The sequence below is a fragment of the Lissotriton vulgaris genome, unplaced genomic scaffold (genome assembly GCF_964263255.1).
Source record: "Lissotriton vulgaris unplaced genomic scaffold, aLisVul1.2 SCAFFOLD_1111, whole genome shotgun sequence".
Classification (NCBI taxonomy): domain Eukaryota; kingdom Metazoa; phylum Chordata; class Amphibia; order Caudata; family Salamandridae; genus Lissotriton; species Lissotriton vulgaris.
The window spans coordinates 469,502-541,590 of record NW_028253888.1 but is presented as its reverse complement, the minus strand read 5'-3'; positions in this window follow the sequence as shown (position 1 = coordinate 541,590).

The window sequence follows — 72,089 nt, the reverse complement described above, 5'->3', positions numbered from 1 at the left end:
AGCAGTGACGCCTCCGTGAATGTCTTTGCGCTGAGTACTCTCGCTATGCTCTCCAGACCGACCAGTTGCCAGCATGCGTACCTAGCAAGTATTTTCCCTCAAGACCTCAACGAAAATTGAAAGTGGATACTATACCAAGAATCAAATAATAAAAACCCCCAACTTGCCCTACCTCCCCCCCCCCAAACTCCTTTCCCAGCCCCCTTCCCAGTGGTGGAGTTGCTTTACATTAGGGTTTCAACCGTGTGGTGTTCCGCAGAGTTGGAATAGATGAAGGACCCTGAGTGTGGGAGGGCAAACCGCTGACGGCAGGCCCTTCGAGAGGAATGAAACCAAAGGGCCCCACCGGAATTCAAAGTTCTTAAAGTCCTCACGGGATATATCAGACATGCGTTCTAAGCTTAGCAGCTTCCACAGGCGGGAATGTCATAGGGACATCGCTGGCGCTTTCCTCTCCTTCCATGCAGCCGCTAAATCCAGTTTGGCAGCTCCCAAACATAGCCACATAATTCTCTTATTGGCCCTGGTTTGGTGTTCTAGCATAGGGTCTCTAATGCCAAGTAGGGCCTCTGTCATTGAAGTCGGGACGGGGTATCCCAAGACTTATCTTCACCTGTGCCAGAATCTCTTCCCAGAATGGCCTAATGGAGGGGCAGTCCCACCAGATGTGTTGGAAGTCTCCCAAAAGGCCACACCCTCTCCAACATCTATCTGACGTGCCTGGAAAGATTCTAGCTAGTTTGGACGGGTGTAAGTACCAGTCCATCATTACTTACAAGTGGGCTTCTCTTAGAGCTGTGGACTGATTGAACTTAAAGATATCCGTCCACAGGTGGGTCCACTCTTCCTCCGAGATGTCTCGCTGGGTCATCCCCTCCCACCAAGACATATATCGTGGACGGGGGGTAATCTCTGTGGAGAGTAAGAGCTTATACAGAGCAGAAATAGCCATGGAGACCGAGGTGTCGCCGTCCGAGGCCATCCAATTAAAGAGCCGGACCAGGTGTAGACCAATGTCAGCCGCAAAAGTCTTATAAAAGACCACGGTATACCCATCAGTGCCAGGCGCCTTATGGAATTTCAGTGCTTTGATAGCTGAATGTACTTCCTCAAGGGTACTTGGAGCAGTGAGAGCCTCATTCCATTCTGGGGAGACCTGTGGGACAGGCAAGTCCCTGAGGAAGGCGTACTGATGGTCATTGTCAAGTGTATCAGCCGAGTACAGGGAGCTGTAAAAAGATCCAAAAAGACCCACCTTGTCCTCGTCTTTATGTAGTAGCGTCCATGACGTGTCCTGAATACCCCCTATATATTCTCTTTCTCTTTTGTCCTTCAGTTGTCTGGCCAAGTGTTTCCCTACCTTATTCCCCTGAGTGTAGGACAGGTTGCGCAACTTGAGGAGGGTGAACTCTGCCCTGTTATTATAAATGGCCCGCAATTTGCCTCTGAGTGCCATGAGTGTGCGAAGCGTCTGCCTAGTGGGTGCAAGCTTGTGGGCCCGCTCAGCAGTCGTCAGTTCCTCTTTCAAGCCTTCCCTTTCTTTTGCTCGCTGTCTATTCAGGGCTGAGTTGAGCGCTAGGAATTTGCCCCGCAGAACCTCTTTGAAAGTGTCCCAGGTATTATACTCAGAGGTCTTGTCTGGGTCATTAAAGGTGAAGAATTCTTTGATAGTCTCCCTCAACTGCGCAGCCGATTCCCTATCCCTCGTCAAGGCTTCTGGGAAGTACCAACGGGCAGGTTTCGGGGCATTACCAAGCCATGTAAGACACACTGTATACAGACCATGATCAGACACCGAGATGGGGAGTATCCTAGCATCCTGAAGGTTACCCTGCAGGGACTGACTGAGAAAGATGTAATCCAGTCGAGAATAGGACTGGTGCACATGTGAAAAGAAGGAGTAGTCTCGGGTACGTGGGTGTAAGACTCGCCATGTGTCCGAAAGTCCCATGTCCCCAATGTGTGTCTGTACGGAGTCGGGGAAAGTACCCATGTCAGAACGGCGTTGTGCGTGCTGTCAAGTGTTGAGTGCCAGACCAGGTTAAAATCCCCCAGGAGGAATAAAGGGCCCTCTGCAAAATCAGTCACCTTTCCCAACAGTGAAAGCAAGAGATTCTTTTGGCCAGTATTGGGGGCATAAATCGCTACAAAAGTGCACATCTTACCCTTCATACGGCCTTTGACCATCAGCCATCTCCCCTCTTTGTCGCCTTGAGTGCCCATAGGTTGGAACTGAGCGGCCGAGCTGAAGAGAAGAGCTACCCCTTTTTGTTTAGTGGAAGCTGAGGCTTTATAGATAAGGGGATATTTCTTATGTTTAAGACGGTGGTCTTCAGTTTTCAACAAGTGTGTTTCCTGTAGAGCTACGATATATAAATGCTGATCTAGAATATATTTCCAGACCTTTTGGCGTTTCTGCAGGGACTTGAGCCCCTTGACGTTCCAGGTTCCTATAGTAAGTGGCATTCTAAGTCAACCTTATTGTTTCCTCTACAGAAGCCATTCTCTGCCCTGCCCTCCCCTGTGGAGCACCCCCTTCTCCCAGCCCTCCCTGGTTGTGTTGACTAAATCCCCCGCTGACGTTGACGAGGCCACCCACGCTCCCACCTGTGTCGGAGCCCCACTTCCGGTGCCCCCCATATACACTCCATAACATGTCACTCAAAGGATCTACGGGTTATGTGGCAATGGCGGCTCGACGGCTCGAGGTTCCCCAACCTTGTTGCCATACTTATCTGAGTATGAACATCATTCCAAGCTTTCAAGAGTCGGCGCCAGTGTCTTTGGAAACCTCCTGAATTGATTCTGCCTTTTCTTGTGCCATTGTCTCTAGATTCGGCTTGAGGCTTTTCCTGGAGGGGCGTCTGCATCTAACCTTTTGCCAGCCGTCGCCTGTCGCCTGGGGGGATTTGGAGAGGGTCCTTGAAGATCGCCCCCCCTCCTCGTAGTCCGGTCGGTCCTCCTCGTGTGGGATGCCCAGTAGGAAACAGGTGTCTCGCAAGGAACGCAGTTGGTGGAGGGTTCCGTTCCATTTGAAGATTAACCTAACGGGGTGTCCCCAGGAGTACGGGACCCTTCGTTGCGGAGGAAGGAGGTGGCTATTTTGAAAGATCTCCGCTTTTGTAGGGTGATTGCTGATAGATCCTGGAAGAGTTCCACAGCATGGCCCTGAAAGTGAAGAGGCTGTTTGAGACGTGTCGCCTTTAGTATACGTTCCTTGAGAGGGTTGTGGGGCAAAACAGCCAGGATGTCAGGGGGGGGGACCCTGAGCTCGCCGAGCTGGAACACCCGGTGGGCTCTATCAATACGGATCTCAAAGTCCTCACTTTCGTCAAGTACTGACTATGAGGAAGGAGCTCAGGGATATTTTTCAGTGTAGATGAGGTCGTTTGGACTAAAACCCTATGTGAGCATGGTGTGCTTAATAAATAGTGCAGCGCTAAAGTGAATGCGATTAAAACTGGCTACAAGGCTATCTCCGTAGCAACTTTATTCCACTACCTTGTGACAGGGTTAAAAACAACAAATAGCTGAAAGCACAGCTGCAATCATTAGAGGCTTCTGTATCTGTGTATGACCAACATGTTTCGGCCTAACAACCTATAAAAGTGTCATGGCCTTCATCAGGGTCGAGCATACAACTACTGCAAAGTGAAGTACATAGCTCCTCCCTCGTAGCAGGGGGTTGTAGCCCGCGTAAAGACTAGGTCTTTCACGTGAGGAGGCACCTCTATGATGAAGCATGACACCCCTGATGTGTGAGGGGAACCATCCTTAAAAAGGTTCCCCCCTCTAATACAAGGTTGATTACACTTTGTTGCACTCTGTACTGCTCGTATGGACCTGTGACCTTTTTTGTGTTGAAAAACAAAAGTTGTATTTGAGGTCACAATAGTGAAAATGTCATATTTAGAAAGTTGCCATGTTCTTGTCCCAAACAGCTGTGCCTTCTCCCAGTGTCCTGTGTCATATGACTGTGTATGGCTCAATGTTGATATTAAAAAAATATAGGCATTAGGATCGACCCCTGCGGAAATCTGCAAGGCATATAAATTAATGTATTTTACAACAGTTCCCCTGCAGTGTTGGCATCCCAGCATACTGTGTCTTTCTTTAACAAATGCATTGATTACAATTTAAAAGTTAAACCTGTTTTACTACTTTGTTTCAAATTATAATTTTGCTGCCATAAATCTGAATAACACAGGTTGAGGTAATTCACTTTTTCTAACATTGAGGTGTTTCTTAGAACATTTAAATGCATCTTTGATGAGCAAAGGATTGTGTTTTTCAATGCCAGGTGCTGCTAGGTCAGAGAATACCCGTGTGGATTTTGTGTACAAGCTGTAGGTATGCTTCAGTGAACATCTGGGTTATGTTGAAATCCCCTTCAAGGGACTCCATTTTAAATAGTTTTTTGTCCACAGGGACTGATTATGAGGAACCCTTTCAAATAAGGAGCTATTGATGTTATTGTGTAGCACAATATTTCAAAGGAGAAACCATTCTTTTGAAATCACACACAAAAAAATAAACCATGAAAAATGTCCAATGTGGGGAAATCATACACAGTTGTGCTTTTTTTGATAAATGTAATTTATAATGAACTACAAATTGTGCTTTGTAGAAATAGTTCAAATGTAAAATGTACCAGAAGCCTTTATGCTTAACTCTGTGCCCAGTATTCTCACGGGGTGTAAAATAATAATGCTTTTCTTTTTCATTTTTTCTATAGTGTTAGAATTTGTGTTTCTGGATGGCAGAGGTATGCACCCTGTCCAAGCACTAATCACAGTCCTAGTCAGGGTAAGTCAGATACACAACATGAATTAACCTGTGCTCACCCTCTGGTAGCTTGGCACAGAGCAGGCAGGCTTAACTTAAGAGGCAATGTGTAAAGTATTTGTGCAACACTACAAACAGTAACACAGTGAAAACACCATAAAAGTGGCCTTTTCAGAACTGCAATTTAAAATCTGACTTAACTATAAGTTGTGATTTTACATAGTGAGTCCAATGAAAGCAAACTCGAAAATTCGATTTCTTCACAATGAGGAATTTTACTGACAAGATATAATAAGAGGTTCCCAATGCTAACCTATGAGCGGGGTAGGCCTATCAGTAGTGTAAAATGCATTGGAGAGTTTTTAACTACCAGGACATGTAAAACTTAATAGTACATGTCCTACCTTTTGATTGCACAGCACCCTGCCTTATGGGCAACCTAGGACCTAACTTTGGGGTGACATATATGTAACAAAAGGGGAGTGTGAGGCTTGTCAAGGGGTTTTATATACCATGTCAACATGGCAGTGTAAACTGCACACACAGGCTCTGCAGAGGAAGGCCTGAGGCATGTTTAAGGGCTACTTGAGTCAGTGGCACAAGCACTGCTGCCATACCAGATTAGCACTTACAGGGACCTGGGCACATGTAGTGCACTGTTCTAGGGACATACAGGCAAATAAAATGTGCCAATTGTGAATAGGTCAATCAAACCATGTTTAGGGAAGAGAGCACATGCACTGGAGCACTGGTTAGCAGTGATCAGAGGTCCCCAAGAGGTGCCCTCAGGTCCTGGACCTTTCACTGGCATCAGTGAGAGCTCCTCCTAAAGAAAAAGGTGAACATCCTAAAGTTTCGTCTCCTCGCGACTAGAAATGGGTGAATTCACACCAAGAATCTGCCACTCGTGATGATCGCTAAAGCAAAATTCCAGCAGAATCAGCTCTTTGTGCTGACAGCTACTGTTCACAGTGAGCAACAACGAGAGAGCTGCACTTCGTGGCCAAAGTGATCTGAAGCAGCAACGACCATCCACAACACTCGACCTTCTCTTCACATCAAAAGCCTCCTCCTCGCGGTGTCCTCCAATGTGAACAGAACACTTTGCACATGGAGTTGAGACGGTAACTCTTCAGTGGGACTAACATGGTCCTTGTTCTCGAATGGCTTATATTGTAGTTTACTTGGATTTGTGACTTTTCCCTGGTCTACATGACCGGATAACTATGAGTTGTGCTTTCTTCTACTTAGTGTTATTCTCACAAAATATATCTGGTTCTACTGATTTTTATTGTTCTGCTATAATTTTATCATTTTTTTTCTTAAAATGTACTCTAGTTTTCTATATTGGTTTAGGATTTTTCTTGCATTGTGTTTTCACTTTATTACTGTTGGTGTGCTGCGTAAATACTTTACATGAAAGGTGACCAAGACCCCAGATGAACATTGCCATAAGGTGCGGAACCGGCTGCTAGAAGTGGTAGGATGCCGCACTGCTGGCTATGGATGCATTGAGTGTCCCACAAAGCAATTAATTGACTATTTATGAAAGGAGGGGGGCCTCCAGGACCCCTAAAAGAAGACACCCTCTTGAGGAAACCTTTTATCATATCTAGGCAACTCCAGAGAGATGTATGTCACTACAACGCATACTTTTACAACGCATGCCATTACAACAAAACTTTTACAACGCAACATCCATTACAACACATTCCATTATAACGCATGCCATTACAACGCATTTTACAAAACTACCATTACAACGCATTCCATTACAACGCATCCTACCTTTACAACGCATACCATTACAACGCATACCATTACATGACATATATGGTAAGTATTGGATAGTGTAGGGGTAAAATTTACTATTCTAACTCCAGGGGGTGCAACAATAGGGTAAGTGTTGGATAGTGTAGGGGTAAAAATTACTATTCTAACTCCAGGGGGTGCAACAGTAGGGTAAGTGTTGGATAGTGTAGGGGTAAAAATTACTATTCTAACTCTAGGGGGTGCAGCAGTAGGGTAAGTGTTCGATAGTGTAGTGGTAAAAATTACTATTCTAACTCCATGGGGTGCAACAGTAGGGTACGTGTTGGATAGGGTAGGTGTAAAAATTACTATTCTAACTCCAGGGGCTTGCAGCAGTAGGGTAAGTGTTGGAAAGTGTAGGGGTAAAAATTACTATTCTAACTCCAGGGGGTGCAACAGTAGGGTACGTGTTGGAAAGTGTAGGGTTAAAAATTACTATTCTAACTCCAGGGGGTGCAGCAGTAGGGTAAGTGTTGGATAGTGTAGGGGTAAAAATTACTATTCTAACTCCAGGGGGTGCAACAGTAGGGTAAGTGTTGGATAGTGTAGGGGTTAAAAATTACTATTCTAACTCCAGGGGGTGCCGGAGTATGGTAAGTGTTGGATAGTGCAAGGGTACTATGCGTTGTAATGGTATGCGTTGTAATGGTATGCGTTGTAATGGTATGCGTTGTAGTGGTATGCATTGTAGTGTCATGCGTTGTAATGGTTGCGTTGTAATGGCATGCGTTGTAATGGATGTTGCGTTGTAAAAATTTCATTGTAATGGTAGTGCATTGTAAAAGTTGCGTTGTAAAGGCTGTTTCCCATCCAGAGAAGGGTCCAATGCCTCACAACTGCAATGTCACTTACTAGAAACAGACTTGGTGGAGAATTTCAGAACCTTCAAAAGGAAGTTCAGAGACAAGCTCAGACATGACTTCACTATAGGCCTGGCTGAGCTTCTCTCAGACTAAACCACAAATATGACAGACTTGTGCACAGACATAGAAGCAGTGGGTCAACTGGTTCTGGACACAGGAAAGCAAGTAAAGGTGTGTAAATGGCCCAGAATGATTGGCCCAGAATGATGTAATGGCTCAATGATAAGCATTGAGGGAGAATTTTATGCACAAAATTGAAACTTGGAAGATCTTGCAAATGTATCAAGAAGAGAGAACGTGCGGTATGAAGGCTCAGGGAAAAAGGTCACCGATGCCAGCCTGGAAGCCTTTGTCATTGGTATGTTTTCATCCCTGCTGGGCGAGGACCATCTTGAAGTTCGGATTGATGAGGTCCACCACATGGGACTGAAAAGGCAGACCCAGCAACAGAGACCAAGAGATGTCTTAATCAAGTTCCAGTACTTCGGAAAAAGAGGAAGTTCTATGCAATGCTAGAAAAGCAGGTGTGATGAGATGTCCAGAACATTTGTGTGTAGTATACCAAGAAGTCTCACAAATCATGATGAAACAACAAGATGAGTTTTGCCCAGTTACACAGAAGGTCAGGGAGGATGGTATCAGCTACAGGTGGGTGCATCCATTTAGTCTCTCCTTTGAATTCGGAGACCAGCGCCATACTTTCATGGACAAATGGAAAGCTGCAGCCCTGGTGGGGCTCCTCCCTCCCACACAATCTGCCGGAGGCCTCTATTTCAAGAACTTCTGAAAAGAGAATATCCCAGGCCTTGGCTGTGGCCAGTGCCTTGGTTCAGGGCCCAGAGAACACCAACCTCCTGACTGACTAGAAGCTTGCTCTTTCTGGTATTCCGAGCTGCCCAAAAGGTTGAACCAGGGATTCATACTGCAGACACAGGGGATCAAGAACAGCTCCAGTACCGCAGTGGCTTGGCACTCCAAGAAGTATGAATATAGTAGGAACCTCTGAATGTGACCTCACTACAACTACTGTCTGTGGGCCAAAGGCCATGCCTCTGGACAAAGTAAGGTGACTCTGGAGGCTGACCTCTGGAATCCAGCTCTTGTTCTGTGGGGCTGGGTGGAGCTCCAACATTGGGACTATTTTGTAGGCCGAGGGACCAGCATTAGAATATGGCCTCCTCGGAACCTATGAAACTGCCTAGCCTTACAGGGATGGAAGCCACTCATCGGAGATATGGATAGTGCCTAGCCGAGTTGAGGGGGAGGACCCTGTACTCTCTTTGGGGGATGCCTTTGCCCAACTGTGTTTGACTGACCTTTGATGTGCCAACCCATACCATTGAGAAGGACCTCCCTGCCCCTAAACGAGGGTTGCTGATGGCAGACAGCACCCTTTACCATCAATCATTGGGGAAGGTTTAATCCTTCCTCCTAGTTCTGTCATTGTTTTCGTTTAATGATATTCAGTTTAATTTATGTTAATTTTACAGGTTTGGGGATTTAGGGAGAATTCACATTTTACAGTGTCCAGCATTTTACAGTGCCCCTATTCTGGTTATTTGACTCAGCTTACATAAACCCACTTCTTCCTAATTTAAATTTTTTAAGTAATCTCACTTAACCCTTTCGCTGCTAGGTCTTTTCCCCTCCTGTCCTTAGCCTTTTTTTGGCTATTTGGGGTATTGCACGCTTAGGCCCCTGTAACTTTTTGACCACATAAGGTATCCACTCCTATTTTGCGTCCTTTTATTCCAACATCAGGGGGATTCTAAAGGTACCCAGGATTTGTGGATTCTCTTGGAGGAGTCACAGAAATTACCCAAAATATAGCAACATTTTGGGTTTTTTCAGAAAAATTGGAAAAACAGGGTACAAATAAAAGCGTCTGAGTTTTTCCCTGCACATGTTATCAAAAAAGGGGCTTAAATCACAATTTCCCCAGCTTTTAGGGAGTGACAGTCTTTTTTCAGAAAACCAACATTTTTTACACAGTTTGGGTATTTTTCTGGGACATAGCCTATTTTTGCTACTTTTAGTGCTTTCACCCTCCTTCCACTTAATGGTAAAAATGAGTATGAAAGCAATAGTGGATCCTGTAAAGCTATACATTTTAGGAAACTAGACAACATTCTGAATTCAGAAAGGGGTCATTTGTGTAGATCCATCAAGGTTTCTTTATAGAAACTAACAGTTAAATATTGGAAACATTTAAAATTAGTTGAAAAAACAGCCTTTTGTGTCAACGGTTTCACCTGTAACTTCTTGTAATTATGACAGCTCTTTGAAAACAATATACCATTACATCTGCTCAACCTTCCTGGTTGTAGGGATATATAGAACTTGTAGGTTCACCAAGTACCAGACGAACCCAGAGTCAAAAACTGAGTAGCAATTTGCAATGGCTTTTTATTATGTACTGGGTATATAGCAATTATTGTGTGAAAATGTGTACATGGAAAAATCTGTATGAAAGACACCTATGTATTTCTGAAATGGGTACAAATTATAGAGTTTAGAAACAGTACATATTTGCACATTTTCAAAATTCGGAATACTCATACTAGCTTGAGAATTATTGGTCATTTTTCAAAATGACTTCTTTTTTACACAATGTCTTTCATTTGGAAGGCAGAAATGCATCAAAACTCCAAAGGTAATAACAGTTGCTTTACTCGAAGTCTCTTGACAAAAATGGTACCTCACTTGTGTGGGTAGGCATAGTGTCCATGACAGGAAAGGGCTCAAAACCCAACGTGAACACACCTCATTTTCACAAAGAAAATGTACCCTATTTATGCAAAGTGTGTAGCTGTCCTTTTTGAACCCTAGCTCTGCCAGCACCAAGGAAACCTAGAAAACCTATACACTTTTGAAAACTAGACAGCCAGGGGAATCCAGGATGGGGTGACTTGACTGCCCGCCACTAGGTTCTGTTACCCAGAATCCCTTGCAAATCTAAATAATTGTCAAAAAACACATTTTCCCTACATTTCTCTGGTGGAAAGTACTGGAATCTGCGTAGATCCACAAATGTCCACCCACCCCGTGTTCCCCCAAGTCTTCTAAGAAAAATGGTACCTCACTTGTGTGGGTCGACCTAGTGCCTGCGACAGGGAACAGTGCAAAACGCAACGTGGTCACACCTCAAGTTCGCAGTGAAAAATGACCCTTTTTTGGCAAAGTGCCTAGCTGTAGTTTTTGAACCCTAGCTCTGCCGGCACCTAGGGAAACCTAGCAAACCTATACATTTTTTAAAACTAGACACCCAGGGAAATCTAGGGTGGGGTAACTTGACTGCCTCCCACCAGGTTCTTTTACCCAGAATCCCTTGCAAAGCAAAACAATTGACAAAAAACAAATTTTCCCCACATTTCTGTGGTGAAAAGTTCTGGTATCTGTGTGGATCCACACATTTCCATCCTTCCTGCATTTCCCAATGTCCTCTGAGACAAATGGTACCTCACTCAGGAAACGGCGCAAAACACAACGTGGTCACGCCTCAATTTCGCAGTGAAAAATGATCCTTTTTTTGCAAAGTGCCTAGCTGTAGTTTTTTAACCGTACCTCTGCCGGCAGCTAGGGAAACCTAGGTAACCTATTAATTTTTTTAAACGAGACACCCCAGGAAATCCAAGATGGGGTGACTTGACTGCCTCCCACAAGGTTCTGTTACCCGGAATCCCTTGCAAATCTAAACAATTGACAAAAAACACATTTCCCCACATTTCTGTGGTGGAAAGTTCTAGAATCTGCATGGATCCAGAAATTGCCACACACCCTGCGTTCCCCAAAGTCTTCCTAGAAAAATGGTACCTCACTTGTGTGGGTCGGCCTAGTGCTTGCGACAGGAAACGGCGCAAAACGCAACATGGTCACACCTCAATTTCGCAATGAAAAAGGACCCTTTTTTTGCAAAGTGCCTAGCTGTAGTTTTTTAACCCTAGCTCTGCCGGCACCTAGGGAAACCTAGGTAACCTATACATTTTTGAAAACTAGACACCCTGGGGAATATAGGATGGGGTGATTTGACTGCCTCCCAACAGGCTCTGTTACCTCAATCTGTTCCGCGGTCTCCGGCGTGTGGCCGCTCGCCACACGCCGGAGACAGCGGAACAGATTGAGTCTAGTTCCAGTCTGATTCCGAATTAAAGGTCAGCAGCCCCCTCCCATGATCTCCCGACTTACCTGTGCACATTCCTATCAACATTTCTTTGACTCTTTTCAAGTCCAGGAATTCCATACTGCGTGAAGCCATCTAACACCCCTGCAGTTCCTGCGCGATTTCTGCAGATACGGATTCACCCAATCCATGTCCTGAGGAGAACCCTTAACTGACCAGTGGTTCGAAACGCGTTGACCCCCAGCCTGTGATAAGGAAGAAGGGTGTAGCTAGGGAATTATTAATATCACTACTACTCTCCCTAGATGTTTAATCCTAAAAAGACTTAATCACAGGTGTATTGAGACAGGCAGGCAGTTTCATCTAATCCGTGTGTCCGCCTGTCCATTGGTTCATTATTAGAAGGACTGGTGTTTTGTTAAATGTTTTCATGTTTCAATTGATTTGTACTGAGCATATTCTTTTTGGTGTTTGTAAATCTGAGTATTTATTGTGAACTATTTCCAGTCTTGTATATATTGCGCACATTTCTTGCCTGAATGCTAACTTGATTGTTTTGACAAAGGTGTTCTTTGAAGACATACAGATGAATAACGAAATTTGAATAAAATAGAATAAAAAATCTCTGTGTAAACAGACTTGTGGTTCACGCAGTACAGACAGGCTGGGTGTTTCCTAAATAACTAGAAAATAAACCTGACTAGCTACTTTGTTCACCTGTGTGGGAGGCGCAAGTACCCGCGACAGGCAAGGGCCCAAAACGTAGTAAGGCGACATCAAAATTGCCTATCTCAAAACCACCTGCTTTAGCAAGGGGGCTCACCTGGGATATTGGCCTGTGCTTGACCGCCATCTAGGGAAACATACCAAATCCACACATTTTTGAAAAGTAGACACTTCTTCTAAGGAGGTATAACTTGCGTGGACCCCCCAACATTTCCTTACCCAGAATCCACTGGCACACCTCAATTTTAGCTGAGAAAAATCAGTTTTTTCACACATTTTTGGGTGGGAAACTGTGGTATCATCGGGCTCACACAAATGTCCTACCACCCAGCTTTACCCAGGTCTCCCGATAAAAATGGTGCATCATTTGTGTGGGAGGCCCAAGTGCCCGCAACATGCAAGGGCACAAAACGTTTTTTGAGGCAACATCAACATTGCCTATCAAAAAATGTTTTGGGCCCATGCCTGTCGCGGGTACTTGGGCCTCCCACACAAGTGAGGCACCATTTTTATCGGGAGACCTGAGGGAACGCATGGTGGTAGGAAATTTGTGTGAGCCCGGTTATGCCAAACTTTCCCACACCAAAATGTGTGAAAAAACAGTTTTTTCCAGCAAAAATTGAGGTTTGCAAGGGATTCTGGGTAAGGGAACGTTGGGAGATCCATGCAAGCCATACTTGGAAGACCCCGGGTGTTTACTTTTCAGAAATGTGTGGGCTTGGTAGGTTTCCCTAGATAGCAGACGAGCATGGGGCCAAAAACCCAGGTGACCCCCCTTGCAAAAAGCAGGTGGTTTTGAGATAGGCAATTTTGGTGTCGCCTCACTAAGTTTGGGGTCCTTGCCTGTCGCGGGTACTTGCGCCTTCCACACATGTGAGGCACCATTTATATTGGGAGACCTGGGGGAATGCTGGGTGGTAGGAAATTTGAGTGAGCCCGGTGATGCCACACTGTCCCCCACACAATAATGTGTGAAAAAACGGATTTTTTTCAGCTAACATTTAGGTTTACAAGGGATTCTGGGTAAGAGAATTTTGGGGTATCCACGCAAGCCATACCTCCTTGGAGGCGCCCCAGTGTCTAGTTTTCAGAAATGTGTGGGCTTGGTAGGTTTCCCTAGTTGGCCGCCGAGCATGGGGCCAAAAACCCAGGGGACCCCCCTTGCAAAAGCAGGTGGTTTTGAGATGGTCAATCTTGATGTCGCTTCACTATGTTTGGGGCCCTTGCCTTTCGCGGGTTCTTGTGCCTCCCACACAAGTGAGGCACCATTTTTATTGGGAGACCTGGGGGAACGCTGGTTGGTAGGAAATTTGTGTGAGCCCGGTGATGCCACACTTTCCCACACAAAAATGTGTGAAAAAACTGATTTTTTTAAGCTAAAATTGAGGTTTGCAAGGGATTCTTGGTAAGGGACAGTTGGGGGATCCACGCAAGCCATACCTCCTTGGAAGCCCCAGGGTATCTACTTTTTAGAAATGTGTGGACTTGGTAGGTTTCCCTAGATGTCCGTCGAGCAGTGGGCCAAAATCCCAGGTGACCCCCTTTGCAAAAGCAGGTGGTTAAGATAGGCAATTTTGATGTCGCTTCACTACATTTTGGTCCCTTGCCTGTCGCGGGTACTTGTGCCTGCCACACAAGTGAGGCTCAATTTTTATCAGGAGACCTGGGGGAATGCTGGGTAGTAGGAAATGTGTGTGAGCCCAGTGATGCCACACGTTCCCACACAAAAATGTGTGAAAAAACTGTTTCTTCAGCTAAAATTGAGGGTTGCAAGAGATTCTGGGTAAGGAAACATTGAGGGATCCATGCAAGCCATACCTCCTTGGAAGCCCCTGGGTGTCTAATTTTCAGAAGTGTGAGGGTTTGGTAGGTTTCCCTAGATGGACGCCGAGCACAGGACCAAAAACCCAGGTGACCTCCCTTGCAAAACCAAATTGTTTTGACATAATTATGTGTTCATTTCTGCAATATGAGATTTTTGGCACAATATTGCATGGAAAATGTGACAGACATTTTTAAGTTTGCAGGACATTGTGGATAAAATAATTTGTTGGAATTCACAAGAGAGACATCATCATGTACTCCCATGGGTTAACAATAATATCTACATTTAGTAGGTTATTCTTAGATGGAATGTACACCTTGGCAGAAAGACTCAAAAGACAAAGATTCCAGCACAGCTATCTATTCCTCAAACACACACACATACTGGTTGGATTTGGCACGAGGGCGAGTGATGGTTCAGTACATAAAATTTTATTAACAAGAGATTTCACAGAAATGAAATGCACTGTCAATAATTAAATGCACAAAAACCGAAATAGTGACTCGCAGCTCGTGAGCTGTAAAGCCACGACAAGGCACCAACCGTTTGACAGGCCAATCACGCACCTTTCATACCTGATGCACATAAGACAATTCACCCCACCAGGCACAAACCAACACATTACAACATTCACAAAAAGGGACAAGGTACACCCTGCTTCAGAAAGACAAAAAAGACAAATATTACTGCACAGCCATCTAATCCTCAAGCACACATACATACTGGTTGGATTTGGCACGAGGGTGAGTGATGATTCTGTATATACAATTGTATTAGCAAGTCATTTCACACAAAAAAAATGCACTGTTAATAATAGAAAGGATGAGAAACTGAACCATTGACTCACAGCTCGTGAGCTGTAAAGCCACGACAAGGCACCAACCTCTTTACAGGCCATTCATACACCTTTCATACGTGTGACACATACAAAATATTCACACCGCCAGCCGCGGGACCATCACATTACAACACTCACACCAGCAGACAGCACCATTCAAGGGTCCATCACTTTCACAAGCCCACATTCCTGACACAGCAACTACACAAACTGATGGATTGCGTGGAGTAGCGCTCAGCTAGCATTGTGTGTAGTGACCAGCAGCAAGTCACTAGTCACACACCACCAGCCAAGTGTCAGTAAACACACATCCAAGCACTAGTCCATGCACACTGGCAGCCAAATGCCAATCCACGCACACCACCAGCCAAGCGCCAGTCCACGCACACCGCGAGCCAAGCGCCAATCCACGCACACTGCCAGCCAAGCGCCAAACCACGCACACTGCCAGGCAAGTGCCAGTCAACGCACACCATTAGCCAAGCGCCAGTAAACACATAACACCAGCCAAGCGCCAATCCACGCACACCGCCAGCCAATCACTAGTCCATGCACACCACCAGCCAAGCGCCAGTCCATGCACACCGCCAGCCAAGCGCCAAACCACACACACCGCCAGTCAAATACCAATCTACGCACACCGCCAGCCAAGCGCCAGTCCATGCACACCGCCAGCCAAGCGCCAGGCTCCACACACCGCCATCGCATTTAGGATTTTTTCAATAAAAAAAACACAAACAAATTGCAAATAGACACAAATCTACTAACACAAAATCTGAAACTAATTGCATTGCACTAATGCCAACCTTGAAACAGAATACACATTTTTAAACAATACAGAACGGGCAGGTCACTTTACCACTTATGGATACTCCCAAAAATTATTTTGAGCGTGGTACGCTCTATAACAAGCAGGCACACGCGGCCCAGGGTTAGAAGGACTCCCGGGGCAGAAAAGACGAGTCTCCTTCCCAAATTGCCAACAGACTCTATATCTCCTAGTGGGAAAGTCTTTTGTAGATGTGGGAGGAATGTAATCAGGAAAGTGGAATCTTTCAATCGAGCCACATCCTCCACCACTCCAAATCTAGAAACACTTACCTGTTCCGCAACAACAAGACTAGCTATCACAGAGTACTGAAACTGAAGAAATGTCAACTTTGACGCAGGAGAACACTCCTTCAACACAATAAAAGCATTGAAAGTTGGTAAGTTGAAAAAATCAATGGCCAACTTCTTATACCAAAATAAGCCTTCCGAATAGCAGTGTAAGGTTCCAACGTCTGATCTACTCTGTTAACACCACCCATGTGCTGATTGTAGTCTAGAATGCATGCAGGTTTGTGCACTTCAGCAACCTGACCCCAAACAGGTACAGGTGAAGTACCTTCATCATGGATGGTAGTCAGCATGTACACATCTCTCCTGTCCACAAATTTCACAGCTAGTAGTTCATCACTACGCAGGGAGCTGCACTGACCCCTTTTTGCAAACCAGCTCTTTCGGATAACCTTTGGGGTTAGAGCGGCTTGTGCCACATACAATTCCTTAAGTAACTGCACAGCAGTGTAGAAGTTATCAAGCTACAAATGGTGGCCTCTGTTAAACAGTCTTCTAGCAAGATCCCACACAATTTAGTAGCAGTATGCAACCCATGTCCAAGGGGCAGCTCCCCAACATTAAAAAAAAATGTGGTGTCCTACTGCCCCTCAGGGTGATACCAAAAGGGAGGATGGCCGGAGCACTTCAGAAAATCTAACACTCACCCCCCGTCAACTGATCTGGGTTTAAATTTAAATCTGCCACTCCAAGGGGGGCAAACAAAGCAAAAGTGTAGGCCCCCAAAAGGGGAGCGACCCTTGCCTAAAGGGCCGCTCCCCCAACCAAAACCTAACATCATGGGCATACTAAAATGGCCCCCAAAGGGAAGTGACTCTTGCCTAAGGGGCCACTCCCCAGTATATTTATTTGATTAGGCCAGTGGGCCAATATTTTTAGTAACATTAAAACTGCCCCCCCCCTCTGGGGGCAGACAAAGCCAAAATATAGACCCTCAAAAGGGGAGCGACCCTTGCCTAAGGGGTCGCTCCCCAAGACTGAATTAAACATTGTGGGCTCCTTAAAATAGGCCCCCATGGGAGTGACCCTTGTCCAAGGGGCCAATCCCCAGCACATTGGCCCAGTGGGCCAATTTCTTAAAAATAATTAGAATTCTACCCCCCCATGGGGGCAGACAAAGCAATTTCTATTGCCCCAAAAGGGGAACGACTTTGCCTAAGGGATCGCTCCCCAAGACTTCACTGCATACTGTGGGCTCACCTAAAATGGCCCCCATGGGAGTGACCGCCACCCCCGAGTAAATATGCCCAGTGTGCCGATGTCGGCAAAATATTGAAATACTGCTACCCCCCCAGGGGGGCACACAAAGCGATTTTAAATGCCCCCACATGGGGAGCGACCCTTGCCCAAGGGGCCGCTCCCCCAACAAACAAACACTGGCCCCATCAATAAAAATAATAACCTCCCTGGCATCTAGTGGGCTTTCCTGCTGCATGATCGTTCGATCGTGCAGCAGGAATGCACAAAAGAGGCATTGAGGGAAAGGAAAATCCTTTCCTTTCCCCAGATGCCTCTTTCGTTCAAATCCCCCCTCTCCAGCCCCAAAACATACCTGCTTTTTACCAACGCGCAGGAAGCAAATGGCTTCCCTGCGCGTCAGTAATCAAAGGGCACCTCCAATGACGTGTCATTGATGACACTGAGGGGGGGAGGCAGGGGAAGGTCTTCCCCTGCCTTCCCCGTAAAAAAATTTAAGATCACACACCCACGGGGTAGCGCCAGCGCTTCCCCCGTGGGTGGGTCTCATGACGAGCTGAGCTTGTCATGAGCACAGCGCAACTGTATGCCATGCGAGCTCAGCTCGTCATGAGCATACAAGGGTTAATGTACGGTGCTGAGATTCCCCTGATAAGCAGAGTGCCATCTAGCAAACCCTTCAGAACTATAAACCTAATATTATTTGTCTTCAGGAGACCCACCTTCTCTTGGGAACCCAGGGGCGATTTAAGCATACCGTAAGCCCAGTGACTTATCACTCTTCGGCATCAACCAAACAGCAGAGTGTAGCCATTTATGTATGCCACAACTTACCCCTAGCGTTCTATCAGAGTAAAATCGAGATGGCAGCTTTGAGCTGGTGGTTGAACTAGAGGGGCATCAATCAATCAATCAATCAAGGTCTTGTATAGTGATGCTACTCACCCATGAGGGTCTCAAGGCGCTGGGGAGAGGGGCTGCTGGTCAGACTGGGTAGAGGGTCATTCAACGAGTGAGGTCTTGAGGTCCTTCCGGAATTGGGTCAACGACGCGGATTTCCTAAGGTGGAGGGGCAGGGTGTTCCAGGTCTTGGCGGCAAGGTACGAGAACGATCTTCCTCCATTTCTGGTCTTGTGGATCCTGGGGACAGAAGTAAGGGTGAGTTGGGAGGATTAGAGCTGTCTGGCAGGCATGGGAAATGTGAGGCGGTGGTGGTTCAGGTATAATGGTCCTTCATTGTGTAGAGCTTTGTAGGCGGACATGAGGAGTTTAAAAGTGATACTCTTGTTGAGTGGGAGCCAGTGTTGTTGTCGGAGGTGTTGCATGATGTGGTTGTCTTGGGAATGTTTGGCTGTGACGTTATGGACGTTCTGAAGTTTCTTGAACTGTTTCTGGGGGACGCCGCAGTAGAGTGCTTTGCCGTAGTCGAGCCTGCTGGTGATGAGTGATTGGGGACTGTTTTTCAGGACTCTGTGGACATCCATCTGAATGTCTTTTGAAGCAGGAAGAGCATGTGGAAACAAACTGAGGAAACTGAATTGATTTGGCAGTTTATAGTGAGTGATGAGTCCAGTATGATGCTGAGGTTGCATGCGTGGTCCAGCTGGGTCAATCCCCGCATGGTGGACCCCAGGAGTTGTCCCAAGTTGGAGGGGTGGGTCCCAGGATGAGTACTTCGGTCTAGTCTGAGTTGAGCTTGAGGCAGCAGTCTTTCATCCAGGTAGCAACGGCCTTCATTCCACTTTGGAAGTTGGTTCATTGATGAGGGAGATGATGTTGAGTCCGTGACTTCTGCCGATGGCTGCAAGAGGGGCCATGTAGACGTTGGAGAGGGTGGGGATCAGAGACAAAACCTTGTGCACTCCACAGCTGACCTCCGTGGGTTCTGAGAGGAACAGTGGAAGCTTGACTCGCTGAGAAAGGAGTGAATCCAGTCCTGAGCCCTGTTGTAGAGTCTCATGATTAGGGAGCGGTGGAAAATGGTGTTGAAGGCAGCTGAGAGGTCTAGTAGGATGATGCAAGGAGTGCAGTTTCTGTGCTGTGGTTCCTTTGGAAACTGGATTGGGAGGTGTCCAGAACGTGGTTTACTTTGATGAACTCGGAAAGTATGGCATTCATGGCCTTCTTGATGACCTTGGCTGGGAATGGGAGGAGTGAGATATGTCTGAAGTTCTTGAAATGTGCCCGGTCTGAGGACGGCTTCTCCAATAGGGAGTTGATCTCGGTGTGCTTCCAGTCATCGGGGAAGGTGGCGGTTTCAATGGTGCGGCGAAGCTGGTGGGCGATGGCGGCGGCTGCTCTGAGGAAGATGTGACACAGGAAAGGATCTGTTGGGGCTCCTGAGTGGATGCTATTCATGTACTCAAGTGTGTCCTCTGTGTGAGTGGGGTCCAGCAAAGCACGGTCTGTTGGGGTGTGGCTTGGTTGTGTGTGATGGTGGTGGGCATAGTGGCTGGGTCTAGGATGTTGAAGCTGTAATAGATCTTCCTGATCTTATGGTGGAAGAAGGTGCCGAGTTTGTTGCACATGTCTTGGGAGGGGGGAACATCTGTGGTCTTGCTGTTGGGCCTGGCAAACTCCTTGACAATGGTGAAGAGTTCTTTGCTGTTGGCTGCGTTGGTGATGATTCTGTCTAGGAGGGCCAATTTCTTTGTGGTTTTCAGGAGGAGGTGGTGTGCACTGATTTGAAGTTTGTGTGAATTTCTGGGGTTTTGCTGTTCCTCCATCTCTTCTCGAATCGTCTGCAGGTGCATCTGGAATGGTGGAGGATGGGAGTTAGCCAGCTGGCCTTCTTAGAGTGTTGCTTGCCGGGTCTTTTCTTGAGGGATGCCCGGGTGTTGGTCAGTTGGAGATCCATCGGTAGAGGTTGCGTCCTGCGGTGCTGGTGGTCGTTGGCAGAGTGGTTGTGCTGAGGGAGTTGATGAGAAGTTCTTCTATGGACTAGTTCCAGCTGCGACGGAGATGATGAGGATAGTGGTGTATGATGGGCGGGGCAAAGGCGAGATGCACGGAGTGATGGCCGGTCCAGGAGACTTCGGTGGTCTGGCTGTAGCTGATGTTCCCTTTGGCAGAGAAGATGGGTTCAAGCATGTGTCAAGATGCAGTGGTTGGTGCAGTTACTAGCTGTTGGAGTGTTCCGGTCACTGGGGTTAATAGAGCAACAGTTTATCCTGGAGTTACTATAACAACAGTTTATGCCATTACTATAGCACCCAATACAGATCAAGACTCCTTTCTCTTGCCAGTTTTTGAAGGTTCGAGCAGGGATGGCTATGGAGGAGATCAACCTCACTGGGGACGGCAACATGGTTGGGGACACCCACAGGAAGAGAGAGAGAGGTGATGGGACACAGGCAGGAGCCTTCTGAAAGTGCCTTAACAAGACTTTAAAGGACGTAGGCTTTTGAGAGAACAACACAGGACAAACTCTAACTTTACCTTTTTTTCTTATTTTAACCAAACACATTCCCATAATAATTGCATACTCCTGAGCAACCCACATATTGGACTACTCTGCTCAGCAGAGATTGGACCTGTAGCCGTCTCTGATCATTTATCCGTTCTGATCCATTTCAAAAAGACACAACAGCGGCGTCCCCGACATTGGCATCTCCATACTTCTTTGTTGAGGGACCCCACTATTCAGTTGGATATAGGTACTCGTATTGATGAATACTTTGAGCTTAATGAGAGAGGGGAAGTCCCTATTCCTGGAGTCTTGGATGCTTGCAGAGATGTCCTGAGGTGTCACTATATAGGGGCAGCAGGAGAACGGAATGTACTCTGCGAAATGGAGGTCAAACAGTTGGAGGCCTTCACACCTGCCCTGGAAGGACATGCCTTTCACAACTGGCAGGAGGGATGCTGCCTAATGATTTCATATTCTCTTCCCAGTACAGCACCTGGAGAGACCCAATTATATTGGTTATATTACAAAAAATAAAGCCATTTGGAATGGCTTCAAACTTCCTGATGAAGTTGATGTACTCAAAACAATATTATCAATAAAACATTCTAATCACTTTGCTGATCTGCTTGCTGCCAAGCTCATCATCGAGCTTAGATCTTCCATTCTCCTGCTTTGGACTAAGGGGGAGATTTACTAAGATTTTGCATCGTGTTTGAGTCACAAAAGTGACGCAAAATGGCTCAAAATCTTTTTTTCCTAATGAACTTTCCAATGCTAAACTTGTTTAACACTGGAAATAACGTAAATGTAATGCGCAGCAGCGCATTGCGCTGCTTCGCATTACTTTGCGCCATGGGGGCGTTCCAAGGGAGGTGCATGGGCAATCAGATTGTTAATTTTTTTAAATACTAGCAGAAAATCGATTTTATTTTATGGGAGGCAGAAGGACATGTAAGTGTGCTATCATGATAGCTCACTCTACTTCCAATATATGTATGTGGTGCTTGAAAGTTTTAGAGTGCTGCTCAAATATGTAGGTGTTTTCGTATTAAAATTCATATTAACATTAAAGTAGTGTAACAAACAGATTGTGCATGTAAACGTTTAAACCACTCCATACAAAACTTCTCCCAAAGCACTCCAGTTGTCTATAGTTCAACGTAATGACGTCCTAGCTGTGAAAGATTTGCTTGTTCAGGGCACACCAGGAATGAATTACCCCATAAATAACCAGCCACAAGTCCATCACTAACTGATTATGTAAAAGATAAGTCTTTAAATCAGATTAACAAATAGGGACACATGGTTTAGCACAATTAGATAGTGTTTTTCTGTCTGGATCACAAGGCTCTTTCAAAGCTTTTTCTGATAATTTCTTTTGCAATGAAAAAAGATAAACAGGCATCTTGTGTTTGTTTTTACACTAACCCATTGGACTAATATGCTCATTAACGTACTATACATTGTGCATCACCATCAATTTTTCAAAGTAATAAATAGGAATATGTGCAATTAAAAACATATACAAATGGATAGAGAAATATTGTCAAAACAAACAAAAAACATTAAAAAGTGCAGAACAATGTATTTTTTCATGGATCGATAACTGCTGTTTATCTTTGAGGCAGGCTTTCCACAGAAACTGCACAGTCTGAAAATTGCATAAGGTACTACTTGTGCAGCATTCCAAGAAGTCCGCTTTGCTGTGGCGTAGCGGCCAGAGCGGCTGACTCCTGAGCTCGGCCTTACGGTTCGATCCCCAGCGGCGAGGCTGCTCAGCTCAGCACCACGTGTCTCTGGCAAAAGCTCAGTCACATTGAATGGGAAAACAGACTCACACCAGTCACAGTTATTGCAAAAGTGAAGATCCCCCTGCTTCAGACAAAATATATGTCCTACATATTCTGTGGGGGTCATGCCTATACAAGTCATGGTCCCTGCATCTCTTTAACTTCCAAGAAGCACTTGCTGATGTGGTCAGGCCTATGTGATTGCATATCAATATTGCCTGTTTTCCTAATGGGCATATTCTAGAACAAAAATATCTCTGGAGGCCATCGCTTTGGCAAATCTGCACATATCCTATACCCAGGGTCATGTATTGATGATCTACATACTAGAACCGCAGAAGTTCATCTGCGTTTGAGAGTGTAACGTATATGGTCAACTACTAAATAAGTGCCAGTAACTCATAGTTTTAGCTCTAAGGATTTTGCAGTAACGTCAAAAGGTAGATGTTTCCTTAAAAGGTTATTCTCAGCTGTCACAAAAGAAATGCATATTGAGAAACTACATTACTCTGCTCAGTATGTTACAGCTGTGAATACATTAACAGATATTGCATGTACAGTCCGGGTGCAGGATTAATGGCACATTGCATGTTTTTCACTTGGGATTGAGGACTAATAGTACAAATTTCTGTGTGTAAATCATTCCTGGATCTTCTTCTCCATTCCAGGCCATATTCCTGCACAGACTTTTCCTGCCAAAATGTTCAATAGGAAGGAACTTCAAGGCAGATTTCCTTTTTTTTAAATCTTTCTTTATTGGATTCATAATACAGCAGGACCACTTTATCAGTCCGAACTAACTAGCCTGGGTGTACACCTGGCGGTTTGAAAATACATGTCATGTCATATCACAGTGTTGAAGAATAAAGCAGTACACTCATATATGCTCCAACTTGCTAATAATTTAGGGGCATATTATCAAGGGATTTATCTCTGCTTTTTTGGCTTTAAAAGCCAAGAAAGCGGAGATAAAATGATCTCCCTATCAGCAACAGGGTGCTAACACACAAATTCGCATGTTAGCACCCTTTTTCTCTACGCTTCCCCTTGCATCTCTAATGAGATGCAAAGGGGGCGTTCCAGAGATAAATAATAGGAGAAATGTTGTTAAGCGACATTTCTCCTACTATCAAGGATTTCGCTAACCCTGTTAGTGATAAAAAAAAAGCAGCGCTAACCGGGGTTAGCACTGCTTTTTTTACACCTGGTATTTTCCTGACTTAGCCATGATATCCTATGGAAGGTGGATATCATGGCCAAGTTTGTGAGCCCCTATCATCAAACTAACGCCAAACTTCGAGAGATTATCGTTGGTTTTCCAGCGATAATCTCTCAATTGGCAGTTAGCGCGAGGATTTTTATCACTTCTGAGATAAACCTTGCTAATAGCAAGTTATCTCTTCAATAATTTCCGGCGATGCTTAGCGTTAAAAAATTCGTTGCTTAGCATCGTTAGTGATAAATATCGCTATACGTTGATAATATGCCCCTTAAATCCCCCAGTATCTAAGAGCCTCCCTCATCCCGCAGCACAGACCTACTTCAAGCAGATGTATTGTGTAACCACAACAGCATCATATTTGATTGCTATAATTGTCTTTCAATTTAGCAGGATAAACTTAACAATCTGGTCCAATAAGGCAGGCTCAAAATTATAAAGCATATTATACTCCATAACAGGATTAATTAATAAAGCAATACATTTACACATACATTAACACATAGAGGCACTGTCACAAACATTAACTCCAAAATATATATATATATGTATATATATATATATATATATTAATTCCAGTTTCCCCAGAAGGGGAATTTAATCTTCATGCACTCCCGGGTATTCTTTTCAATTACAGCCATACAACAGTGTTTGTAGATCGGTTTAGTTTTATTTTCAATATATCAGCAAGCCAGCAACACCCAACGCGTTTTGGTCTCTACGTAGACCTTGCTCACAGGAAACCATTACTACGTTTTTTTGCTAACTTTAAATAAAGTAACATCCTCCATATTAACACCTCACTTCCTGTTAGTTGCACAGGAGTTATGGACATGTAGTTTTCAACCAAAACATTTTAACCATGTTGCAATTCTTTTCTATAATTTTAGCATTTAGCAAATGAATCCCTTGGAAAAACAAATTGAATTCATACCCTCCAGTGGGATAATGAGTTGGTACCATAATTCAAACTTTTGCCCCATAGATCGTTATAATATAGCCCTCTAGTGGGCATTCCAATCACAATTGACAATCCATGGCACCCATACATAATGTATCACATCCTCCCCTGTAAATTCCATATGTTTTCCCTACTATTTGTCCTATGCATCTAAATAATAGGAAAAGCAAATTAAATAAGTGAAACAAAGTGAAACAGAATCGTGCCCTAAACTGTTTCATATAATGAGTGAAAATTAGTTAAAAGTTTAGAGAGAGATATAGTTCATGTTCATTTCATTTTGGTTTTGAGTTTCAGAGATGGCAATGTAGTTCTTCATCCTGGTTATGCCCATGAGGATTTAGAGTTTGAAAGCTCATTATGTGTTTTGATTCGTTCTGTCTCATTATTTTTTCACGATCCCCTCCTCGCTGATTTGCTCCAACACTCTCAATTCCATAGAATTTTAGTTCTTTCCAATTCCCATTGTGTTCCTTTTCCATATGTTTGGCCATTGCATTACTTCTATCATTGTTGATTGTTGCTCGGACATGCTCCAAAATGCCCACCTTTAGTGCCTTTTTGGTGCTGCCAATATTTTTCAACCAACACGGGCACTCTAAAATATAGATGGCAAATTGTGTTTTGCAGTTGATCAGTTGGTTGATTTTCCATGTTTTTTGTTTGCCATATCTAATTCCTTGATGTTTTTGGCAATGCAGCAAACCTTGCAACCAGAGCATTTATAAAAAACCTTTAGGTCTGTACCAGGCTACTGGTCTCTTCTGAAAGTGACTGAAAATTAATTTGTCTTTTAGATTCTTGGCCCTTCGATACGTTATGTTGGGATGATCTCCCACAATTTTTCCTTAGGATTTTCGTTATGGATTGATTTGCTGTTGAGTGAGTTCTTATGAATCGGATCTTTTGATCATCCATATCTGGTTTAGATTTCTCTTTCAACAGTTCAGTTCTTTTGACACCGGATGATCGTTTCAAAGTAGTTTGGATTATAGCAGGATGGTATTTTCGTCTTTCAAATCTTTGACTGCACAATTTTTTATTGACAGTCCAATCCTCTTCTTTTGAACAAATTCTTTTAATTCTTAAGAATTCTCCGTATGGAATGTTATGAATTAAGCTGGATTGGTGAAAACTTTGAGCATGTAATACTGCGTTTGTCGCAGTACTTTTGCGATGCAATGTCGTTTGTATTGTGTTGTTTTGAATAAAGATTTCCGTATCCAGAAAAATCACTTTTGATTCACTTATCGTGTAAGTACATTTTAGGCCAAAGTTAGAGTTGTTCAATATTTCAAAGTATGTTTCAAATTCTTCCTCTGTTCCATCCCAAATCAGTAGCAAATCGTCTATGTATCTTAACCAGGCTATGGTTTTTGATACAGCCACATCATTTTCAAATCTCCATGCCCACGTTCTTTCCCAATGACCCATTGTCAGACAGGCATAGGATGGACTAAAAGAAAAGCCCATCGCTGTGCCTTTTGATTGTCGATAGATCTCTTTTCCAAACATGAATACATTTTGTTCCAGGCACATCGAGATCATTTCAAGGAGCATGTTGTTGTGCTCAGCAAATTGAATGTTTCTATCCATCAATAAGGATTTACAAGCTTCTAAGCCAATTTCATTTTGAATGTTGGAGTACAAAGATATAACATCCATTGCCACAAGTTTGTAGGAAGATTGCCAAGGGGTGTTTTCCAATCTTCTCAATAGATCCCCTGTGTCTTTCACATACGATGTTAAACCCTTTACATAAGGTAATAGGAAAGTATCTAAATAGTTTGCAATAGGATCCAACAATGCACCTTTTGCTGAAATTATCGGCCTCCCTGGTGGTTTCGTGGGGTGTTTATGTATTTTGGGAAGGAAATATATGGTGGTCATTATTGGATGGGATGTTTGGAGGTATTTATATTCGTCACTGTCCAGTAGATTTTGTTTGAACCAATTGTCTAACTTTCGGTCTAATTCTTCTTTCTGCTTTAGCAAAGGATTTGTTTTCAACTTTTCATAGTATTCCTTATTACGGAGTTGAGAATGTGCCTCACGCATATATGTTTCTTTGTCCTGGATGATTACATTTCCACCCTTATCGACCATTTTGATTTCAATAGTGTTGTCTTTCTGTAGTTTGTTAAGAACTTGACGTTCTTCCCTCGAGAGATTGTCTTTTTTGTGAGGGATTTTCAGTTGGTAAAGGTCTTTCACTATGCATTCGTGGAAAAAGTCTATGTTATTTCCTGGGGGCAGTTGCGGATAACATTTGGATTTTGGTTTCATATTAGAAATACCAGCTCCTAGTTGTACACAATACGCTTGCAGTTCCCCTCCGCTTTGTTGCGGGTCCCGGCTTAATTCCATTAGGTTGACAAAGTGTTCTGCGTCCTGTAATGGTATTCGCATAGAGGGCTGTGGTATTGTTCTTCTCCAATTGGCCATATCCGGTATATGCTTAAAGAGCCAATTTGATCTTCCTAATATATTTGTATAGATCCACACGTGTTTCCGCTAGATTTATTCCACTGGTTGGGCAAAAGTTCATGCCACGTTTTAATAATTTCAGTTCCACATCATTTAGGATTTTCGAGAATAGGTTGATAAACTTTAATTCCTGATTCTCATTAGTGTCATCCATGTTTCATGATTCCATTTCTTCCGCATATTCCTTGTCATGGTTCCCACGCGGTTTGCACCAGTATTTTGTGTTGTGTTTGCGCTTGCCTCTTCTGGTTTGTTTAGTGGTACCTTTCCACGCCTCTCCCTCTTCCTCTTTGATATGTTTGTTGGGGTCCCATTGTTTTCTCCCAATTTTTCTGTTGAAACGCCAGTTTCATTTCGTCTAAAAAAGGAACTTTTACCCCTGCTCCTCTTTGTTCCTCTTCTCCTCCACTGATACCTGGTTCTGTTGATACACTTGAGGCTAGAGAGGACATGCTTCCCATGGTCATCATACTCTCAGGATTATTTTGTCTGAATTTGTCATATTTTCTTGCATATGTAAAAATACGACCTTCCTCATAGTCCTCTTTATCTCTTTGGAACTTCGATTGTTTTCTTAAACGTACACTTTCTTCATGTTTTTCAGTATATTGATCCAGATCGGAAGTATAAGTACAAGTATGATAATCACAATTCACCTGTTCTCGTATCAAAAAAAAGGTGTGGCACGTTTTAGCATGAGCTTCCTGCCTGCCCATTCAAAGTTTTGATGTGCTTGTTTAGCACTTGAAGAGTCTTTTTGGGGATCATAAGCAGGATCATAACGGAGATGTAATTAAACCTTAGACCTGTTACAATTTTCATCACCTGGTCTCTGCACTATGGGGACAGATGCAACGATGACCATCTGATGAAGTTCCTATCCATTCCTACCTGTAGCAGGGGTATATCAGCTGATATCGTAACTTCCAGCCCTTTGTTTAGCGGAAGGCCAAGTACTTAAGTTCAGAGTATTTGTATTGGAAGTCATAATCATCTGGAGGATGTCAAGTGGGACACCACGTGATAGGTAGAGCTTTGCTTTTCCATCAATTAATTTTGTATCCAGTAAAGACAGAGAAGGCCAAGATAACATGACGAATCAACTTGTTCAGGTCACTAAGAAAGACAAGTATATCATCCACATAAAGTAGAAGTTTAATTCGACCAGCCATCATCTCTATGGCTCTATGGCTTTATCTGCTCACAATGGCTGCTGTAAGTGACTCTAAGTGGTTCTAAGTAGATCAAGAAAAAAGGAGAACTAGGGGCCTTCTCTGCCTCATCCATACTATTATAATAAAGAGAGAGCCCAAACCTTTAAGGGGGTAATCTCAGGAACCACAGCACCAATCACAACACCCAATACAGCGTTGGAAAGGGCAGTTGCAGCAGAAGGACATAGTCTATGCAGACGCACACCATATACATTTAAAAGGTAAAAGAACCGTGCCCGCAAAGTAGTCCCTTGTGGGCGTGTCTGCGTTGTGCTGTGGGCGTGTGCTGGGGGCGTGACAAACGCTGGGGGCGTGTGGTACGTTCCGTCCTTCATGCCATGTCTCATATTGTGTGCTAATCCCACCCTGCTCCCTTTAATACCCCTGCACCCCATAATCATAATCCACCCTTACTCCTTAAAATACCCAAACACCCTTAAACACTAACCCATCTTAACCCTATAAATATACCCTGTACCCCAAAACCCAAACCTATCCCTAAACCCTAAAAATACCCCTGTACCCCCAAACCTAGCCCTGAACCCTATAAATACCCCTGTAACTCAAAACCCAAACCTACCCCTGAACCCTAAAAATACCCCTGTACCCCAAAGCCCAAACCTAGCCCTGGACCCTAAAAATACCACTGTACCCCAAAACCCAAACCTACCCCTGAACCCTAAAATACCCATGTACCCCAAACCTAACCCTGAACCCTTAAAATACCCCTGTACCCCAAAACCCAAACCTGCCCAAGAACCATAAAAATACCCCTGTACCCCAAAAACCCAAACCTAGCCCTGAACCCTAAAAATAACCCTGTACCCCAAAACCCAAACCTAGCCCTGAACCCTTAAAATACCCCTGTACCCCAAAACCCAAACCTAGTACTGAATCCTAAAAATGCCCCTGTACCCCAACACCCATACTTATCCCTAAACCCTAAACCTACCCCTGTGCCCCATAACCCAAAACTATAACTGAACCCTTAAAATACCCAAACACCCCAAAACATATACCTAAGTACCCCAAAACATATACCCCTATACCCATACTTACCTTATCCAAACATTAAAAAAAACCATGCTTTTACCATTCATGCATTTACAACGAATTTCGTTGTAAATGTATGCGTGGTAAAAGCATATAATATGTAATTCCATGCGTTATAATGGCAATGCGAAGTCATGGTACTTTCGTAATGAAAGTATGCGGAGTGATGGTATGCGGAAAGAAAGTTGCGGAATAATGGGTGTTTACCCTCCCCCGGTAAGAACATTGGTGGCACAGCGGCCCACATCTCCAGCAACATACTCAAGTTCTAGAATTGTGAACTTTAGAGCTGGGGAGCTACGTTCAAATCTCGGCATCAGCTCAACATCCTGTGATTCCAGGCAAATCTCTTTGTCTCCCCCTGCCTACCACAAATGAATGTGTTCTTCTGTAACGTACATTGTGCTCATGCCATGTTGTCGAGTTCGCACTATATAATATTGCAAGGAAAAATAAAGTAGGGAAACTCGAGTTCACACACTACTGAACGCGCACTCTTAAGTGCATCAGCAGTGCACTGTGAATCGGAGCGTTTCACAGGCCTGTCACAGATAAGAAATACTATCTAAACGAAATCCCACAAAACAATATACTACTGGCCGGCAGCAATTCATACCCGGACAAATATAGTATCTCTATATATGGCAAAGGTTTGGGACACTTGTGCTCCACATTCTAATTGTGCTGTAGGGTCAGAATAAAGCCATTTGACCTTTGCAAGGATTTCGGGGCCTACACCAACTCACTGCAGGTTTCGGAACAAGTACACCCATTCAACCCATTCTAAAGCGTTTCTTGCATCCAAAGAAAGCAGTATTTTGTCATCTAGATGGTCTTTCACCTTCCAAACTCCATTTGCCAATAGTCTTGTGGTTTCTGGATGGACGTCCAGGGACAAAACTGACTTAACAGTTCAGAATGAGGCTTGGTAGAGCCTTCTTAAATGGCATGGAGAGCACCTTGGCCAAGATCATCATGTCCACATTAATAAGTGATATTGGACAGTAACTGGTACATTGACTCGGGTCCTTTTTGCCTTTGAGATAAGGATAATTAGTGCTTTGGTGAAAACAGATTGCAGTCCTCCACTGTGTTTCCTTCCTTAAATTCTTTCTGAAGGAGCGGCACAAAGACTTTTTTATTCATTTTGTAAAATTCAGCTGGAAAGCCATCTACCTCGGTGTTTTATTATAAGGCATTGTAAAGATGGCTGATGATATTTCTTCCTCCATCATATCACCCTCTACAAGCTGTCATCTTTCTTCCAAAAGGAAGGGCAGATGTACATGGGTCAAAAAAGTCTGTTCTGGAGGCATGCCATCACTTGCTTCTGCACCATGTGGACCCTATGAATCTAGAACATGTGCCTGCTAGTGGGTGATCAGCCTACTGCCTTGGTATTAGATTTACTGTCTGGTTTGGTGTGCTTCCCCCTGCCGAAGTTGTGCTGCAAATAGTCAACCCGCTTTCTCTCCCTGTTCATCAGGCTGCCACTTCAATCTTAAAGGGGATATTCCACCTGTGTAGTAAAGTGGGTGTTGAGGTCAAATCTCCCTCATTCATTCTGTCGGAGAAGCTGCGAGGTGGGCTTGGCTGTATACTGGTTTGTCAGATGGGAGATTTCTAGTTCTAAGAATGTGACATTCTCTTGTCTAGCCTTCTTTCGTAGGGCCAAAACTCTCATCAATTCGCTGCAGAGGGTAACTCTCCCGGCAGCGCATAGGGTCTAGGGTAAATTGACTGAGTGTTCATTATCCTTTAAATATCAGCGCAAATGTGTCGCTAGCTTTTGTTTATCGTTCAGTAGTTTATAATGAAATAAGTTGAGATGTCATTGCTTAGTGATGAGTGCTACATGTCCTATGACTAGTTGCAAAACCACTAGAGCATGGTCTGAAATCCCACCTTCTATGATTGTACAATCCATCATCAAAGCTAATGCATGATGGTTGACAGGTAGTATCAATTCTGGAATATGTTCCATGTACTCAGAAGAGGAAGGTGTACTCCTTTATTCCATTATTACCGGTCAAAGAACGAGCCGCGCCTGAGGGAGAGAAGGACCCGCTGCCGAGCAGTTCACACAGGGCACAGCCCAAGATGTTCCCTCAGTAATCTGGGCTGCCTCTTAGACTTTTTCTTTTTCCTTTCATCCCAGCTGGAAAAGTTTCCTGCAGCTTCTGATGCAGAATCCTCTTTCCTTTGGTCTGCGTGCAACCCCTTATGCAGTTACATTTTAAGCAGGGTGATATGCGGCAGAAACAGATTAACGGGAGCCGGCCATCTTGATTGAGGCCAGTCTCGCACCCCCACCAAGGCAGAGTTCCTAATTTTTCAAGCACACCGTGCAGCAACCCAATTTGTTGCAATCCTTTGTGCAAGGGGGAAAACACAGTGTAGATCAATGTCTACTAAAATTGCTACTATCATCCCCATATATAGATCTCCTTTTAAGCTGCATTCCACCACACATGTGCTTGCACGATAGCGCAGAGGTGAGTGTGTGCTGTTTCACATAGAATTTGTACTGGGAGCACACCATTCCAGTACACATTCCTGTACCAAGACACATCTAAGATGGATACCACCCATTGAATCTGTACTGTGCAACTGCAGTGTGAGGATTTGTTTGAGAAGTGACAACAAGTCCCCTTATTAGCACCTAATTCACATTTTAGATGCAAAGCTTGGTCTGGCTAACTTAGGCTTTGCATCAAAACAAATGGGTGGTTGCACTGATCCACCTAAATAACATGCGAGTAAGGCTTCCTTGATGTAAAGCAGAGCATAGTGCTTTTTTGTGCACAGGAAAGGACACATTTCTAGCATAAAATACTTATTGCACTGGAAAGTAGAGACAAATGTGTCGCTTTGTGTTGTTTTGTGTCACTTTGAATTGACACAAGGTCTTAGTACATCTGCACCATCAGTTTAGTATTCCCACACAACTTGTAATTTTCCTTGGGATATAATATCCTATTTCTGCTCAAACTGGAATATCAAAGACATTCGTTATAAGGGCCTAAACCTCCCAGGCTGCAGTCTGTCTGAATGTTTCATCAACAACCTCTTTCCTCCTGCGGAAATGGTTTTCCCGAGATCTTCAGGTGACTCTGACAATTGAGACGCTGAAAACATCATGAGACTCTTGAAGAATGCTCTGCCTTCGCCAAGACTTGAGAGGAGTCTGAACACAAAGTGAATCCAGTCCCTGTTATCCCCATTCTGCCATGTCAATTTGTAACGGATTTTCAAACATCCCTTTCATCGCTTAAAGAGCATCCCTCAAAGCTGTTTACTACAATATACTGGGTATTAGTATCCACATCATATGCAGTCACATTTTTCTTTGTGCGCGTGTAAAGGAGTTAAGTTGTACAGAAAAAGTATCCAGTGCAAACATCAAGGGAAATCGATGCCCTAAGCCTTCCTTCCTGGTGACTTGAGGTACAGCCAAGCTGTTGCCATCTTCAGCAACACTTTTTATGTGGTGTCAAAAGCATCATGTCTAGCCTTCTTGTGCAAACATCTGTGTGCTTTAATACTTTGCTTGTGCCAACAGAGGATTTCCGAATCGGATACATAACAATGAAAACAGACTACCCATACATGCACTACCTCCCTCAGGCTTACTCAGTAACTGTTATGAGTTCATCAAAGGATTTGGGGAGATTCGGGGTAAATCAGATAGCAACAATATGTTCTAAGCATAAATAATTGAAGGAAGTTAATACATGGATGGGCGAAGCCATGCACCCACCTCTGTCCTTTTTCACTTTACCTGCAAAGCTATACAGATTAAAGACTTAGGGCCCGATTCACAGAATGAATTTAAGACTCAATCCTAAACTTACTACTACTTTGGTATTCACAGAATGCACTTACTACTTTTGGCATTCACAGAATGAACTTACTAATTTTGGTATTCACAGAAGTTAGGATTTTGTCTTAAGTTTGTCTTAAGACAAACTTAAGACAGACTTAAGTTAGGATTTTGTCTTAAATCCGTCTTAAGTCTGTCTTAAGTTTGTCTTAAATTTGTCTTAAAACAAAATCCTAACTTCTGTGAATACCAAAATTAGTAAATTCATTCTGTGAATACCAAAATAGTAGTAAGTTTAGGATTGAGTCTTAAGTTCATTCTTTGAATCGGGCCCAATAACTATCCCCCGCACCAGTGTACTTTTTAGCATTCTGTCCATAACTCTGAGCCCATTGTACTAATCAAATTTTGTTGAGGAAATCTATTCATTCATCTTTTATCTTAGAGACAGTTCACTTGCTAGGATGAAGCGAGGAGGTGCCACAGCAATTCTGCCTTCTCTGCAATTTGGAACAATACTGAGCAGAGACCTCTCCCCTTTTCCTCTGCTCCACTGCTGTTTTTGTTTTGATAGTGTCTGATTTAACTTTTGTGCTTAAAGTAATTCTAAGCTTTAATCTGCTGAATACGTATTTACTCACTTCCACTGTTTTCAGTTTTGTTGGAATTTACACAGCATGATTTTCTAGCATGCCTTTGTGTCCAGTGTCTTCAAGTTGGTTACATTGTTTCATGCACACTATATCATCCAATCAAAGCTTAGGATGGATTCCTAAATCATACACCATTGGGAATTCCGCATTCCCACTGTTCCCAGCCGTGAGCATTTCATCAGGTTGAAACCTTGTGCAATTTGCCAACAATGGGGAATAACTCTAGGAATCTGGTGAGGTAATACCGAGTCCCACTGAAACTTCTATTAGTTTGCCTGTCCAAATAAAAAACCCAACTTGGCAATGCCTATTCTTTTTAACCACCCTAACTTTATCTGTCACCCTATAATCCAAATATTTCCCAATCTTAGTGTTTTCACTCATATGGACCGATTTACAAAAGCCTACATTTGAAATCCAATCACTTGCTCTATACTATTGGCCCGGTGGGTGTTCACATATCCTAGAGTGGAAAATCCCAGCAAAGCTTAGGTGGATACCCACAATGAATGTGGGTGTTCACTTGCATTTCCTGTTAGGACCATGCAAAAATTCCTACAAACTGACGATTAATGCAAAATTTGTGATGCAAAAACTCCAACAAAATTGTGACATTTCTTCATTCACAAATGCACTTTGCGAGGATGAAATTGTGCAAATCTCAGCTCTGTGACACTTAGGGGCTGATTACGAGTACAGCTGTCCCAAAACCACTGTACCGTCAGTGGCAGTCAGATTACCGCCTTCTCAGGGGTCCGAACGCCCAATTACAAGCATGTCGGTCTGACTGCCACAGGACCGCCGCCACCACCAGGCTCTTGGATGCCGCGGCCGGCCATGGAGGCGGTTCCGTGGCAAGCACCACTGTGCTGATCACAACCTGCCTTTCCGTCGACCTTTTCATACCAAATGACCCTGTTAGAAATTAGATTTTTGGTTGGCTAAGCCAGGCAGAAACCACCACTCCAGCCAGGGCAAGGGAATTACACGCCAAAGATAACCCCTACTCACCCCCTTGGTAGCTTGGCACGAGCAGTCAGGCTTATCCTGGAGGCCATGAGTGAAACATTTGCGCACGCACACAGCAACAACATCCCAACAACAACATCCCAGGCACACTACAAAAGGAACTCCACACAAGGTTATATACAAAATAGCCTTTGTATTCTCATAACACATTAGAATAGTAAACACATAACAGACACTGTGTCAACTGCCAATATTCACAAGGGATTATATACACAGGACAGGGCCACATCGATCACTGTCAGAACCATCACAAAGCGAACTTGGTAAAAGTAAAACAGATCATAAACGTACAATCAGTAAACACTGATAATCACTGTACTTAGCATCAGCCTGTAACAAAATACATTATGCATAGTATCACATCAGACGCGAATTACATTCTGCACCAACCTCACCAGCATAAACACCTTGTGAAATCATCTCACAAGTCTAAACACATTAAACCCTAACCTCCTAAGCATAACTCACATTAGGGGCATACATCACACAGTGAAACATAATCTCACTTGCATAAACCATGATATGCAAAACAACCTCATAATCATAAAAACACATTTTGGAGGTATCAAACAGGGTGCGTAAAACATACTACATACATTACATTTCCTAGCACCACTCTCACATTAGGGCCTGGAGCCCTACAAATCTGATAGTCCCCCTGGCCAAATGGCCATCTCAGAAAAAGGGCTCAAATGCCCTGTGTCCCCAAAGTCAGGCACTGTGAGTGTCAGGGGCAAAGGAGTACATCTCACTCCTAGCTTACACTCCATGTCCCCTAAAGAATTGTGGCCTAAACAGTGCAGTTGCCCACTACTTGCTGAGCAGCTGTAATTATCTAATGAGTCCTGGCACCACTGTGCCGCTTCTGTCCCCCTCTGAGCTGCCCGTGCTGGTGCGGCGCAGCTGTGACTCAATACTAGGCCCTGGCACAAATGTGCCCTCGGAGGCCTCACTGGGCTCGGCTAGCTCCAAAGAACTGAACAAGTTTTATTGGGACACAGCCCCTATATTTATATTAGGAAAACCCTTTGTGTCACAGCACAGGGCTGGGGGATACCAGTCAGAACTGGTATAAGGGAGCTTTGGAGCACTCTGTTGTGCTCAGCTCCTCTACCTATTGTCAGGTGGGGGCTAGGTACTCAGACGCACCACAGGGGGGGCGGGGCCAGTATTGTGGAGGGAAGGCACAGTCCTATTTAGGTCCCAGGTGCAACTCCTCCCTCCCATCTACATGTAGATCTCCCTATTCACCACCGGGCAGACCCTTCCTGGCCCCTAGAGCCAGCACCTGTCAATCACAAGCCAGACATGCAATTCACATCAGGCAGGCAGACACACAGTACACAGAAATGCCAACTTCTAAAAATGGCACTTCTCCACCAGTCACCATAAATCTGTGCACACCATTGCACAGCATTTATTCTCACAAGTTTGCACATACTAAACTCGCCCCTGCACTCCTCTCATACCAGGAACTACCAGGGACACACATATCCCGCTTTACACTGGGCCACAGTGCTAAAGTGTGCAGCGGCCTAAAATCACCAACACCAGGTTACAGAAAAAGGCTAGGAGAACGCAAAAAGTTTCGGGGTGAACCTGCCAAAAGGGCCAAGTCCAACAGACCCCAAAATGGAAGCGTGAGGAGCTCGGCGAGCCGGACTGATCTGCAAGAACGGGGCATAGAGGTCGAATCAAACCGCAGGGCGGTATCGCCAGCAGCCCAAAAACAGAGGAGACGGTTGGCAGCAGGGAAAGTAGTAGGCAGGTGGACAAGAGCCCACGGCAGCGCTGCATTGTATCGGCCAGGCGCCTGTAGGACGGCCGCACGGGGCGCGGCCGAGGCCTTGGCCTTCAGCTTTCACTCCCCAAGATAGTGAATGCCATGGCCCTACAGGGAGACTGGGGTGAGTGACCTCACTCCACTGCCCATCAGTCCTCCCCTACAACTAACATGATTCTACCTCAAAGCGCCACAATGAGCTGGTGATGAATCAGATCCCTCCCCCAGAGGGCCTCCCTCCATGCTTGTTTTAACCCCCGAACAGCCCCCAACACCGATGACACGCAGGCTTCCTCTCCTATCCTCATCGCCAACCGCACCAAAGGGCTGTTCCTGAAGTTGTGACGATCCACCAGTTATTTCACTCCTCAAGATGGTGATCAACAGTGTCTCTCCAGTGAGGCCTGGGTTTGCAAGTTTCTGGTTTGGCTTCAAACACAGAGAATGGGCTCTGGTTCCAGGGATCCCAGCTCTGCTTCCCTAGTCTTATGTAGACTGGTCACAGCTATAAAGTATTGGCGTTGGTTGCAGGGATCCCTGTGCTGTTTTCCCAGGCCAGCCCTTTGTGTGAATTCTTCAGACTTGGAATTGCCCCTTCCTCCTCTCCTCCCATCACTCGTGTCCTAGGAGTAAGCTGAAAGACGAGGCGGACATCACTCCCCAGGTATACAGGGACCTGGTGCCTTTTGATGGAGGTAGAGGATTCCCCTGGGGTGATTCCAAAACTGTTTTGTACCTACTGCGGAGCCCGAGCAACCTTGGCTGATGCCGGGTGGAGCTGTTCTTTGCAGCTATAGAGGAGTCTGGCTCTGGTTTACCAGCTTGGCTGTCACCTACCCAGCTGGACATCTGACATTGTTTTCCTTGTCCCCCCGCTGTTTTTCCTCCCCCCTCCCTCCTCCCTCCGTTTTTGTGGATCTAATTGCTGTAATTATGTAACCTGTCACTTCTTGATCCTTTAACTATGTAACCTGTAATGCACTGATCCTTATGTAAAGCCCTCTGATACCTCCGGGTCTCGCCAGCGCTATATAAAACGTTATAAACTAATATATTTTCATAGTGGTGACCCTGCCATGAAAAGGTCATCTGAAAGTTAGGCAAGGGGCTCCAAGTAGGGCACCAGGGCATTTTAGCCAATCAGGTGTTGTGGCTGGGGGCACATGTTCCCGATGCTAAAACTGTAGTGCATGATAATGGTGCGCCCAACATGCAAGTAGCGCTGCACAGTGCCGGCATGTTCTTCAGGCTCTCTTTATAGGCCGAAGCATGCCACTGCTGTGCTGCCGCCACAGGCACACCACCAGCCTGGCAGTAGTGTCCTAAAACAGCAGTTGAAATGCCACCGACCTGGTGGCAGTCTCCTGACCGCCACTTCGCACTTCCAGCATTCAGAGCGCTAAACTCATAATCAGGGACTTAGTGGGGAGGGAACTGCGCCTCTCTTAGTTCTGTGCGCAGATTGACACATTACACTTGCATGTTGCTTTTTTGCCCTCATGCGTTGAACTTTGATACAACATTTGTGAGAAATGAAGCTGCATTCATGCTGGTGAGCTTTCTCAAAAAAGAAATTTGATTTTCTCCTTTTCAATAAACTAGTCGGTGTAAGCTCATGCTACATCTTCTATTGAGTTATTAGAGTGTATGATACAAATAAATACTGCTATTGTGTCAATGGTTGCAGGTGTTGACCACTGACACTCACTTCCGGGGACCAATCCTCTCATGGGCATTAATCCGGGTGATCAAAAAGAAGAAACTACGGGCCCGATTCACAGAATGAACTTAAGACTCAATCCTAAACTTACTACTATTTTGGTATTCACAGAATGCACTTACTACTTTTGGCATTCACAGAATGAATGTACTACTTTTGGTATTCACAGAAGTTAGGATTTTGTCTTAGGTTGTCTTAAGACAAACTTAAAACAAACTTAAGACAGACTTAAGACAAACTTAAGACAAAATCCTAACTTCTGTGAATACCAAAAGTAGTAAGTTCATTCTGTGAATGCCAAAAGTAGTAAGTGCATTCTGTGAATACTAAAACAGTAGTAAGTTTAGGATTGAGTCTTAAGTTCATTCTGTGAATCGGGCCCTCAGTGGCTGCCTGTCCTGTTCCACAGATTAGACCATGCTGAGGAATCTTCATCGCAAAGTGTAACACTGATTTAAAGTAAAATAACAGCTTGTCTAGCAAGCAAGTTTGTAATCCGAAGTCATGCAGCCAAACATGATTGAATCGGCACACGTGCAGTGAATAATGTGGTCCAGTAGTTCCCAGTGCTCGGCACTGTGTCTACATTGTCAATGCTGGCACTTCTTTCAGTTTGCCACACTGTGAAGCTATCTTTCTAAATTAGAGGTGAGGACAACAACAGTAGTTTATTCATTCAATATACATTAAAAATGGCTAATACCTGCTGCCCAAGACATTCTTACAGCTTTGGGTGCCTGGAATAGTTGGAGTTGTCAGACTTGTAGGAGTGTGATGGTTAGTAGTTATTTTGGTACTGTCATTGGCAGTGCTGGCAGGGGCAGTGGGTGGCTCAAGCTGCAGCGGCCTCCTGACGAGGGCCCTGGCACATATTTTTGTTTTACAAATTAAGCACTGCACACATGGCATGTCGCTCTGCTTCTATCTACCAAGCAATGTTAATAAGGTGGATTGAGGCTACAACATGGGCAGGTGCAGTGCCTTCCTTTGCCATATCACTGCTGTGGCCCCTGCTCTGGACCACTGGTCTTTCGGAGCTTGAGCATCCGAGTCTAGACTGATAGACCCCATGCTGCAGTCAATTCCTAGCTTCTCCCGACACAGTTCTTACAGGCTATTGGCCGCTGGTAGGCATTACTGAGGATGGTGATTTCCTACCAGACTAGGCTTGACCCATGAGCCACTTTCAGTTGGTCGATTCACAGAGATTGTTAAAGGGCCCCCCCTAGCGGTGGGTTGCATCCAGATCGAGAACAAGATGGAGGGCTAATATTTACATATGCAAAGCTGTTGTTAAAGGCAGTTCAAGCAAGGTAGGTGTGGGGGGTCACCATTGACTAGACGTCACCGGGCTCCTGCAGAGTGAGGACATCCTAGCTCCGGGTGCTAATGATGGTGACTATTAAGGGGGTGAAGCCTGTGAAATGAAAACATCTACATTAAGCATAAATTCTGCAGCACTGGACTACTTTTGGTGTTGTGGAATATAAAAAGCATGTTGATCCTGCCTTCTCTCTACATTTTGAGTGTGCCACTAATAACAAGCCATTCCAAAATTCGATTCTGCACATTGTTACAGAAATCTGCTCAGTTCAGAGTTCTCCAGTATACAATATTGACAGGTTCGATGTACCGGTCACCATGGATAGAGTACTACCTCAAGTGTGTCCGAAAATGTGCCTGGACCATCCAAGTATACAGCATTCATACTTAAAAGCCCATCAATAGGTTCATTGTTTCCCAGTACATAAGGTACAGTATTGACAGTAAGTTGTATAGAAATGTGCTTAGTCGACCTCACACACACGTCTACCTAAGAAGTGTCCAGAAATGTGTTCAGTTCACCGTGGTATATTCAGTGATAGTTGATAGCCCTGGTCCACAACCCAACACACAGTAGAAACATATTAATGGACACCCTGTTGTAGACTCTTAGCTAAATCCCTATCAAACTTAAACAAATTTCCAGCTAATCTGTACTCATTTTTCATCCTCTACAGAATCAGAACTGCTTTGCTGGGATTGGAACCCGTGTCTTGTAGGCTCTGCCCAGAACTCCATATCTGAGGCTCGACCCACTAAGCTACATACTCGCACCAATCTTGACACCCACCCCTTTCGCTTCCTCCTAAACAAGATTATAATTCCTCGCCCTCTAATGAGTGATTGCCCTTCTATCTGTCCCTGCTCAGTGTGTGATATTGCTTCCACCTCTTCACTGGCTCCTCAGTGTGTTAAGACTTACATCCTTCCAAATTGTGATATCTCTTCTCACAACTGTTCGCCCTTCTGTTGACTCCTCAGCCCATATACCAGGCTGATCATATAAAACGCTCAGTGCGTTGCTTCTCTGCTGCTCAAATTTGGCTCCTCAGAGGATATACCAAGTAAGGCTGTATAATGCCCATCCCCATAGGGTTCTCCTCTGCCACTCCTTTGCTCTTCAAGATATTTCACTTCGCTGCCAATATATGAAACTGAATCTTGGAGCCCAGCCTTTCTCAAATGCTTTGTGTTTGCTGAGTTCTATGATTGGTCCATCCTTTCAGTTATCTGATTACCCTTTTTTTTTTTTGAAGACCTTTATTTTACATGCATAAGAATACACAATGTAGGGCCAATAACCCCAAGGGCTGGCTGCAGCAGTAAAACAATCAATATAAAATATAATGAGCACACAGCCTTAGATCCGACAACCCAGGGGTCCGGCGACGGATGGAAAAGTCGTGGTGCATGATGGCAGGAATGTAAATATACAACATGACTTAGGTCTAAGATTTTTTTCTTTTTTTAAAACAAATAACAAACCCCACAGTAAAAATAAAACCACGGCTATCATGTTCAGTTCCTCAAAGACGACAAAATAACTGTCCGGACTGCAGCTGTATCAACACTGATGTTGCGACCAAAAAAACAAATCCCACAGTAGGAAGCCCGATAAGCAGTCGGACGGGTTCTATCACAGCCAGAGGAGTTACACGCTAGCTTATGTAGACCCCAGATCACATCTGTGAATCAGAAAGACACTCATCCGGCTCAACTCGTGGCGGCTCACATATGTCTCCCCTGAATTTGTTCCAGGCCCCCCAGATTTGTCCCCATTTTTCCGGGCATCCCCGGTGGACAAAGACCGCTTTTTCAGCCACCATCGCTTCATCCATGTCCTTACACCAGTCTCGCAATGTAGGCAGCACGCTAGATCCCCATAGTCTGGCAATGTTCCGTTTTGCCACCAACATCCCCAGTATGGCCCAATCTTGTTGACGGTGGGTCAAATCCTCTGCATCCCAAATGTTGAACAGGCAGCGACGCGGGTTGGGCATTAATGAAATTGTCGTGGATTGAGAAATGGTTCGCATCACCGCTGCCCAGTACGTGGCCACCCGGCTACAGTCCCAAATGGTATGGAAGAATGTCCCTCTCTCTCCACAACCACGGAGGCAATATTCGTGGGGGGCCCTACCTATTTTGTAGAGGACCGTTCTGGTGTAGTATGTACGGTGTAGTATTTTTAACTGAACTAGTTTAAGTCTGGATGGGATCGCTGATTCTCGGGGTGACGAGAGTGCCTCCTGACATTCCAAGTCATCAAGGTCGCCAATCTCACCCACCCAAGTCAGACGCAGTTTGGATAGCATGTCAGGTAGGTTATTGATCAGCTTCCTTTATGTGTAGGACGTCGCTTTGTGGGACGTATGGTCTGTTAGTAGCCTATCTTCTAACGGTGTGGACTCTTGTAGTTTTGTACCAACAGGGATGACCGACTGAAGTGAGTGACGGATCTGCATATATCTATAATACTCAGACTGGGCCATTTCGTGTTTGGTTTGCAAATAAGTGAAGTCTATTATGTTGTTTTTCCTCCAGAGATCTCCACCACTGAAATGCCTATGGCGTCCCATGCCCGGAATCCCTTGCTATTTCCCATGAAGCCTAGTTTGTGTGAATCCCAGAGGGGTGTCATTTGCGTGATAGTGTCTGCGCACTGAAGGTGTCTATGCGCCTTATACTAAGCATGGGCGGAAAATCCGTTTCGCTCGCGGATTTTGCGGATTTTCGGTAAATTCGCAATCCGCGAGATTTGCGAATCTCCTGCAAAATCCGCAAATCCGCGAGCAGCGGATTTTGCTCGCACTGTTCGCGTGAGTTCGCGGCTTCCCAGTACAACTTCGCGCCCCGCGAATAAGTGCAAAATTGCAGAAATACGATCTTAGCAAAACTGAAACTACTTACCAGGTTCAAAAGTTCAGGCTCATCATTAGTAGCCATTTCCTGTAGTGCTTCCTGAGGGGCCCCTCCAGAGTTCAGTCGTCAGTTGCAACTATTATGTGACCCTGCTCTGAACCTCAGAATAGTTACACATATGCCACAAAGGTCCTGAATTACAGCTAAGGGAGACAAGCAGGAGCCAGGCTGGAAGTTCAAATCCATTAATCAGCCCCTAATTCATTATTGTCAGTTGGGGCAGGGCAGGTGTTATAACTAATTTTGCAACAATGAAAGCACTTAGCAAGTGCAAAAGATCACTAATCAGGAAGCACTAAGGAAGCAGGTGCCAGCTAAAAAAATATTCTGTGACACATTAATCAGCCCCAAATTAATTCAGGTCACTTGAGGCAGGGAAGGTGTGCTTGCGTTGCCACAATAATGTACACTGACTGGACAACCAGAGGGTGCTGTGATGAAACAGAGGGTGGCATGGGTGGGCCAGAGGGTGGCATGAGTAGTCAGAGAGTGGCAGTGGTGACAGAGAGTGGCAGTGATGAAGAAGAGTGTCCCAAACAGGCTGGACACGTAGAAACAACAAGTTCGCGAAACTTGCGACCCGACAGGTAAGTTCGCAATTTGCGACATTGTACAAAACCCTCGCGAACTGACAGAAACCCGCGCAAACACAAAAAAAAAATCCGCAAATTCGCGAGAATTCGCGGATTTTGCGGATTGCGAGTTCGCAAATCCGCAAAATTCGCGAACGCGAGATTCGCAAAATTCACCCATGCTTACCTTATACCAGAGTTGGACCGTGTGGCGGGTCGGACCGATAAGGTCAGACGGAACGCGTCGACTATAAAGGGTTCTCAACAGTCCCCTGGACTCGATATTCTGCCTGTCCGCCATAAAGGCGGGCTCGGTCTGCGGGCGTGTAACCAGTAATTAATTTGCTTAAGGTGGGCAGCCCAGTAATATAATTCGATATCAGGGAGTGATATGACCCCATCATACCAATCTTTTACCAGTTTGCATTGTGCAATTCGTGCCAGTGTCCCGTCCCACAACAAAGTAGAAACCGCAGCTGCGATGGCTCTGAAGTAGGAAGAGGGGACCGGGAACGGAGTGTTCTCGAGTAGGTAGAGGAAATGAGGCAATGCCATCATTTTAAACAGTGCGGCCTTGCCAAGGAGGGTGAGGGGGAGGGAACGCCACATCTTTACATCCCTAATAAACCTTTCCAGTGGGGGTCCCAAGTTCAGGGCGTGGAATTCGTCTGGGTTGGAAGATACCTGGATTCCTAAATACTTAAAAGGGGCATCAGTGTAACGCAGCGGACAGTCCGCAGGGAGGGGTGACGGGCTGCCGGCGAGAACATATAGGACTGATTTGGTCCAATTAATTCTATATCCTGAAACCCTCCCAAACTTTTCACAAACATTCAGAATTTCTAGGATTTACTTTTTGGGGGAGGTGAGGTAAAGCAGGACATCGTCCGCATAAAGAGATATCTTATCTTCCCAGGACGGCGACCACCTGATACCTTTGATGGATGGTTCCCACCGAATCCAGATTGCCAGTGGCTCGAGGATCAGCGTGAACAGCAAGGGGGACAACGGGCATCCCTGCCGCGTCCCACGGCCGAGCGGGAAATCCCTGGAGACGTGGCCATTTACGGCTATCTGGGCCAGTGGCCCAGCATAGAGCAGGCTGACCCACTCACAGAACTTGGGGCCGAAGCCCATGTGACGAGGCACGGCAAATAGATAAGGCCATTCTACGGTGTCAACCGCCATAGTGGCGTCTAGTGAGAGAAGCACTGCCGGCTCGTGTATGTACTCCCGGCGGGCCAGGACCGCCTGTAGACGGCGCAAATTATGAGAGGTGTTACGCATCGGCATAAAGCCCGATTGGTCCGGGTGTACCAAAGTATCAAGATGGGGAGCCAAGCGCTGTGAGAGCAGTTTGGCAAGGATCTTAGGTTCAGCATTAAGCAAGGAAATGGGACGGTAGGAGCTGCATGCTTCCGGGGGTTTACCGGGTTTGTGGATCGGGACAATCGTGGCAAGGCGTTGGTCTCTAGGCAGCATACCCATTTGCAGGCTATCCTCGAACATTTTAAGCAGATGGGGGGCAGTTATGGAACCAGTGTGTTTGTAGAGTTCTACCGGGAGACCATTGGGACCCAAAGCCTTGCCAGACGCCAGAGCGTTAGTCGCCTCCCGTACCTCCTCCACAGTGATGTCTTTATCCAGCAGGAGTGCTGTCTCTGGCGAGAGGCAAGGAATTGTCAGATCTTTAATATAGTCGTAAGCCTCCTCGTTCGTATAAGTCGCTTGGGGGGTGTATATCGCCTCAAAATGGTCAGCTAGCAAGTCGGCTATGGCTCCTGGGTCTGAGGTCAGGCCGCCTCTGGGCGAAGTCAGTTGCGCAATGACCCTGCCCGCCCTCTCCTTTTTATCGAACCAGGCCAGCATCTTTCCAGCCTTATCGCCTAATTTGTTTATCCTATGACGGGTGGCCTGAATTGAAGTCAGCACCCTTTCCCTCTGGCAGGACATCCACTCCACCCGTCGGAGCCGGACCGTCTGGGCGGCACCCGCGGACGGGTGGACCACCTGGTCGGCAATGGCCTCCTCAACTGATTACCCTTTTTACGCCAGTTGTGGCCACTCAAGAGGTTAGTTAACCCGTCTTTTTGTAGGACAGTGCTTCCACAAACATCAGATATATTGGTTTTCTGCAGTTTGCAGCCTGCTGCCAAGAAACCTCCCTGTTGGGAATGTGTGCTGATGCATTCCTGTGTTGCTGTACTGCAGAAGATGTAACGCCAACTGGTCTGCCATCAAAATATATCACCAAACGAAAATGCAAGAGTAAGAAGAGGGTTCCAGACACTACTGTTAGGTTGTCCCAAGTTTAAGGCCATGCAAAGAAAGTATATTGTTTATTTCTCAATATTTGATTTACTTTAATGTATTTTCTTGTTAAGAGAGCACGTATGGCAGTGGGCACCCTCAGTGGTTGAAATGGCCATCTGAGGTATTGTTTACTCCTGAGAGAAACTTTAGGCCTGGCACTTATTTTATAACAATTACGAAACATTATTGGATTATTGCCTTAGTGTCCCTTCAGGACCTCTTGAGTTTGATGCTATTTATGTTACAATTGTGCAGTAAAATCTACCATTGGGCAGTTTCTTTTAAATTTCTCAGAGCATGCTCACTGTTAGAACTGGGATTTCTGGTTGGCTAAGACTTGCGCCAAAGCCAGGCAGAAACCAACACGGGCAGGACACTGGTTACAGATGCCCGGCCTCCCAGGTCAGGCTACAACCTGAACCTGGTCTTCCCCTCCTCGGGGAAGGCCCAGCGAACCAGGACTTCACGGGGAGCACGCATGCCCCCCCTTGAGGGTGACACATCACAAATGCGTCGGCGAAAGTCTGCCTGACTCAGAAGTGGCGTCACCATGGTCACTCACGGATGGCTCAGCCATTCTGGTTGTCCCCTGACCCACTGGCTTTTACACTGGGGCTTTGTCCCCCTCTCTGACCTCAACCAGGCCTTATGCACCCTCCATTTAGGAGTGGTACTACCCAATACTAGGACCTCCGGAGTTCTTGTTACAGAAACTCCCCATCCTCTAGACACAGGAATATCCTCCTCAAATGACCTGCTAGTACAGCCTAGGCCCTCCTACTCCTCCTTCAGAGATAGGACGTGGACCCCTACAGCCCTTACCTATCCGGGCTACACATGAACCTCTTCCTCCATCAGGACTAGAAGATATGCACGTCAATCCTGTTGGAATCACTCCCCAATGCCTCTGCAAGACCTTTAGCACACGCCCAGAAGCCCAACTTCTCATCCAGTGCCTCTTCTGGACCGCAAGCACACCAGAGGTACACCTCCCGTGCACGCCTATTGTCAAGCAACCAGCTCAAACCTACTCCTCCAGGGCCTCTGCAGGACCTACCACACCCCACTTGAGGTTCACCTCCCGTACAAGCTCCTTTTCAGAAAACAAACTCACACCAACTCCTACAGTGTAACACACCACTCTTCCACACACTCCCCCTCCAGCCTGGTAAGGCGGTTTTTATTGCCCCTGATTTCTCAACCTGACCACCACGTGACACAGGTACCATTACTCCGGGAATGGGACGGGGAACACATGCACTGGACGTATATTTTTTCAGCTGCCACCACTGGATCTCACCATACTGGGGAATCCAGACAAACATACTACACTCAGAGATAACCACCCTCCTGAGCTAGCCATTATTCTCCTCTATCCTCTACCCACACCTCTGGGGACAGGAACGGGGATTGGACACTGGACCCAGGAAGGAACTCCCTATCTACTGGCGCCCAGCCCTTTAATTTTCTCTCTTCTGCCACTAAACATAAAGCGCAGGAACACCATTTGAAAATGACACTCTTGAGGAAAAACAAAATCACAAACAATAATCCCCTACATGTGACTATCTAAAATGCAGAGTTTTGTAATGTAGCCAGCTGTCGCTGTGGTAATGCGCAAACACAAGTCCTAATCCTCACCGCTGATCACCAATGTTAGAAATGGGATTTCTGGTTGGCTAAGACTTGCGCCAAAGCCAGGCAGAAACCACCACTCTAGTCAGGGCAAGGGAGTCACACTCCAAGATAACCCCTGCTCACCCCCTTAGTAGCTTGGCACGAGCAGACAGGCTTATCCCGGAGGCAATGTGTCAAGCATTGCGCACGCACACAGCAAAGAAAAGTCCTCCAGCATCTAGGGCATCCAGGGGCTGGGCAGGGCCCAGCAGACAAGCCTTCCGCTGGGCCCCAGCAGCAGCGCTACCCTGGTAGATTCAAGTCAGGAAACAAGAACATTTTACAGGAGGTCACAGCCCCTTTTTATACAGACAAATCCTTTGACTCCAAAGGTACAGGCAAGGGGGGAACCAGATGCAATTGGTTCCTGAGCACTTTGTTTTGCTCAGCCCCTCTGCCTATTCACAGGGTGGGTCAGGGACATCAGACACACCACAGGGGACGGAGCAAGCATTGTGGAGGGAAAGCCTAGCCCTATTCAGGTCCCAGGTGCAGCCCTGCTATCAACATGCAGATCTCGCCATTCACCACCGGGACAGACCCATTTTGACTCCAGGAGCCTGGCACACCAGCCAGCTCCAGCAAATCACAAGCCAGCACATTCGCTGCACAGACACACCAACTTCTAGAAGTGGCACTTCCACACTAGACACATTAAAGCCGCACATATCATTGTGCAGCATTCAATCTCACGAGTTCGCACATACCAAACTCGACCCTGCACTCCCCACTCATCAGGAACTACCATGGGCATACATATTCCTGATGCATTCCTATAGGATGGCAGGCCACTCTCACACACGCACTCAGAGAGCGCACGGACTTTACACTGGACCACAGTGAAAGAGTTGCAGAGACCTAACATCACAAACACCAGGTTACAGAAACAGGCTAGGCAAAAGCAAAAAGTTTCGGGGTGAACCTGCCAAAAGCGCCAGGTCCAACACTCACTCTACAAAAAGTCAGCTTCACTAACTTTGCATTTTTGCAGGGTCCTATTTGAGGCAGATATTTACGCTGCATCACTGTGCAAGTTAACTATCTGTCATTTCTTGGAGGCAGCACTGTTGCCAGCACAAAACCTTATTCTTATTATTTACACGTTGACGACTAGACTCCAAATGAATTGCATCTGCAGAACAGCTATCAAATTCGATTTTCTTTTCAGAAATTGCAAGCTAATTTCAGACACTGAGCTGAAACTCAGGAAACTTGTTTCTACTCAGTCAAATTTCTAAGAAAGTCAAAATCTAGCAGACGTCCCTGCTCTGATCTGTTTAGAAGCTAAATATTTATTATTTATCAGTTGTGTGAGAGGTCATCATAAATGTCACAATTACTGCTAGGTGAGCTGTCGGCACAAATCAATTATTCTAAGGGGGGTTACTGACATATGTGTGGCGCTATACGACATGGGGTGTCCCTATGGTTTACCAAAGGGCTACATAAATCACCATTAAAAAAACATTTTCAAAATGCACAAAACCCTTGTCTGAAACAAAATTAGGTTCTTCCTGAATTATTCCAATTCTTACATAGCTTCAAAGCGTATCAGTATCAGCTCAAAAATAATTTGTTTCAGCAGGGAGGGTTCTCTGAAATTGATCAACCGTCTGAATATTCTCAAAGCTAAAGCAATCAACTATTACTTTGAAGATATATTTGTGATCTCAAATGAACGATTCAGAACATCTCACCACAGCTTGTTATTCATGTAATAGACCAACTATATTGTAAATCAAAAATTATTCCTGAGTTTAATAAAAGGCGGATGAGGATCCTCAGGAGGGCAGCAGACAAGCTATCGAGCAGAAGAATGGGGTTAACACAGTACCAACATTTTGGCAACCATCAAAATGAAAAATTGAAATAATGGTTTTAAAATGCAAACACCAGCATCATCCAGTGATGTAGCGGCCACATATTCGACATTATTCCAAACTGGTTTTTCGGAGACAAACAGGCACATGCATTATTAAAGCCTTTTGCGATCGCAAATGGTGCGATTTGCAAAAATGGTCCGTTTGCGATCGCAAAATAAGCTTTTGCATTGCATCAAGGGCCCTCTCAATTAGAGAATTCACAATTAATTGTGAGTTCTCAAATTGCGATTGCATTTAAGGAATCGCATGTTGGGATTCCTTAAATGCAATGCAAGAACCACTTTGAAGTAGCGATTTCGCTATTAGGGGGCACAAATTACCATGAAGTTGAACTTAATGGTAATTTGCAAAAACTTTGAAAAATACACCAATGCTTTTTTGAAAGTTTGATTTTACACACACACACATGCGTGCATGGGTGTGTGCATGATGTACTCTTATGCAGATTTCAGGGGTGCAACAGGGTGTCATTTTGACACCCTGGCACCCTTGAAATTGCATTCTCAATTTGCGATTCTCTAACTGAGAATCGCAAATTGAGAATGTCTTCCCATTCATTCCTATGGGCCTTTAGGCATTTATGCCCACATGCATTAAGCATTTTTGGAGTCGCAAATGGTGCGATTCCTTAAAATCGGCCGTTTGCGATTCCAAAAATGCTTTTTGAGATGCATCATTTGTTTTTGTTGAAAATCGCTAACTTTGCGATTTTCTAAAATCCGATTGCATTTAAGGAATCGCAATTTTGCGATTCCTTAAATGCAATGCATCATTCTTAAAAAAATTGCGAATTGAAAGATTGCAAGTGCAAATTACCACGAGGTTGAACCTCGTGGTAATTTGCGAAAAAATTTTAAAATGCTCAAATTAGCATTTTAAACACTGTCATGTTACAGACACACATGTCCTTAGGACATGTGTGTGTGAAACATCCATTTTAAAATACATTTCAGGGGTGCAGAGGGGAATGCATCAACATTTTGCGAACTCCAATTAGCAAATTCGCAATTACCATTGATTCCTATGGGCCTTTTGGCCCATAGGAATCAATGGGAATTGTGAAATCGCAAATTGGAATTCGCATAATATTTGCGATTCGGTAAAAATTGCGATTTTTATCGAATCGCAAATATTATGCACTTTCAATAATGCATCCCGTTTTGCGATTCCTTATTTGCGATTCGGTAAAAATCGCAAATTTGGAATCGCAAAACGGGAGTTTGATGCATGTGGGCATTAGACCCATAGGAATGAATGGTGAAGTATTCCTTAATTGCGACTCGCAATTGAGGAACGGTTAGAAATTGCAATTTTTAAGAGATTTCTACATCCATAGGAGTTTGCGATTCCTTAATTGCGATTCCTTAAAAATCGCAATTAAGAAATCGCAAAAGCCAACTTTGATGCATGTGCCTGAGAAATGTGTACCACTCAACCTCCATTAGCAGACTCCATGCAGATGTTCGCCTCATGCCATAGTTTCAAGACATTTTTTTTAAATGTACAGATGTACTACGGAAATCATAAGCACAGAGGCTGGCCCAGCAGTAACTGGTAATATTACCCATGGATAAGTGGAGAATTACAGTGTCAAAGCCAAAGCAGAGGGCCTTTTTACTAATGAACATTGCTTGAAGTACAAAGCAAAGTCATTGGCTTCATGCTTCACCGCCAGTTCATGGTCACGGCTTGAGACGGCTAGAGTGTAGGCATTGAAGAACACATTTTTTAAGGCAGAATCCTAAAGCATTTAAACTCATGATGTGGCAGCTGCTCTGGTCACAATATCTGAAGAATTATAAAGCAAAGCTTGGTTTTTCAGAACTTCTTTTTAGAGGCCTTATTTTCAATTTTTCACTTCCCTTTCCACACTGTTCTGCACAAGGAGCATCGCAACAAAAAACACACGGACTGTTTTGTGTTTTTATAAGTACTAGGTCGAGACTTTGTTAGGCATGCTAATAAAGACAGGGACAGATGTCCACGCAGGGTCAAGATGTGCCACGATTATCCTGACGTTGATGATGCTGTTGAAGGTCTACCCAATATATGAATGAGGTGAACTGCAGACCTGTCGCTTGCTTTGAATGTGCAGAAGATTGATATGAGAATAACAAAAACGAAAAAGGGTAATATTGGCACCAACTCTGTCATGGCATACTGTAGCCGTGTGGCCTGCTGCAGGAGGCTATACAGGTTGTTAAAGGCCCTACCACTAAGTTCTAGGACTGAGCCAAAGTCCTGGAGTTACTCCAATATATTCAATTGAGCTCTCAACATCCAATGTTTTTATATTGTTTAAGGGCCTTATTACAGTCTAAACACCGCAAGCTAGGCGGTCTAATCGTTGTTATATGAGATGTGCAGATTTCTATTGCAAAGAAGGCAGCTGAACCACAGACACTGGCAGCACACCGCAGACCACCGGGGTCATGGTTGGGGAAAAGCAGCTGCCATAGGATGGTACAGGTGAATTTCTTCGCTGTCCGAATTAGGAGTTGACTTCTCAATGAGCTGAATAAGGCGGTGAGACCACCAGCATCAAGTCAGCAGTAACGAAGAACTTGGGGTGCGCTCTCATCCCTTTCTTGTTCTTTCCATTAGAGTTTGGCATTGATCCCTTTCTCCAGGTCCCCCTTCACAGCAGCATTTTCACTCCCAGGATTATGGCTCTGATTGTGACAATGTACAGATTAGTCCTTCTTGTACCATATACCCATTGCCTGGACTACCCACATATGGGTAGGTCAAATTTTTCCACATGTATCATGCATATGTGTGCATTCAACACATATGCAGTCAGAATGCTCACACAGGCATTGATACATATGGAAAGGTAAACCCCACTGCAGCAAAATCTTCACAGCCACACCCCAGGCACCATGGTAAACTCGTAATAGAGCATCGAAAGACCGCTGGCGCTGTGGGCTTCTGGAGACCGCGCTGTTCGGACAGTCGGACCACCAAACTCGTAAATGTTTTCGGTGTTTCATATTTTTACATTAATTATTTGCCATCTTTAGCACTAACTTTGTAAGCAAATTAACAAATAGAGGGAGCCGGGAAGAGGCAGGAGAGCAACGGAGAAGTTGAGGCACAAAGGAGCAGTAGAGGAGGAGCGATATTAAAAAAATTAACAAATGGCAATAGGAAGGAGTGGTGGAAACAGAACAGACTAAGATGGACGCAACATGGAGAGGAAGGGGCGGGGAAAAATGAATGGTGAAGCAGTACTCACAGTAGAGAGCAAGAAAATACATGCACTTCCATGGAGTGCTTAAAGGCAAAAAAACGAAAGTAGTTCCCTGAAGAAAAAGAGTGTCAGTCAAACAATCAGAGCATTGTGAGGTTGAAATGCTCCTGGTTAGGACAAACACATGAACAGGGATGAAAGCCATTGAGTAAAGAGGCAGAAATAGAGATAGACAAGAAAGCCACCCAATCATGAGTAAAGGGCTGACCTGATGTCCTCACTTTAGACCATATGTATCAAGGCCAAAGGGGTTCGCAAACGCGGAAATTCGCAGAATTTCGGCGTTTGCGAACCCATTTTCGCAAAATGGTATGTATGAAAGAATTTGGGTGCAAAATAAGGAATCGCAAAGTTTGCCATTCCTTATTTTGCGATTGCATTTAAGGAATCGCAAATTTTGCGATTCCTTAAATGCAATGTATTAAGTAAAAAAAAAATCCAAAATGCCCTTAAGGAATCGCAAATTAAATTTGCGATTTCTTTTACAAATGCACTTTATGCAATTTGTAAAGGTGCCATGTGACGCTCATACATGCCCTTAGGGCATGTATGTGCACCATATGCGCACACATGTCATTTTCAGGGGTGCAGCAGGGTGTTCTTGAGACACCCCTACACCCTTGAAATTATTCTCAATTTGCGATTAGCAAATTGCGAATCGCAAATTGAGAATAATTTCACATTCATTCCTATGGGCCTCGTGGCCCATAGAAATGAATGGGAAATTATTCCCTAATTGCGATTAGCAATTTGCTAATCGCAATTAAGGAATTTTAAGAAATCGCAAAAAAAAGCGAATTTCTACATACATACCATTTTGCGATTTCTAAATAGCGATTCCTTAAAAATCGCTATTTAGCAATCTCAAAAGGGAATGTTGATACATCTGGACCTTTGCATATTGAAAAATATAGATCCTGCCAACAGACTGCTAAAGCTGTCTGCCGCCAACACCTAAAAAACAATAAACTACAGTCTGAAGCGCTATGAAGCAGCTTTTGAAGTGATCGTACTAGTTTTAGGATGTTATTAGTCAATACTGAAAAGTGCTTTAGAACAATATCTATTCATTGCTGTTTTTAGAAGCAATGACAGTTTCCACTGATAGACATTCCACTGAATTCATTCGTAGGGTTTAACTATGATGAGCAAACCTTAGGAGAATGCAACTCCTGAAAAATGATGAGCACCTAGAACTTTTTTAATTCTGAAGTACTTGTTATTGTGTTATAACAGCATCCCTTTTACACAAAATGAAATACAAATGCAGAGGAGCCCATAATCAGATAATGTAAATGTATGGAGTGTGAATGAACTGGGAGTAAGCACTCTTCTACTGCCATAGTGTCAATTGAAGCATATTTTGCAATACCACAGAAGACAAGTAACAATAGGTGGATATACATTTGGGACCAGGTGAAGGTTGCAGTAGTTCACTAATGCGATTCACAAATCATACTGTCAACACCTACAGTAACAAAAAATTCTGGGGCAGATTTACAATTGCTGGCGCATCCCTGCAAATTAGCAGGGATGCGCCAGTAATTGTGCGCCGCAGCTCTGCCACCCATGATGCGCCGCATTTACAATGCGGCGCACCGTGGGGCAAAAACGGCACAGATGCGTGACGCATCTGTGCTGTAAAAGCGGTGCATTGCTGGAGTTGCATCGCAAGCGTGACGCAGCTCCAGCAATGCTTTGGGGGGCCCTATCTGGACAATGCTGCGTCAAGCCTTACGCCTGCTTCAAGCAGGCACAGGGTTTTGACGCAGCATTGGCCTAAAGGTGACTGAGTGAAATGTTGTGAATTTCACTCAACCACTTTTAGGAGGCGTTCCTGTGCAGGTACGCCCCCCTTGCGCCAGAACACCTCCTTATGGCGCAAGGCTTTATAACGTGACGCATCTCCCAGATGCGTCACATTGTTAATACCCCGCACCATGGCGCATCTTTTGCGCCGCTGCTGCATCACAAAAGTGACGCAACGGCGCCACAAAAGAGGCGCAAGGGGCTTGTAAATCTGCCCCTAAGTCCGAGCTCGAGATGACCCCATGTTTCTGAAATGCAAGTAGTCTGTGTGTTAGTTGGTAATTCATTCCTGTTAACTGTATCAAGAAAGCTGCGTCTTTACCCTATCAAATGGATTTCCCAATACAGAAATCTGCATTCTGAAATCCAGAGTAAGTGAACGGCTTCTGAGTGTTGCGTAGTTAATACTCACAAAATGTAAGTTTGTTAGTAGTCACCAGTAATGTACTGGTTGTCTCATACACTGTAAATGCAGTCAAATCTACTCCTGGCAAAGACAGGAGTAACTGTGCTCTTTGATGCAAAAAATTCTTGAAACCTGATAGAAGCAAAGAATGTTTCCACATATACAGATATTTTACCATGGAGAAAAAAATGGTTAAATGTGCCAACACACATTTGCTCAATGTTTAAATTTTCGGCGGAAGAAATTCATATCTCATTTTATTCCGCATGTAGAAATACTCATGGAGGATGAAGGGAATATACGACTAGCACAGATTTCCTTTAATATTCCTGGGGGCAGATTTACAAGCCCCTTGCGCCACTTTTGCGTCACTTTTCCCATGTTAAAAGTGACGCAAAGGTGGCGCAAGGGGTTTGTAAATCTGCCCCCTGGACTTTTTCGAGAACTTTAAAAAAAGTTGGGGGCAGATTTACAAGCCCCTTGCGCCACCTTTGCGTCATTTTTAACATGGGAAAAGTGACACAAAAGTGGCACAAGAGCTTGTAAATCTGCCCCCTTGGTCTTTTATTCTGAGCACATTAAAAGTGTGAGCACGGAATTCAGCACAAAGAATGTTCTTAATTGACTTCAGCCCCAGTGACTTCTAGCTTTTTGATCAGACCTGTGCGATCTGTATTCTCGAAATACCTCACTGTTAAATTAACAATTTAATCTTCCACAATTGAGGAAAAATACCATCCAGACCTTTTCCCTAGTCAGTAATTATCTAGAATGCCAGAATATTGATTCACCTTCCTGCTCAGAATAGCTGAACAATGCAACTCTGATAAGAGTGAATGAGCGTTCATAATGTTTATTGCTTTTTGGGCTGTTATGAAATGATATTGTATGTATTCGATTTATTTGCGTGTTTTCATTATGTACATTTATTTTCATATTTCCTGGACTGAACCCCAGCATTTATACCTGACACTGTTTTACAATCTAAACAATTTTCATATTTAGATTAACTGGTGGTGTGTGCATAAATATGCATTAGTTTAATGGGTAGAGGTTAATTTATTGTGTACTAGAGCATTGGATGCTGCTGAAAAGAACATGAACATTTAGTTGTGACTTCTGTAAGTGTCTTCTATTCACCATATTTATACTGACATTAAAGGTGACATCATAAAATGTCATTTGACTCATATGGCAGACCTCTGCAGTAAGTTAATAATCCTTGATTAGTAGCTGGAATGGACATCTAGCTATCCAAACAAACAAAAGTTACAGGCATGGTTACATTAAAAAGCTAAGCATTCAGCTCAGGTGCATCGCAGGGGATATAAAGTAGATCCCACTAGCCCATAAAACAGGCCCACAAACAGCCAACCAACCTGCCCACACACTGACCTTTCAGACCAGCCCTTCTGGCCCTGCCAGTCTGACCCTGATGCTATTAATAATAGTCTCTTGAGCTCCGTACTACTTCATATTTATCATATTTGTCATGAAGTGTGTATTTGTTGTCGCTAGGTGGCAGTATTGTGTGCCCCCTCCCAGCGCCTAGAGACCCTTACGGGTGAGTAGCACGCTCTACAAGTTTGTTTGATTGATTGATTGATTGATTGACTGGCAGGGGTTTGGCATATTATACCCCGATTATTGATTATACAGAGGTAACATAAACCTGGATTAAAACAAGCATTTGCAATGCAATGGTCTCGGCATCATTAAAGGTAGAGCTATTGGCATTGCTCATGAAATTTTTTTTTCTTTAAATCAAAAATAAATGGCATTGTCATTAACATTGCCAATACACAGCACTCTGTACTCAACAGCACACAATGCTCTGCACACTCACTCTGAACTCACTGCTCTGCACACTCACTCTGCACTCACTGCTTTGCACACTCACTCTGCACTCACTGCTCTGCACACTCACTCTGCAATCACTACTCTGCACACTCTCTCTGCACTCACTACTCTGCACACTCACTACTCACTACTCTGCACTCACTACTCACTACTCTGCACTCACTACTCTGCACTCACTACTCACTACTCTGCGCTCACTACTCTGCACTCAGCACTCTGCACTCACTACTCACTACTCTGCACTCACTACTCTGCACTCACTACTCTGCACTCACTACTCACTACTCTGCACTCACTACTCACTACTCTGCACTCACTACTCACTACTCTGCACTCACTACTCTGCACTCACTACTCTGCACTCACTACTCTGCACTCACTACTCTGCACTCACCACTCTGCACTCACTACTCACTACTCTGCACTCACTACTCTGCACTCACTACTCTGCACTCACTACTCACTAATCTGCACTCACTACTCTGCACTCACTACTCACTACTCTGCACTCACTACTCTGCACTCACTACTCTGCACTCACTACTCTGCACTCACCACTCACTACTCTGGACTCACCACTCACTACTCTGCACTCACCACTCACTACTCTGCACTCACTACTCACTATTCTGCACTCACTACTCTGCACTCTGCACTCACTACTCTGCACTCACTACTCTGCACTCACTACTCTGCACTCAGCACTCACTACTCACTACTCTGCACTCACTACTCTGCACTCACTACTCTGCACTCAGCACTCACTACTCACTACTCTGCACTCACTACTCTGCACTGAGCACTCACTACTCACTACTCTGCACTCACTACTCTGCACTCACTACTCTGCACACACTACTCTGCACTCACTACTCTGCACTCACTACTCTGCACTCAGCACTCACTACTCACTACTCTGCATTCACTACTCTGCACTCACTACTCTGCACTCACTACTCTGCACTCAGCACTCACTACTCTGCATTACTACTCTGCACTCACTACTCTGCACTCACTACTCTGCACTCACTACTCTGCACTCACTACTCTGCACTCACTACTCTGCACTCACTACTCTGCACTCACTACTCACTACTCTGCATTCACTACTCTGCACTCACTACTCTGCACTCACTACTCTGCACTCACTACTCTGCACTCAGCACTCACTACTCTGCATTACTACTCTGCACTCACTACTCTGCACTCACTACTCTGCACTCTGCACTCACTACTCTGCACTCACTACTCTGCACTCACTACTCTGCACTCACTACTCTGCACTCACCACTCACTACTCAGCACTCACTACTCACTACTATGCATTACTACTCTGCACTCACTATGCACTCACTACTCTGCACTCACTACTCTGCACTCACTACTCTGCACTCAGTACTCTGCACTCACTACTCTGCACTCAGTACTCTGCACTCACTACTCACTACTCTGCACTCACCACTCACTACTCTGCACTCACTACTCTGCACTCACTACTCTGCACTCACTACTCTGCACTCACTACTCTGCATTACTACTCTGCACTCACTACTCTACACTCACTACTCTGCACTCACTACTCTGCACTCTGCACTCAGCGCTCTGCACTCTGCACAATATTGTGGGATACAAAAGCTCATTTAGTTCTTGGCTAATATACGTACTCAACAAACAAAATGTATTTCTTTGCACTAATTCCATCGACTGTTTATAAGGTGGATATGAGCTTGATTAAGGGTTTAAAGTGCATAGAGCGTAATAAAGGGCAGAAAGTCCATAAATGCATGACTCAGTATCACAGTTCGATTCGTGAATCATGTATAAGTGTATTCCTAACTTGATAAAAGGCAGCATTTGTATTCCTCAATCGATACAGAAACTATGCTGAACCAAGAAGCTGTTTATTAACAATTTTATCAGAAATAACAACTTCACTTGGATAATCATGAGATGCAATATACATATTTAAAAATAAGCATTCTTTGATAGTGTAGAACGCAAAGTTGCAAATAATTATAGGGAACCATTTGAATCAGTCATATCGTAAATTGCTTGGAAAACGAAATAACCAAAAGAGCACATCGGTTTTAAATCGATAGATTTAAAGACATTAGGCCCTCGAGGAAATTCGACGTGTAAAAACTAAAACAGTATTGCTCAAATTCCGCAATTCCGTGTTGGATGTCGTTTCAGTCTCGCTTCATGTGATCTCTGTGGCAGGACATCCATTAAGTCGAACAGGTGGAATGTCTTTCGCACTATGCAGGCGATGTCAAAACACATCACTTGCACTTTCAACACGTGAGATTGCAGCTAATAACGTGGGAAGGGTTGACAATGCCCCCGGAATCCCGCCGCGGCCTCCCCGGAAGTCAGGCACGGTCGCCTGTGACGGGGGCGGGGCCACAGCCAGACCGGAAGAGGAGGCAGGCGGAGTCAAATGCGTCTCGCGCCCGGGGCTCCTCTGAGCGGTGTGGAGCCCCGGGGCCGCGCCAGCAGGAGGTTGGGCGCCGCGTGCTGAGAGCAGAGTCCCCGACATTGGCCAGGTAAGTTCCAAAAGGCTGGGGGGGGGGCTTGGTGCACTTGTGTGTGTGTGTGCGTGTATGTTCGTGTGTGTATGCAAGTGTGCGACGGCGGGGGAGGGAGGGAGGGAGGGGGGGCCTCGGTGCACTTGTGTGTGTGCGCGTGTGTGTGTATGTGTCGGGGGGGGTGTCTCTGTATGTATGTATGTGCGTGCGTGCATGGGCGCTTGTGTGTGTGTATGCGCATGCGTGTGTGGTGCTTGAGCTTCCCAGGAGACAGCGCCTGGCCACAGCGCGTGTTCCCGTTTCAAATCGGCTCCAAGGATGCGCGCGGCCGAAACTGTCTCCTGGGAAGCACACTCGCTAACAAAAGATCTCGGCGAGACGCGCTTCCGCGCGTTTAGCCGAGACCTAAAGAGGTGTGAACAGAATCAAATACGTGGAATCTTGACAATCAGTGTTCCAATTATTTTGCATATTAGCGGAGAGCACACGAAGTCAGTGCGTACATTGTGCAGTTAAATATTTAGTGAATATTTCTAACATAAGTAGTTTTGCTTACCAGTATGTTCGAACTTGGATAGGTCAGTGACTGTGCCTAAACGATTATGAAACACTGCACTTGAAACGTTTCTCTATCCATAACGCGTGTGTCAAGAGTGTGCAACTCGGCTCATGACTTTGTGTAATCATATTTTTTATACATTCACAAACTTTGTGAAGTGCGAAGTTTGTGAAGAAATAAACAAAATGCAGCTTCAGCACTCATTTGGATCAGCGAGAAGTGTTCCCCTTGTGGTTCAGGACATCAAGAGGCAGATCCAAATTTGAGCTGGTGATTGCAGGCGGGGCACTCTAGAACTAGCTTTGGGGACCAGCATTTATTTTTCCTTGCCTTTTAAACAAAGCAGAAGAGAGAAAAACAAAAAGGGGTAAAAACGAGGAAGAGAAAGATAGAAAAACAGACAAAGGGGGGAAAGCAGGGACGAAAAAGAACCTGCACGAGACAAAGGTCAGGCCGCTTTTGACGGTGGAATTAAGAGGTAGGAGGTAGAATCAAGACGATGCAGCCTTAGCATTCAGCACCCAAACCTTTGATAGCTCTGGCTGTGGGTTTCTGAGTGAAACCTTGGGCCCCAGCACTTCTTATTTTACAAACTAAGCATTATCAAGGGCCATGCATGTAGACAATTGTCCCCCCTCTGAGTGCTCTGGAAATAGGCAGGCAGCTGTCCATCGTTGGAGCCCTCAGCAATGGCACATCCTGAGTCCCTGAGCACACAATCTTATGTTACATCTATTTTTTTCGGTTAGATTGGTCTGTTTTTCATTCATATAATGGATCCATTGAGTTTAAAAATAAAGTTCAGATGATAGTTTTGTATTTTGTCATGGAAAGGGCTAGATGATGATATATGGGTCTCATACTCATGTTTTTCACTGTAGTAACCCCTGAAGAAAGGCTGATGTACCCGAAAATGCCATCTTTATGCTGGATAACATGGTTTGTCATCATTGTTGAATGATCTGGATTGTGGACCTTTTGTGTCTATAAGCCCGGCCGAAGTTGGAACTCTTGGAAAAGACTGAATATATGAAAATTTGTAAAAGTATGTATTACTGTTGGAATAAACATGTAATAAATATTGGACAACACCGGAGAATATCATTTAACCTAAATGGAGGATCATTGGGCTTTGCACCGTGGATTATGGGACCTGACGAGACCACATTTGTTTTTACATCCTGAGTCTGACCATTGCCCAGAGATGAATCCTGTCTCAATGACAACCACACAATGTCACAAAGAGAATCTCTCCAATTCCTGGGAAAGGGCCTGATTTTAATATATTAGCAGGAAGAATACTTAGTTGCAACAGAGGGGCTTTTTACGAATAAAGCGGTCCATAAGAACGCCGTACTCGCAGTGGCCATCTGATCATCGCCACACTGTGGGCCCAATCGCAGTATTGTGGCGGTTGAACCTCACCAGGACCGCTGCGACTGCTGCGGAACAAGGATCCTGTGGCGGTCTCGCAGAGGTCAGAAGCCGCTGCAGCACTGCCAATCATATTCTGAGTTGGCTTTCCACCGCCCCTTTCTGAGCCTGCCATGAAAAGGGTGGAGAAGAGGCAACTAAGCTCCTGGGACTGGGGGTGTATGCAGTGGGGGGCAAATGTTGTGCTTCTCTGGTTTTGCACCCCCAGTTCCTGCAGGGCGTGGCATTCATGCCACACCATGCAGGAACAAGCAGTCCATGCTCTCATGGAGGCGGTCTGCATGTAAGGCTCTTCTATGAGCGGTCGCCATATAGTAAAAACCTAGTTTTCATAGGAAAAGCTGTTTTTGTTTTGCTAATAACTTTGGCGCCTTTTGACGAATCTCCATGACATTTTCAAGATTAGTATTCACCTGAGTTCATCTGCTGTGTTGAAAGTTCTGGGGTGATCCATCACGTGAGGGGGCAATAAAAAGGGGGATCGCAAATGCGTTTTCCCCATGCAATTTTCAATAGGGGTTTAGAACACGACTACAGCCCGAACCGCTGAATGGAATTATATCAAATTTTGAAGAAAGCTGGTCCAGAAAGAGACATTTTTGTGATTTGGTCTTAATCGGTTCAGTAGTTTTGGAGTTCTTAAAGGGAAAAAAAATATTGATATCTAGTGACGCGAATTCTCCATGGTTCCTTAATAGCACTCAACAAATTCACACACCAGCAGCAATGGCATGATTGGCTGGTTGCAACCTGACTGGAAAGTTTTGGTCTCCATTATATGTATCAGGGCATGGTCCCAGGACCAATACATTAAGTGGATAATGATTTAAGGTGTCAAGGTAGAAAAACCCTGAGACGAGACCATGGGTGTGTTAGTAGGGTCGCAGAGGGTTTCATTAAGGTCAAGCAATCTCCTTAGAACAGTTTTTTTCCATGTGCTGGGATTTGTGGATTTGCTGCAGTGCTCAGTGTGGCCCTGTGTCAAGCTGCGACACATTCACGAATCCTGCTGCAGTTAAAACAAAATATTACTCACACACCCACTCACAAACCCACACAGACACTTACACACCCACACAAAGACCCATAGCACCACTCACACAGCCACACACAGACCCACAAAGATCCACAAAGCCACTTACACAGCTTCCCACAGACCTACACAGACACTCACACACCCACTCACAGACCCACACAGACAAGCATAGACCCACTCAGACACACACATCCACTCACAAACGCACACAGACCCTCATACACTCAATAACAGACCCACACACACACTTACACAACTTCTCACAGACCCATAGCACCACTCAATGACCCACACAGGCATTCACACACACACACTCACAGATCTACACAAGCACTCACACACCCCCTCAGAGGCCTAAAAATATACTTACACAGCCACTCATAGACCCACACAGCCACTCATAGACCCACACATGCACTGACAGACCCACACACAGACACTTGCAGACCCTCTCAGACTATTACACACTTACTCACAAACTCATGGTGCAACTCACACACCCACACAGATACTTACACACCCACTCACAGACCAACTAAGATGCTCACAAACCCACTCACAGACACACACAGGCACTAACACACCCATTAACAGATCCACACAGACCCTCACAGATCCACAGTGCCACTTACACACTTATTCGCAGGACCACACAGACACTCACACATCCACTCAATGACACACACATGCACTAACAGACCGACTCTCAGACCCACACAGATACGGATATACCTATTCACAGATCCATAGTGCTACCCACACACAGATCCACACAGTCTTTCACAAACCTACTCACACACCCACTAACAGACCAACACAGGCACTCAAACACCCTCTCACTGACCCACACACCCACTCAGACACACATACCCACTGGTAGACCCACACAGTCACTCACACTCCCATTCCCAGACCCACTTACACACTCACTCGCAGACTCATAGCACCACTCACACATCCACTCACAGACCCACACAGACATCCACAGACTCACTCATATACTTACACACCCGCTCACAAACCCACACTAGCACTCACACACCTACTCACAGATCCAAACAAGCACTTACACACCAACTCATATACCCATCCTGCCACTCACACACCCACTCATAGACCCATCCTGCCACTCACACACCCACTCACTGACCAATACAGCCAATCATACACACACCCACTCAAATACCCACAAACACACTTAAACACCCTCTCACTGACCCATAGCACCACTAACACACCAACTCATCGACCCACACAGACACTCATTGACCCATTCAGACACTCTCACACCCACTTGCAGATCCATACAGGCGCTTACACATCCACTCACAGGCCTATACAGCCACTTACACTCTCACTTCCAATGTTATGATTTACAGTTAGGAAACACAACCTTAAAAAAACATAGAAATTCACTGAAAAAACCCAAGGTTATAGGGACAAACTAGTAAGCTCAAATTTCATACATACAAAAGCATAGAAAATCAGCAGCTATAGAAACCTCAGCTAACTAACTTAGGCCCAACAATGTACTGCTTATCAAGTCACATATTACATCACTCATGACATGGTCAGTGACATCACTGATGACATGATTGACAACATCTCAAATGACATCCAGATGACATCATCCAATAAGTGTTAATATTTCATAAATGTCTTTGAGACTTAACAATATATGCTAAGTTACTGCATAAGTTAAATAACTATTGTTTTATTAGTCAAACTATTTTTTATATATTTCATCTGAGTGACAGTGTAACTGTCTATACCAGTGTGTGGGTGGGTGTTCGAGTAGTTGTATGGGTGTTCAAGTGACTGGCTGTATGGATGTGTTAGTGGGTGTGTGAGTAGCTGTATTGGTGAGTGACTGGCTGTATGGGGGAGTATGTTGCTGTGTGAGTGGTTGTATGGGCGATTGATGGGTGTGTGAGTTGCTGTAGCGGTGAGGGAGTGAATGTGCAGGTGGCTGGTTGGGTATGTGAGTGGGTGTATGAGAGGTTGTATGAGTGGTTCTGTAGATGATGTCATGAGTGATATCATTTGAGATGACATCATTGATGTCACTGATCTTGTCATGAATGATGTAATATGTGAGGTCATAAGCAGTGCATTGCAGGGGGTAAATTATAGATAGCTGAGGTAACTATAACTGCTGAATTTCTATGGTTTTGTAATGCAAAATCTGAGCCTAAGAATATCGTCCTGGTAACATTTGTTTTTTCAGTTTATTTATGTATAAACTTAAGTTTAACTGAGACACAAGTCTGACTTTACTACTCATAAATATCCTTTGTGAATACTGAACGTCTTTAAGTTAGACATTTTCGTCTCAGTTTACCTTTGTGAATCAGGCCTATTGTCTGCAGCCTCACACTGCATTAACAAGCAACCATGCTTTTTTATCTGCTCACTGAGCTGCGGATCAGCCCTAATTGAGTTACATCATTTTGATTGCTGTTCTCGACATTTGCCCAATTCTAGCAGTGCATACATAGCATATCTAAATAATGCACCTACTTCACTAGCAGTTGGGTATGTTCCAGCTAAGTTGCTCCTATTTGCAAAGACGTGCATGTGTGTCATTATGGCCAGATGACTAAACATTCTTGCTTTAGGCTACTTTATAGCATAATGGCTCTTATAAGTACAGTGGCTTTAACTGATAAAAATTAGCTAACACATAACTTCAACACATGATCATGTTTTAATAGGTCCTTGGAATGCAAAGAACAGGACCTTTGTTAGAGCAGTAAGAACTATAGTCTATCCTATGTTTTTGACCATGATTCATTTGGGAATTTCATGTCTCTGAAGAGGGTAATGTCACAATGAGGTTGCAAGCTGTGCTCTTACTCCAGCAGACCATCAGTAATTTAACCTGAAGGTTAAATGCTATTTGCAAATACCAGAGAAAACTCATTTGAAAAACCTGAGTTAATGAAACATTCAGTTGGAAATGTAAACCTACAAAACAAGCGATCTTGTACTTTGACACACCCAACAACCTCTTAAATTAGGTGAAACATTACTCAGTTAAGGCTGCAATGTCACATTCACGGGTGATTAGCTCACTGTGGTGTTTAGGGACCAGCCCGTCTGTTGGAACATGGCCCTCTCTGAAGAGTCATCCCAAACAGTTTGCCTTCCTCCTCTTTTTTCTGAAATATTTTTGTTGGTTTAAGGACCCTGAGCACTTTACTACTGCTGATAAGTTCTAAAGTGCACATGCTCTCTCCCCTAAACATGGTATAATTGGTTTACACCTGTTTGGCATATTTAATTTATGTATAAGTCCCTAGTCCAGTGCACTACATGAGCCCAGGGCCTGTAAATTGAAAACTACTGGTGGGCCTACAGCACACATTGTTCCACACACCTTTCAAACCTGCCTCAGGCCTGCCAGTGCAGAGTCTGTGTGTGCAGTTTACTGCCACTTCAACTTGGCATTTGAAACCCTTTGCTAAGCCTTAACCTCCCCTTGTATTACAGATAAATCACCCCTAAATTAGGCTCCATGTAGCCTGCAGGGTAGGGTGCTGTGGAAGTAAAAGGTAGGGCATGTACTTTTAAGTTTGGCATGTTCTGGTGGTAACAAACACCCAAATTAGTTTTTTATGACTGTGCGGACTACTCCTCTCATTGGTTAACACTGGGAATATAAGAGTTTTCCAAGGACTTGTTGGCCTGCCTCCTGTTGCTTGAGACTCAAGGCTATCAAAGTCTTTACACCTGTTCTTGTGCCTGGTTCACTGGAAGGCATTCATTAATAAACACATGTATACATCCAGTCCAGCTCACTCACTCATGCTCACACACACATGCATGCATGTGCACACATGCACACTGAAAAAGATACTCTCACTCTGTTTGGGTAAACCTGGCCCACCCTTCTTGGGGTCACTCCCAGGTACCTTTCTGCACACTCTAGTGTTGAGTCAGATGCATCCCTTGACTTAGTGAGAAGAAATTGACACACCGTCCCTGTGGCAGGAGCAGAACCCGGTGCATCGCTTCAGAACCTCTTCAGCGCCTGCAGAAACCGACACACAGAACCACGCTTCTCTGCCGCAGAAGTCCAAGAGATCAACGCATCTTGATTCCGTTCTGGGAAGGACATGGCTTTTGTAGTTCGGACTGGACTGTTCCCATGGGGCACAGGGTCAGAGCTGATTTGCATATCGCCATTGTCTAACCCAGGGTGGTGTGGAGTGCAAAAAAACGATGGATTTGGGCCCAGATCTTTGGACTGGGTTGAATGTGTGACATTGATCCACATTCGGTCCATCACCTGTTTTGTTTGCAATCAGGAGGTGTTCCGGCACAGGGGAGGGCGTTCCTGCACAGGAACGCCTCCTAAAAGTGGCTGAGTGAAATCTACAAGAGTTCACTCAGTCACTTTTAGGCCAATGCCTGCTTGAAGCAGGCGCAAGTCTTGACGCAGCATTGGGGAGATAGGGCCCTCCCAGAGCATTGCTGGAGCTGTGTCGCACCTGCGAAGCAGCTCCAGCAATGCGTTGCTTTTATGGCACAGATGAGTGACGCATCTGTGCCGTTTTTGCCACATGGTGCGCCGCATTGTAAATTCGGCGGACCATGGGTGGCGGAGCTGCGGCCCAGATCTTTGGACTGGGTTGAATGTGTGACATTGATCCACATTCGGTCCATCACCTGTTTTGTTTGCAATCAGGAGGTGTTCCGGCACAGGGGAGGGCGTTCCTGCGCAGGAACGCCTCCTAAAAGTGGCTGAGTGAAATCTACAAGATTTCACTCAGTCACTTTTAGGCCAATGCCTGCTTGAAGCAGGCGCAAGTCTTGACGCAGCATTGGGGAGATAGGGCCCCCCCAGAGCATTGCTGGAGCTGCGTCGCACCTGCGAAGCAGCTCCAGCAATGCGTTGCTTTTATGGCACAGATGAGTGACGCATCTGTGCCATTTTTGCCACATGGTGCGCCGCATTGTAAATTCGGCCAACCATGGGTGGCGGAGCTGCGGCGCACAATAACTGGCGCATCCCTGGGGATGCGCCATTTATTGTAAATCTGCCCCTATACATTTAGCCAACGAGGGAGCACTTACTGATTAGACAGTAGAAAGTACTCCAGTTGAGTGGAGGTATTGCACAAAACGGTGGCTTCTTCGTGGACAAACACGCAGGGCGGGATTCATTCTGCCCCCTGTTAGACTCGTTTTTTGTGCCCTTCTGCCCTCTGTTAGACTCGTTTTTCCCTTGTTTTTCTGCCCTTCTGCCCTCTGTTAGACTTGTTTTGCCCTTGTTTTTCTGCCCTTCTGCCCCCTGTTAGACTCGTTATTTGTGCCCTTCTGCCCTCTGTTAGACTCATTTTTCCCTTGTTTTTCTGCCCTTCTGTCATCTGTTAGACTCGTTTTTGTGCCTTTCTGCCCCCTGTTAGACTCGTTTTTTGTGCCCTTCTGCCCTCTGTTAAACTCGTTTTTCCCTTGTTTTTCTGCCCTTCTGCCCTTTGTTAGACTGCTTTTTGTGCCTTTCTGCCCTCTGCATCACCACATCATCACTCAGCGTTACCCCAGCATCACTCAGCACCACCACTTTATCACTCAGCACCACCACATTATCACTCAGCACCACCACAGCATCACTCAGCACCACCACATTATCACTCAGCACCACCACAGCACCAATCAGCACCACCACAGCATCACTCAGCACCACCACAGCACCACTCAGCACCACCACAGCATCACTCAGCACCACCACAGCACCACTCAGTGCCACCACAGCATCACTCAGCGCCACCACAGCATCACTCAGCGCCACCACATTATCACTCAGCACCACCACAGCACCACTCAGCACCACCACAGCACCACTCAGCACCACCACAGCATCACTCAGCACCACCACCGCATCACTCAGCACCACCACAGCACCACTCAGCACCACCACAGCACCACTCAGCACCACCCCAGTATCACTCAGCACCTTCCCAGTATCACTCAGCACCACCACAGCACCACTCAGTATCACCACAGCACCACTCAGCACCACCACAGCACCACTCAGCGCCACCCCAGCATCAATCTGCACAACCATTCAACAGCAACTGGTTCAAATATGTTCTCTCAATGTTTCAAGCTTTATTACAAATGTCACAAAAAGATGTTAATATTTCACATCTGTTCTTGGATTTTCGTCACAATAAAATACACTGAACATAATCTTCACAAAAGTTATTTACAAAAGTTTAAGCTGTTGCCATTATAAATTAAAATCACTTTTATTTAAGTATTAATTATTTAAAAAAATTAAAAGCCATTGTAATTTGTAATATAAATACATCTAAGTCACGTAAATACAAAACAGGTTGCATTACAAATGCTATAGGTGTCACATTTGCAAAAGTTATAACTATTGGCATTGTAAATGACAAAGCTATTAATTTAGCTATTTTCAAAACCAACACATAAATAAAAATTATCATTTACAAGACCAATAGCTCAAACTTTCCTAATGCGAGACCTATTGCATTGCAAATGATTGTTTTTATATCTGTCAGTGCTACCTGTTGAGGTTTAATTTTCGTGACAGGCACCTCATTGCCTACTTGTAACTATTCTCTGACCCTGCTTCAAGGGTCAGAGAATAGTTGCAAGTAGGCAACGAGGCGCCAGAAGGCACTTACAGGCTTACAGCAGCAGGTGCCCAAGTTGAAGTTAATTTCTTTGTAACCCTTTTGTAAAAGGTAACAAAAAATTAGCTTCAACTTTTGCACCTGCTGCTGTAACCCTGTAAGTGCTTGGCTGAAAATTTGTTCCGCTGATATGCGGATTTTACTGTGATTTCTTGAGATTCGCGGATCGCGAAATCGCGGAAAATCCGCAAATTCCACTAGTGGAACAAATTTTCAGCCCATGCTTACTTCCCGCCCTTTCCCAACTATAATGGACAGCTCACTCAAGGGACCTCAGCACCTTTTGGCGCGGTGGCAAAGTTACATGCACACATGGTCAGTGGAGACAAATCTTCTGGCCCTTTACGCAGCTGCAGTGTAGGAAAAGCACTATGCATTTACTCAATGAGGTAGCACTTACTGAATAGCCAGTAGAAAGTACTCCAGTTGAGTAGAGGTATTGCACAAAACAGTGGCATCTTCGCGGATAAATATGCAGGCAGGATTCATTCTGGCACGAGGCTCCTGTCACAAAAATTAAACCTCAACAGGAAGCACTTACAGATATAAATAAAGCAGGTGCCCGATTTGAAGCTCAAATTCAGTAACGTTTTAATCAGCCCAAAACATTAGTGAGCACGGTCGAGGCTGGGCAAGTGTGCTTTAACCCCATATCTGCCGTCCAAAATCGGCTGTAATACCCGAGGGAGGTCTTTGCATCCCTGAGTTTCTCGAGCTCAATCCCCGTTCCTGTGACCAGGAGGCTGCTTTCTCCTCACCTGCTGCCCTGCTCGCTCTCTGACCCTTTATACACAAGAGGCATGTTGACACGCATAGAAGCCCCGCACCACACACTTGCAGTATCATATGTCTTCCCGCCCTTTCCCAACTATGATAGACAGCTCACTCAAGGGACCTCGGCGCCTTTTGGCACAGTGGCAAAGTTACAGGCACACATGGTCAGTGGAGACAAATCTTCTGGCAGTACGCAGCTGCAGTGTAGGAAAAGCAATATCATTTACCCAACGAGGTAGCACTTACTGGATTAGCCAGTAGAAAGTACTCCAGTTGGGTAGAGGTATTGCAAAAAACGGTGGCATCTTCATGGATAACTATGCAGGGCAGGAGGCTCCTGTCACAAAAGTTAAACCTCAACAGGAAGCACTTACAGATATAAATAAAGCAGGTGCCCGAGTTGAAGCTCAAATTCAGTAAAGTTTTAATCAGCCCAAAACATTAGTGAGCACGGTCGAGGCTGGGCAAGTGTGCTTTAACCCCATATCTTCCATCGAAAATTAGCTGTAATACCCGAGGGAGGCCTTTGCATCCCAGAGTTTCTCGAGCGCAATCCCCGTTCCTGTGACAAGGAGTCTGCTGCCCTGCTCGCTCTCTGACCCTTTATACACAAGAGGCATGTGAACACGCATAGAAGCCCCGCACCACACACTAGCGGTATCAAACGTCTTCCCTCCCTTTCCCAACTATGATGGACAGCTCACTCAAGGGACCTCGGCGCCTTTTGGTGCTGTGGCAAAGTTACAGGCACACATGGTCAGTGGAGACAAATCTTCTGGCCCTTTACGCAGCTACAGTGTAAGAAAAGCACTATACATTTACCCAACGAGGTAGCACTGACTGATTAGCCAGTAGAAAGTACTCCAGTTGAGTAGATGGAAATCTAAAAAAAAATCCACGATTTCGCGAGAAAATCCGCGAATTGCAGACTTTTTTGCAATTTTACACGAAATCACGGTCCGCAAAATTCGCCCATACTTAGTGTATTTTCTATAGACGACATGGCCAATGTGTTCAAGTGAGTCTCTGCAATAACAAGTAACATACTCAGGCAATGTTTTACATGTAATGACAGGCACTGTAGACAGGCAAAATCACAGAACTACTTGAAATTTAAAAATCACAAGTTTTAATCAATTTCATACAAAAAGGATAAAAAATATAAAAGATGATACCACTTTGCGAATAGTTAACAATACATATTCATCATATTTAATATAAAACAGTTAATAAGTAGTGACGGTTTCTTCAACGCGTTTCGAACTTTCGACACTAGAGGTGTCTTCATCAGGAAAGTACCATCAAATGAACAATCTAAAATTAAATAAACAATTGTTTAAAAATTGAAATAATATTTATATATACATAATCAGAGAATAATGTTTATTGCTGATTTTTGCTGATACATTGCCATAATAATAGATTATATAACTAAGGAGCCGCTAACAAACACCTAACTTAATGTAGCTTTGCAATCAATCACAAGTGTACAGATAGACGGAATAGTAAGGAATAGAAATACTAAAAAGTAAAAGATTGAAGAAAATAAAAAGACCTAATAGAGGCGAAAATGCTATCTTTGTCATTTAGTCTCAAAAGGAGTAATTGGGCCTAAATAGTAGTTGCAGTTACTAGTTATTAGTCTACGTTTCCCTGATATTATTAAAAAAATGCGCTATGAAGGTTTATTAACCGACCTGTTTACTAAATCCAAATTCGTGCACTGCAAGATGAAAGTTTAAAGGCGGCTTGAGTGTACTAAAAACCGCTACCGGGTTGATGATTATTCTGTTGCATAAATTTGATGTATACCGCTACATAATATAGAAGGAAGGAATACACTAATTAAGATCTGATATCTTTCTAACTAGTACATACCAACTGCACGGGTATACTCAACAAAGCAGGACAGCTTACCCAAGGATAGTTAATTAAAAAGCGGCGGTTATAAGGTGAGGATTACAGAGGCTTTCACGTTTTGATTAGGTGCACATGTCTGTCTTGGATGTAGACTGTAGATCATGTAGACTCTGCTGGAAATATAAAATAAATATGACCGCTTGTCAAATAATACTCTATAAACATTGTTACTTATTATTAGAGGTCTATGGATTATTACTAGGATGGGCCATTTACCTTCAATCACGAAATATACTTCTTAAATGTGTACACGATGACGGCGTCGGCGGAGGGCTGAAAAGCGAAATTATAAACAAGGCTGCTGACACTGCAATGTTGACCTAACGTGTAAGACGTGCTGACTGTTGATTATGGATACAAGCGCGTGTCTGTTGAAAATAAAACACGATAACCATGAGGATCTTAATTCTTTCATGGAGAGAATTCTCTAGGTGAAAAGTTAAAAATAAAAAAAAAATTATAAAAAATCTTTTAATAGACATACCTAAGAAGGGCATGAACAGCCTCCTCGTCTTTACAATTGCTTTAATAGTTAACATGGCTTACACTTTTACGGGAAAAGTTTGACACGCGACCACGCTGGCTGTAAATTTGTAGGGATAAGCGCGTGTCTGAATGAAAACAGACAGACAGTGAGTGTCCTGAATGTTTTAAAAGGTAGTGCCTCAGCCTACTCGATGGGAGCCTGAATTTTTTTTTTTCAAACATACCTGTGAGGGGTAAGAG